This window comes from Musca vetustissima, unplaced genomic scaffold (assembly GCF_032173495.1).
Source record: "Musca vetustissima isolate MV318-11 ecotype Yass unplaced genomic scaffold, APGP_CSIRO_Mvet_v1 utg7326, whole genome shotgun sequence".
In the NCBI taxonomy this organism is placed as follows: domain Eukaryota; kingdom Metazoa; phylum Arthropoda; class Insecta; order Diptera; family Muscidae; genus Musca; species Musca vetustissima.
Genome location: NW_026874135.1, coordinates 34438 through 106526, shown reverse-complemented (window position 1 = coordinate 106526; position 72089 = coordinate 34438). Strand labels below are relative to the sequence as shown.

At 36.5% G+C, this 72089-nt stretch overlaps 2 protein-coding genes across 2 annotated transcripts; both read left to right on the top strand.

Moving 5' to 3' along the window:
• Positions 1 to 22173: 22173 nt before the first annotated feature.
• Positions 22174 to 25912, top strand: LOC133331104 (uncharacterized). The gene is made up of 3 exons (XM_061539515.1): positions 22174 to 23342; positions 23401 to 24099; positions 25624 to 25912. Exons 1-3 carry the CDS (start codon positions 22174 to 22176, stop codon positions 25910 to 25912), a joined length of 2157 nt encoding a protein of 718 aa, XP_061395499.1.
• Positions 25913 to 26382: 470 nt separating this feature from the next.
• LOC133331093 (dynein intermediate chain 2, ciliary-like) lies at positions 26383 to 63711 on the top strand. The gene is made up of 8 exons (XM_061539507.1): positions 26383 to 26439; positions 56742 to 57090; positions 60611 to 60945; positions 61010 to 61448; positions 61503 to 61580; positions 61637 to 61809; positions 62818 to 63458; positions 63525 to 63711. The coding sequence occupies exons 1-8, from the start codon at positions 26413 to 26415 to the stop codon at positions 63706 to 63708; spliced, it is 2226 nt and encodes a 741-aa protein (XP_061395491.1). The 5' UTR covers positions 26383 to 26412; the 3' UTR covers positions 63709 to 63711.
• Positions 63712 to 72089: the final 8378 nt, after the last annotated feature.

The following is a 72089-nucleotide window of genomic DNA, read 5'->3' as shown; positions in this document are numbered from 1 at the left end:
CTATGCTATATCTAAATCTGAACCGATTTCAAGGAAACTTGCCCGAGATTAATTTATATTAATTTCAGTACGTTGTGTCAATCGGCCTAGCTATGGGTCTTTAGTCCACCACTTAATTAAAACGTATATATAGGAGATATATTTAAATCTGAACCGATTTCAAGAAAACTTGACACACGAAAGTTTGTAGTAACTTCAAGTTACAACAACCTTTAATGTGTCAAGTTTTGTTGTTGTAGTAACTTCAGAACATTGTACAAAATTGTGTGCCAGTTGGCCAAATTTTGGATCTTTAGTGCACAATTTACATTAAATCGGGCGAAAATATATATGGGAGCTATATCTAAATCCGAACCGATTTTCACGAAACTGAGCACACATCATTCTGGACCTAATTCAGTACCATATGCCAAATTTCGTGTATTTCGAAAGATATACAGGGACTTTGGAGCTTCATTTACCTTAAATCGGACGAAAATATATATGGGAGCTATATCTAAATCTGCCCCGATTTTTTCGAAACTTGACACATATCATTCTAGACTCAATTCAGTACTCTATGCCAAATTTCGTGCAAATCGAAAGATATATAGAGACTTTGGTGCCCATTTTATCTTAAATCGGGCGAAGCTATATATGGGAGCTATATCTAAATCTGAACCGATTTTCTTTAATTTCAATAGGGTTCGTCCTTGGGCCAAATAAGTGATTTGTGCCAAATTTCATCCAAATCCGATCATAAATGCGATCTGTACTTCGTTTACAATTTAACATCTACAGACGGACAGATGGACGGACGGACATACATAAATCAACTCAGAAAGTGATTATGCATAGAATCAAAAGGAACCATGTGTCTTTTTTTCGTTTCCTTTTGCATGGTTCCTTTTGAGAATATGCATTTATGTTCGTTAATGCATGTTCGTCCGTCTGTTGATGTTAAATTGTAAACAAAGTACAGGTCGCATTTTTGATTCGAATTGGATGAAATTTGGCAAAGCTTACTTATTTGACCCAAGCACAAACCCTATTGAAATTGGGAAAAATCGGTTCAGATTTAGATATAGCTCCCATATATATTCCCATATATATATATATATATATATATATATATTCGTCCGATATAATGTAAATGGTGTACCAATGTACTATTTATCTTCCGATTTGCACAAAATTTGGCATTGCGTACTGGATTGAGTCTAGAATGATATGTGTAAAATTTCTTGAAAATCAGTTCAGATTTAGATATAGCACCCATATATAGTTTCGCCCGACTTTAGGTAAATGGTACACCAAAGTCCCTGAAAATCATTCGATTTGCACGAATTTTGGCATAGCGTACTGAATTAAGTCTAGAATGATGTGTGTCAAGTTTCGACAAAATCGGGTGTGCTAAGTTTCGTGGAAATCGGTTTAGATTTAGATATAGCTCCCATATATAGTTTCGCCCGATTTTAGGTAAATTGTATGCCAAAGTCCCTATATATCTTCCGATTTGCACGAAATTTGGCATATCGTACTGAATTGAGTCTAGAATGATGTGTGTAAAAGTTCTTGAAAATCGGATGAGATTTAGATATAGATCTTATATATATGTTCGCCCGATTTTAAGTACGACCCAAAATATGGCCATTAGGAACAAAACTTGCCGAAATTAATATAACCTGACCTGTGACAAGTTTCGTTGAAATCGGTTCATATTTGGATATAGCTTCCATATCTATTTTCATCCGATTTTATGTAAATGGTGCACCAAACTCCTCTTGTTTGTAATATTGACATGAAATATTGCACAACGTACAAAATTGAGCTTTTTGGTATTTTTGACAGAGGAATGACATGTATATGGATTGATCTAAGTCGGTTAACATTTAGGTCACATATTTTAGTTCATTCAATTTCATGTTAATGACCCTTCTGTTGGGATGTATTCGTTTAATATACCCATGGAGCTGAAGGGTATCTTATAGTCGGCCCCGTCCGACTTTACTACATTCCTTACTGTTTTTTTTCATAAAATTTCATTTAAATTTAAAATAACCAAATTGTCAATGTTAACGCCGTTTAAATGTCAATAAATTTTGATAACATGTTTAATCTCACTTAGATATGTCAGTATGTGTACATAACGACAAGTATTATCATAAATAAATAATTGATGATAATGTTCGTATTGCGATTATTTACGTATTGAAAAGGGTATGACGGTTGTGCAAAATCAATTTGGCCAACCTGTTTATTTATATATATTTTTTATCGTTGTTCGTATAAAAGGATGTAACGAAAATAGAATGACCCAAATTGTCGTCGGAAATAACGGGTTTTATATAATTATTAAATATTTGCATTCGCATAACAAAAATGTTGACTACAAATAAACAAGAGGGAGTGGTAACTGGCATTTTAAAAATAATTATATGTTATATGGTATAAATAAATTTGAAAAGTATTTTTTCAAAAATTAACCGCAGCTAAATCATAGATTTTAAATTTATTTTTAAGGTTACTCAAGTAATTTTTTAAATAATTAAAATAATTGTTTTAAAGGACTATTTTTGAAACGAAAATACGATTTATATATTTGGCATGGGTAACACTGAGTGTTATCTGATATTTCCAATGGAAATGCACTCAGTACGGTTTGACGTACGAACATGTGCTGTGTTGTTTATAGTGACTTGAAAAATCGATTTGTCAACGAATTGACAATGTTTTGGGAGGTGAATCAATCAGAGCGAAATAAGTGAAAAAAGCGTTAACGAACTTTGGATACCCTCCACCATAGGAATACTGAAAGATACTGAAAATGAAAATATACGGAATATACCAAAAAGGTCCACTTTTTTGACGACAATTCTACCAATCGATTGTTGTAAGGTACACCAAATACAAACTACAGCAATTTTAATGAAACTTTTTCTAAAATCTCAAAACCCCAAAATGTTGACCAATATTAATGGTTAGGTAGGATGAAGTATGTGTATAAAATCCGCAAAATACTTCAATTTAGAGGGCATAGTTATATGTGACATATTAAGGCGGGACCAATATTGACAAAATTATGTAGTAATTAGCGAATATTTGGTGTTTACATTATATAAGGGGTTATGCTTAATTAAGGAACGATATAGCTCAAGTTCCAAGCTAAAATTTTAGTTTTGTATCCCAATAACTTCCTTTACGCTAAATATTAAATCGGTAGGTGTTTTTTTATGAAGGCTAGGCCTAAATGCGGGCCGATATGGTTCATCCTCAAACCTGATGTTCTAGTGTGTTATGTCGATGTCCTCCGAAGGAAGAATGATTACAACAGATGGCTAAATCGCCTTAGAATTCCATAATATGTAGGGTATAAACTGAGTACAGAATATCTCCCATACTATGGTGGAGTTATATAGAGGCAAACCTAAAACGCAGAACAAATCAGTTAACAATTATAATATAAACAAGTCAAAAAGCGTTAAGTTCGGCCGGGCCGAACTACCATAGATGTACAGACTTGAAATGAAAATATAGGGAACATACCAAAAAAGTGGACCTATACCGACATTTCTATAAACCATAACACAAATTTCAGAATTTTTTAATGGATAATTATATTCTCAGCCTTATGGCTAACGAGGGTGTATACACTTTGACACGGTGAAAATGTGCCAAAGTCGAAATATTGGTTCTAGACCCCATGTTTCTTTGGACCAAATCCGTTTCAGGAAGTTTGGATTTCATCAAAATATTGTCCATCTTATTATTTCTTCCAAACTTAGTTCATGTTCGAAGATGGGGAATATCGGTCCACTCCTTCTGGTACCTTCCACACAGGGCCAGGACAAGGCCTAAATGCGGGCTATATTGTTCATATATATTTCATTATCGAGCCTTACGTTCTAGTTTTTTATGTCGATATCCTCCGCAGGTGAAATGATTACAACAGAGTCTATGAACAAAACCCAAAACGCGGAACAAATCAGATAACTATTTTAATATAAAAAGGGGGTTATATGGGGACTACCCCAAAAAGGGGGGCGAATATTAATAATTTTTGGTAGGGAGATTTGTTACCATATACACAGCGAATCCGGTTGAAAATGCGCAAAAGAACCCCAAATGTGGAAAATTGGGGTTACCCTTATATGGGGGCTATCCGAAAAAATAGTCCTATATTCATAATTTTTGTGGAGAGATTTGGTACCTATTAAGAACTCAAAATACTAAATTACAGCCAATTCGGTGGAAAAATACGATAAAAACCCCAAAATACTGAAAATTATGAGGTACCGTAATATAGGGGCCAGCAGAAAATGTGCACCTATATTTATAATTTTTTTGTGGGGAAATTTAGTACCCAATATGAATCCAATGTATCAAATTTCAGCGAATTCTGTTGAAAAAAGCGCTCAAGAACCCCATAAATACCGAAAAATGGGGGAGCCCTTATACGGGAGCTATGCCTAAATGTGAACAGATATATCCCATCTTCGAACTTGACCTGCCTGTAGACAAAAGACAAAATTTTGAGCACCCTATCTCAATTTCTTCAGAAGATAGCGTGATTACAACAGACGGACGGATATGGCTAGGTCGTCTTAAAATTTTACCCTGATCAAGAATATATATATATATATATATATACTTCATAGGGTCAGAAATTAATATTTCGATGTGTTACAAACGGAATGACAAAATTAATAAACCCTCCATACTATGGTGGAGGTTATATAGAGGGGGTTATGGGGTTTTGGAACTAACCCAAAAATGGGGCGAATATAAATAACTTTTTGTAGGGAGATTTATTATCAAATACGAATACAAAATACCAAATTACAGAGAATTTTATTGAAAAAAGCGCTCAAAACCCTTAAAGTTGGGGGTTACCCTTATATGGGGGCTACCAGAAAAAGTGAACCAATTTGATACCCACCAAGAACCCCATGTACCAAATTTCAGCGTATTCGTTTGAAAAAACCACGATTGAGAACCCCAAAATACCGTAAATTGGGGGTACAGTTATATGGGGGATACTAGTTGATTTTGGCAATCTATCTCAATTCGATTAGAGGCTAGAGACACTACAACAGGTGGACACAGCTCATATAATAGCGTCATATAATTTTACGCTGATCAAGAATATATATCGGGTCGGAAGTGATTATTTCGATGAGTTACAATCGGAAAAATAAAGTTAATATATCCTACCTCTATGGTGGAAGGTATAAAAAAGTTTTTTTAAGATCAGAATTATCCTCATATTAAATCTATAAGTATGGTATTTTAAAATATTATTTTTAAGGATAATCACCACTCTAATCTTGTATTTTATTAACACACATTTTCAAAACTGAGTCACTTCAACTATAATAACATATTTCAATAAAGTAGTTAATATAATTCTACACTTGTTACTGTTCCATCATGAGTCGCCTCTTCGGCTTCTTCTCATTTTTTATAACAAAACATAAACATTTAATTTTGTACCAACCGGTTTACCCGCCAACCGTTCAACCGACTTCGGCTTTATCAGTAGATAGTCAAAAGAATGAATGAAGTGAAATAATAACCTTAACCTTGACTCAGGTTGATATACTTCCATGCCATTTCATGAATTCTTGATTATTCTACGCATTATCTAAATGTTATTCGTACAACAACAAAAACAACAATAAACTTTTTGTTTTTTATTCCGAAACAAAGAACACTTCTTTTAAATAATTATTTTCTTTTCAATTCTTAATGATTTGTATTTCATTTACAGTTGAAAACTTCACACACACACTTAACACAACCATGGACACATTCCGTTACTTGTGGTCTGGACAAACTTCGGCAAGAGATGCCAATAATGCTCATCATCTCCCGGCTACTGGTCCCATGACAATGGGCTATCATCATCGTCATGAATCTCACAACAGTACCTTAGGATCATCGAATGGTTTGAGAGATGATTTGAATATAAATCAAAAATCCTATAATTTGCAGGATGCCAAGGACATAAAGCGCAAGGATGCTGATAAATATTTTTATATATTGTAAGTATAATCTGAAGTTTTTTTTAATAATTATAATTGTTATCGTAAGGAGTAGTATATGTGTAGATGTTATATATAAATACAAATATTTATCACACATTTTGAATATCCTAAGGAATATCAGAACTTTGAATATGGATTTTTTAATATATCCAATGAATATCAGAGGAATTTTTAAATACAGGATTATCCATTTCATAACTTTAAATGTAAACTAAAATAAAAATATAAAATGAGGTAATTTTGGATACGCTTTTGACATATATTGGACGAATGTTGTTGTAACATGACGAATTTTGTTTTTTTTTAAGTGCTTAATTGCAATAAAGTGATGGCACCGTCTTCGTATTTCGAATCGTTGTTTTCGAAGAATTACTTCATTATTCAATTACTTGAGGAAGAACCCCAAATACGACAATAAATAGAAGGAATGGACCGATATTCCCCATCTTCCAAAGTTTGCATGAGTGAGTTATCTTCTTTTGGGTTACCCCCGACGTAAACTTCCAAAACGCCGATACACGTGCCTTCTTTTTTTAGCCCCTCTTTCATAATCTGTTGGAATTTCCCGGTAATTATTTATTGTGTTGAACAGTGATATTGGTCAAAACCTAGTCATAGGCGTGCACTTTTTATACCCTACACAACTATGTTGTCAGGGTATTATAGCTTTGTGCAGCCCCAAGAGTTTGTAACGCCGCGAAATATTGGTCCTAGACCCACCTTCAAGTATACCGATCGTTATATCTCGACTAGCTGAGTCGATCTAGACATGTGTGTCCGTCCGTCCGTTTGTCCATTATAATTTGTAAACACGATACAGGCCACAGTTATGGACCAATCTTCACGAAATTTTGCATGTAGGATGGGTTCTGACTAATGAAGACCCCTATTGTTTTTGGTAAAGGTCGGTTAATATTTAGACAATGAAATGGACCAAAAACTTTATTTTTGTCTGATTTTCTGACCGCTCCAGAGGCCGCAATTATGGCCCAAACATCGCGAATTTTCACAAGGAGAACGGGATCGGGCCAAATATTAAGCGTGCCTGTTTTGATAAAGATCAGTCAATATATGGCGGGTAAAATGGACCTTGACTTTTGTGTGAAAAATTACAAAATTTGTGTTCTATAGCGTATATATTTACCCCTGAAGGACATAGACCCGAAAAGTTGATAGTATATCCAAGAGGAGCGGTTGACCTTTAAATCGATACCGATTATATTGTCGTATGTTCTCGGATGTGGGAGTTACACTCAAATATTTGCAGGTGTCTACGTATTCAGATATTATGTATTAACCCATTACCACACCAGTGGGTCCGCCCTCTGGCTGATCGCTTTGAAATTTCCATGAGGTTCCAGTTATGGTCAAAGACAACGCCGACGGGAAATTGAATGTGGACAAGTACGGAATATTAGAAATATTCGGAAAATATGTCAGTATAATCGGGCAAGAGGGTGCAACTATCACGAAATATTGCCCAGGCTCGGAATAAAAATCCGCAGAAAGTTAAATCAACGTGGTAGTTGTGTAGGGTATCGTATGGTGGGCCCCGTCCGACTATACTGCTCCGCTCATTGGTTATTAAATATATTTTTAATACCTAGTTATAGGCGTGAATATTGCAAAATGTTGCACATTATGGAGGAGCGTATAAACCTCCATAATGTGCAACATTTTGCAATATTCACCGCTAGATGGCGGGTTTTTCATATAGCCGTATTCGTACAGAAGAACATTTTGTTGTATATTTCATTATCCATGATATTGCATCCAATTTCGTTTTTAATGATAATATCATGTCAATTACCTTTTTTTGATGCAATAATGTTTCAACTTTTTCTTCAAACTTAACCACAACATATTAATAGGATTATGATCTCGGTTTTGAGGGGGTATTTAACGTATTTGTAACAGTTATAAGCGATCCAAAGTTTGAAATACGTACGTTTGGAATAATTATCCTGTTGAAACATAATGTTCATTATTTTGGTACTTTTTGAAAACAACAATCCTTTTTGCCGCTATTAAATGATATTCTGACAGCATTTCAATTGTTAAATCTAATTTTTCTGATGTAATTTCGCACTGTTCGAGATGTAATACGCATTTCAAAATCCCATTGCAAACGTTCAACCAGTTGTTTGCCATTTACAGATACAGATTTGACGACGTAGAAATGGGCAGTGTCTTCTTGAAAACTTGGAAATGTTTAAATTTCGTCCCCGCTTTGTTCTAAATTTGACTCTTTGTATACCCTTTACCACACTGTGGTACAGGGTATTATGTCGTTGTACATATGTTTGTAACAGGCAAAAATAATCGAGATAGACCCATGGTTCCTTTTGAGAATATGCATAGCATCACTTTCTGAGTCGATTTACGCATGTCCGTCCGTCCATGTATTTTTGTAAACAAAGTACATGTCGTATATATGAAATTTGGCATAGGTCACTTATTTGGCCCAAGGACGAACCCTATTGAAATTTACCTTAATTTATGTCTAATTTAAGGTAAATGGTGCACCAAAGTCCCTATATATCATTCGATTTGAACGAAATTTGGCACAGCGTAATGAATAAAGTTTATAATGATGTGTGCAAAGTTTCGCGAAAATCGGTTCAGATTTAGATATAGCTCCCATATACATCTTCGTCCGATTTAAGGTAAATTGTGTACCAAAGTCCCTATGTCTTTCGATTTGCACGAAATTTGGCACAGCGTACTAAATTAAGTCTAGAATGGTGTGTGCAAAGTTCCCGAAAATTGGTTCAGATTTAGATATAGCTCCCATATATATCTTCCTCCGATTTAAGGTAAATTGTGTACCAAAGTCCCTATATATCTTTCGATTTGCACGAAATTTGGCACAACGTACTAAGTTAAGTCTAGAATGATGTGTGCAAAGTCTCGTGAAAATCGGTTCCGATTTAGATATAGCTCCCATATATAATTTCGCCCGATTTTAGGTAAATAGTCCACTAAAGTCCCTGGAAATCTTTTGATTTGCACGAAATTTGGCACAGAATAATGAATAAAATCGAAAATAATGCCTGCCAAGTTTTGCGAAAATCGGTTCAGATTTAGATATAGCTCCCATATATATTTTCATCCGCTTTGTGGTAATTGGTGCACCAAAGACCCTATATATCTTTCGATTTGCACGAATTTTGGTATAGGGTACTGAATTAAGTCTAAAATGATGTTGACACAACGTACTGATGTAATATAAATTTGTCTCTGGCAAGTTTCCCTGAAATCGGTTCAGATATAAATATATAACAAAAAAGGCGTCGTCTGTTAGGATACATATGTAGAATATACCCAAAGTGGTGAAGGGTATCATATAGTCGGCCCAGTCTATCTTTACTACTTTCCTTACTTGTTTTCAATGCCTAGTTACATTAAAATATATTTTCATGGCATAATTATAGGCCTGGATTTAGAACAATATGAACCCCTAGTTAAAGGCGGGCAAATTTTATTTTAAGAAATAACAAGGCCAACAAACGGAATAAGAAATTCAATATACACTTCACCCTATAATGGAGAATAACCTAATGTAATAATAAATTTTGGAGGGGAGAGATGTAGTTTTCAGTGATACATGTCTGATGGAAGAACATCTATCCGCATAGAAGTTAAGATTAATTTCTTATGGCCTTGTAGCCAAGGTAAATAAAAAGTTCCTTGATCTGATTTTCTCTCTCTGACGTTATTTTTCCTCATTTCTGATTATTGAGATTCAAAGGGGAAGACAAGAGATATCTTGTTTCGTATACCACACGTTCTATTCTCTTCTCAGAATATCATAAATACAACTACACAGCAGATTTCTCTTTCTTTGTATTGCATTCTTAAAATTCCCATGAAATAAAACACGTAACAACCCTTGTTATTCTTTTGGTAGTACATGTTGGCCAGCTGTATCTAACCTTGGTAGCATATAATGTTCGCTATTGTAGCTAAACCAGTCGAATTCTCCTCCAATATTCTATTGTGGCAGTTCGCACTTTCAGTTTTCTATGAAACACGGTGGTGGTTAGATATTATCATCAAGCATCTGTAGCCAGGCCAGCCAAGTGGCGGAAGTAATAGTTGTTGAAATAGTTTTCTGTTTTTTTTTTTTTTTTTGTGAAATATTATTGAACATTGAAAAGAGAGAGAGAGTTAAATATTCTGATTAATAAAAAACAAAAACAATTTGTGTGTGAAAATAAACAACAACAACAACAAGAAAATGTGCATTTTATGAAACATTTGGCGCAAGCGTTCTCTAGTGCAAATGAAATCATGGATTGACGTCTCTCTACCGGTCAATATTGTGATAACAACAACAACTACAACTGTCCGTTGTTTACATGAAGGTTACGGTGTTACCTACATATGTACGTACATACACATACATATATACATAACTCCTCTATGGCTTAGAACGAACGTTACACACAAATACCGGTTTCCATTTCAAAAAAACAGCGAACAAAAACAAATTGACTAAATGAATATTAATGTTTCGATTTAAAAAAAAGTAGTGGTAGGGGGAGAGAGGAAACACAAAAGGAAATAAGTTAATTACAATACTGTTCAAAAAAGATTACAAACCCGTTCATCGTCATGCCTATGCCGACAATGATTTAACGCTTATTGGCCATTGCCTGTATCCGTGTGTGTTCTAAAAATTATTTTTTATTATTTTTTTGTTTTGATTAAACCTTAAGTATTTTCTTTTTTTAGCCAATGTGTTTATCAGATGTTCGTTTTAATGGATTTGCACAGAGTGCAGATCGGGTGCACAGTGGTTTCTATAGTAAGGAAAACATAATTAAATAAAAAACCAGTAAGGAAAGTAGTAAAGTCGGACTGGGCCGACTATATGATACCCTTCACCACTTTGCGTATATTATACATAACAGACGTCGCGTTTTTGTTATATATCTATATCTGAACCGATTTCAGGGAAACTTGTCAGAGACTAATTTATATTACTTCAGTTCATTGTATCAATCGGCCTAGCTATGGATTCGTGCAAATCGAAAGATATATAGGGTCTTTGGTGCACCAATTACATAAAATCGGACGAAAATATAAAATCGGATGCAAATATATATGGGAGCTATATCTAATTCGGAACCGATTTTCACAAAACTTTGCACATGTCATTCTGGATTTAATTTAGTACGCTATGCCAAATTTCGTAAAACTGAAAAGATTTCCAGGGATTTTGGTGCGCCATTTACCTAAAATCGGGCGAAAATATATATGGGAGCTATATCTAAATCTGAACCGATTTTCATGAAACTTAGCACACATTTTTATATAAGCAATTCAGTACGCTATGCCAAATTTCGTGCAAATCGAAAGATATATAGGGTCTTTGGTGCACCAATTACCTTAAATCGGATGAAAATATACATGGGAGCTATATCTAAATCTCAACCGATTTTCACGAAACTTAGCACACATTATTATATAAGCAATTCAGTACGCTATTCCAAATTTCGTGCAAATCGAAAGATATATAGGGTCTTTGGTGCACCAATAACCTTAAATCGGATGAAAATACACATGGGAGCTATATCTAAATCTGAACCGATTTTCACGAAACTTTGCACACATCTTTCTAGACTTAATTCAGTACGCTATTCCAAAATCCGTGCAAATCAAAAGATTTCCAGGGACTTTATTGGACTATTTACCTAACATCGGGCGAAACTATATATGAGAGCTATATCTAAATCTGAACCGATTTTCACGAAACTTTGCACACATCTTTCTAGACTTAATTCAGTACGCTATTCCAAATTTCGTGCAAATCGAAAGATATATAGGGACTTTGGTACACCATTTACCTTAAATCGGACGAAGATATATATGGGATTTTGGAAATTCGTACTAGAACGGTATGAAAAGTAATAAAAAATACTAAATATGATGTTTTTGGCGAATCGGTAGAGTTAGAATTCTTAATTTTAGAATGAGGGTCACTGCTGGAGTGTAGGATAGATGTACCAAAAGGTTTTTGGAAATTGGGACTGTACATATCCGAAAAGTATTAAAATGTACTAAATTTGGTACAATTTCGTAGCATTTCGTAGCAGACTTTAAATTTTGAATTGGGAATTAAGGATGTAAAGTAGAGTCGATATAAGGAAGGGCTTTTGTATGTGTGTACTCATATATAAGAAAAGTACTAAACAGTACTAAATTTGTTACAATTTGAAGGAACGGATAGAATTGGAATCCTAAAATTTGGTATTAGGATCACTGTTATGGTGAATGTTATTGGGAATTTTTTACTAATGTGTACCAAATGGTACTAAATTTGGTACAATTTGATTTTTTTATGAACCGATACAGCTGGAATCCAGAAATCAGGAAATAAAATTGGTTGTATGATATAGGAAGTTTTGGAAATTCGAACTTATTTGTACTAAATTTCGTACAATTTGGGCGAACCGATAGAGCTAGAAGTTGGGATAGCTTAGTAGGATTGGGGTATGTAGAAAGTTTTATGAATTCTTATTAGTGAATTAAGATTGAGAAGTAGAGTCGATATAAGGCGGTGCTTTTGTATGTGTGTACTCATATATAAGAAAAGTACTGAACAGTACTAAATTTGTTACAATTTGAATTTGGAGGAACGGATAGAGTTGGAATCCTAAAATCTGACAGTAACATTACCGTCGGTGCGTAGAATTGGGATATGTAGGTAGTTTTGGAAATGTGTACTTATTTATACTAAAAGTACTAAATGACCGATAGGTGGATCGATAGAGCTGGAGCACAGAATTTGGATATAGGATTACTATTACATTGTAGAATTGAGGTATTTTTGGAAATCCTGAAATTTGGAGTTAGGAGCACAGTTAGGTCGAAGGATTATGATATGTGAACGGTTTTAGACATTTTTACTAATGTGTACTAAATGATACTAAATTTGGTACAATTTAGTAGGAGTGTAGGAAGTTTTGGAACTTCGTAATTATGTGTACGAAAAATACTTATTGATACTACAGAGCTGTAACACTGAAATTTGGAAATACGATTACAAAGGCATTGTAGAATTGAGGCTGTTTTGAAAATTCGTACCTACGTATACTAAATGGAACTAAATTTGGTAAAATTGGAATAATTGGCGAACCGATAGAGCTTGAATCGTGAAATTTTGGAGTTAGGATCACTCAGTTACTGGGTGTAGGATTGGGGTACGTTAGAAGCTTTGGAAATTTCTACTTGTATACTAAATGGTACTAAGTTTCGTACAATTAGGATTTAGGTGAACTGATAGTGCGGGAACACTGAAATTTGGAAATAAGATTATTGTTTGAGTGTGTGATTGGGGGTATGTATGTAGTTTTGGAAATTTGTATTATAGTTACTAAATGGTATTAAATTCGATACAAATTTGTAAATTCAGATTACTGTTGGAGTGTATTGAATTGAATACTAATATGAGTACTAATGTTACTAAATTTGGTAGATTTTGAATTTTGGGCGAACTGGGATGCTAAAATTTGGAGTTAGGACCATCTTTAGTGTAGGATTGGGCTATGTAGAATGTTTTGGAAATTCGTACTAATGTGTACTAAATGGTACCAAATGTGGATTTGATAGAGCTATAACGCTGAAATTTGGAAATTAGGTTACTGTTGGAGTGTATCATGGGGTACTAAATTTGGTACAATTTAAATTTTGGTGAACCAATAGAGCTGGAATCCTGAAATTTGGACTTAGTGTCACAGTTGAGGTATAAGATTGGCATATGTAGAAAGTTTTGGTAATTTGTACTAATGTGTACTAAATGGTACCAAATTTGGATTTGGGTGAACCGATAGAGGTGGAATATTGAAATTTGGAAATAAGGTTACTGTTGGAGTGTGGATAGCATTGGGGTATGGATGTAGTTTTGGAAAATCATACTTATGGTTACTAAATTGTACTAAATTTGGTACAATTCGAGTTTTGGATGAACTGATAGAACTGGAATCCTGAAATTTTGTATTAGGATCACTGTTACGGTGAATGTTATTGGAAATTTTTACTAATGTGTACTAAATGGTACTAAATTTGGTACAATTTGATTTTTTTATGAACCGATAGAGCTGGAATCCTGAAATCAGAAAATAAAATTGTTTGTATGATATAGGAAGTTTTGGAAATTCGAACTAATTTGTACTAAATGGTACTCAATTTGGTACCATTTGGGTGAACCGATAGAGCTGGAATCGTGAAATCAGGAGTTAGGATCGCTTAGTAGGATTGGGGAATGTAGAAATTTTATGAATTCTCACTAATGTTGATGGCACTAAATTTTGATTTCGGTGAACCGATAGCGTTGGAATCCTGAAATTGGGAAATACGATTTCTATTGGTCTTATGATATGGGTAGTTAAAAAATTTGTACTTAGGTGTACTATGTGGTACTAAATTTATATAATTTTGATTTATTAAACGAAATGAGAGAACATTTTTTAGTTACCAGGAATTTCGCTGAGAAAATTAGTTTAAAACCTTAAAAATGCCCAAAATGAGCCGGGACCTTTATGTGCTATATAAAAATTAGGACTTATATTGATCATTTTATGTAGAACTATATTTCAGCCTTCAAAATCCCTTTATACAAAATTAACGTCACATTGGTGGAAAAATGCGACTAAACCCCTCAACATATCCAAAGGGGTCGGTACCGTTATATGTGAGCTATACTAAAAACGCAAACCCATGTTGATAACTTTTAGTGGGAAGATTTGGAGGCCAGCCTAGATCTGTATGTCAGTTTTCAAGAACCCTTTAAACTAAATTACAGTCACATCGATGTAAAAATTCGGCTAAAACTTTCAAAATACCGAAAATGGGTATTTTGAAAGTTTTAGCCGCTATACCAAAAATTTTAGAAGCTATACCAAAAATTATAATTATAATTTTTGATAGTACAATTTAACGCCCCATGAGAATCTGAAAATTATATTAGAGCCAATACGATTGAAAAATGTGCTAAAGCTCTAAAAAATACCAAAAATTGGTAATTACCACTATATTGGAAATATCCGGAAATTGGGTTGGATATTGATAATTTTTGGTAGAGATATTTTCTATTTTCAATGAGAATCCAAAATAAAAATATACAGCCAATTGGATTGAAACACGTGCCCAAATTCCTCAAAATTCGGGATATAGCCTCCTATAAATAGTGGATCAACCTAATGAGAACCTAAAATATTTCAAACATTTTAGTTATATAAGTGACAAAATCGGGGTCTACACCTAAGAGTAGACTGATATGTAGAATTTTAAATAAGGAGATTTCAAAATAACAAATTATTGCCAATTTGGAAGAATCCGTACCAATCAACACGGGCCTTTTTTGGGAGCGAAGTGTCAAATTATGGATGTGCACATTATCACGATTTGCGTTCATCGATGCCTACTTGTCGTGAATTGACGCCGAGACCAAAAATGTATGTAGTAGCCCTCGTACATAAATCCTTCCCCAAATCAGAAACTCTAACCACTGTATTAATTGCATTATTCTTGTTTTTGTTGTTGTTGTTTTTTCTGCCGTACACATTAAAACACTTAGTACAACAATACAAATATGTACAAGCTGGCTAATTGCATGAGGAGGCGGATTGGTGGGGCTTCATATCTGAGAACTTCGTATATACTACCTAACATATGCAGATATGTGTGTGAATGATCGAATGATTAAGTCCATTAAAATCCCCAGCCAAAAATGGTGAAAACATGGCAAAAAATGGGTGTTGGTATTTACGTTCGTACGTACTACCAACAGCAACAACAACACCACCACCAACAAGAACAACAACAATGATAATAACAACAATAACAACGCAGCGTACAGGCGTATAAACAAAGTCATTGTTGTTAGTTTTTGTTGTGCGGTGGCCAAACATCAATTTAGTACCAAATTGAATAGAACAGCCAAAAGACGTCGATATCTCTGAACTGAGACTGAAAACAACAAAAAACGCAGAACGAAACAAAAAAGTAAATATAGGCGAAACAATCGTGAAATCGAATCTGTGGGTATGTAATTATTTAATAAAAAAATAAATAATTATTTTAATGGCAAATTATTAAAGAAAATTGGATTTTTTATATCCTCGCCCGTATGGCCTTACAGGGTGAACTATTATAATTTTAATCGGTCATAATTGTGTCACGTTGAAATATCGGTTTTACGGGCAAATTCGGATAATTCTGTTTAGACCAGCTGAAAGGAGTCTTTATAGACGAGCTGAAGCAGGGAGTCTTTATAGACGAGCTGAAGCAGGGAGTCTTTATAGACGAGCTGAAGCAGGGTGTCTTTATAGACGAGCTGAAGCAGGGTGTCTTTATAGACGAGCTGAAGGGAATCTTTATAGACGAGTCGAAGGGAGTCTTTATAGACGAGCTGAAGCAGGGAGTCTTTAAAGACGAGCTGAAGCAGGGAGTCTTTATAGACGAGCTGAAGCAGGGAGTCTTTATAGACGAGCTGAAGCAGGGAGTCTTTATAGACGAGCTGAAGCAGGGAGTCTTTATAGACGAGCTGAAGCAGGGAGTCTTTATAGACGAGCTGAAGCAGGGAGTCTTTATAGACGAGCTGAAGCAGGGAGTCTTTATAGACGAGCTGAAGCAGGGAGTCTTTATAGACGAGCTGAAGCAGGGAGTCTTTATAGACGAGCTGAAGCAGGGAGTCTTTATAGACGAGCTGAAGCAGGGAGTCTTTATAGACGAGCTGAAGCAAGGAGTCTTTATAGACGAGCTGAAGCAGGGAGTCTTTATAGACGAGCTGAAGCAGGGAGTCTTTATAGACGAGCTGAAGCAGGGAGTCTTTATAGACGAGCTGAAGCAGGGAGTCTTTATAGACGAGCTGAAGCAGGGAGTCTTTATAGACGAGCTGAAGCAGGGAGTCTTTATAGACGAGCTGAAGCAGGGAGTCTTTATAGACGAGCTGAAGCAGGGAGTCTTTATAGACGAGCTGGAGCAGGGAGTGTTTATAGACGAGCTGAAGCAAGGAGTCTTTATAGACGAGCTGAAGCAGGGAGTCTTTATAGACGAGCTGAAGCAGGAAGTCTTTATAGACGAGCTGAAGCAGGGAGTCTTTATAGACGAGCTGAAGCAGGGAGTCTTTATAGACGAGCTGAAGCAGGGAGTCTTTATAGACGAGCTGAAGCAGGGAGTCTTTACAGACGTGCTGAAAGGGGTTTTTATAGATGAGTTGAAGACAGGTTAAGGGAGTTTTAATCGACGAGCTGAGGGGAGTCTTTATCTATGAGCTGATCAGGGAGTCTTTATAGATGAGTTGAAGAGAGTCTTTATAGACGAATTGAAGTTTTCCTTATAGACGAGCTGAAGCAAGAGTCTTTATGGACGACCTGAAGCAGGGATCTTTATAGACGAGCTGAAGCAGGGAGTCTTTTTCGACGAGCTGAAGCAGGGAGTCTTTATAGATGAGCTGAAGCAGGGAGTCTTTATAGACGAGCTGAAGCAGGGAGTCTTTTTCGACGAGCTGAAGCAGGGAGTCTTTTTCGACGAGCTGAAGGGAGTCTTTATAGACGAGCTGAAGCAGGGAGTCTTTATAGACGATGAGCTGAAGGGAGTCTTTATAGACGAATTGAAGGTAATCTTTATAGGCGAGTTAAAGGGAGTCATTATAGGCGATCTATAAACTCTGCAATAAACCACAGAGTCACATGGGGAAATTTCTAGAGACAAGCTGAAGATCATGAAAATGAAGGATCGAGTTGAAGGTCAGACTTTAAAGCATAGTTTAAAAGGAAGAGAGCCAGCTACTCATTTTGAAAACAGATATCCTCTATGAATTATTTTTTAACTTAAATTTTGTGAAAATCGGATCGTTTGATAATAGAAGTAATCGGTATGCCAATTGTACTGACGTCATTAGGCCAAATATTATAGATAACAAAAAGAAGGCAAAATCGTAATTTCAGTTATCTCTAAACTTCCCATTCTTTGTTATAATTTATTATGCTAACATTTGAAATGTGTGTGTTTTGTTTTTTTTTTTGTTGATGAGGGGCTCGGCTAAATTTTGAATACTGAACTTGTATATTATTTTACGAACACACTATTTGGGATATCATTTCTTCATATGAGTGAATTGGCGAATTGAAGGCAATGTGAAATCTATGGTTCCCAGACGAAGGAGAATTTCTTTGGAAAATAAATGTACAAACAACTCCTAATATTAATATACCTTAAAATAATTCGAAATATTGGCCTTTGACCCACCTCCCTGATGTTTCACATTTTTTTTTTTGCCAAAAATCGTTTTTTAACCTAGCTCCCATCCAGGGTGTTACGCAGTTAATATCCACCACCAACATTATCGATACTAACGAAGTATTGTCATGTCAGGTCTGGGACTTCTGACCTGTTATATATGGAATAAGAATAGTATGCAAATAATAGTACATATTCTATTTATAATGACGAACGCCATCTATTAGTTGTGTGCCAATGTATTATATGAGAAATAAAGATTATAGTGCATACTTTTAGGCGGCAAAGTTGTTAAAGAATATTTGTGAATTAAATCTATAGAATTTTCTATCACTATTTTCCTAGCATTAAAAATACTATAATAATTTGAAATTATTTTTTTTATCATTAAAAATTAATTAAAAAATATTTGTTTTTCTCATTTCAGATGGCATTCTTAGGCATCTTTTAAATCATCGCTACATACAATAGCTGAGAAGTTTGTCAGCTGCATAATTATATTTTGTATTCTCTATTATTTTTTATATCAAATATTATCAATGCATTTCATTTGAAATTCTTTATTATTTTCTTAACATCTTCAACAAAAGTTACCTGTATTATTTTTTCTTCTTTTTATTTTTTATTATAAAATATTATCTTAATTATACCACAAAAATTAGCAAATGTTTAATATTAAACATTTATGACACCATCATCGTCATCATCAGTTCAAGTGATATTATAAATTTAAGTAAAAATTACATCATTCATTTGTTCGTTAGCTGAGATCATCATCGTTGCAGTTCTACCGAGGCTCTAACGACGAATGGATGCCTTTACAATATTTTGCATTTATTTTTGGTTTCTATTTTTCATAATATTCGGACCAATGGTATTTTTCATATGCATCCATTTGCCAGAGGTATCTGTGCAATATATTAAGAAATTACGTTTTTAGTTAAATAAGGATTTTTTTTTGTATTTTTTAAGAAATATATATTACAAAAATAAAATATACATTTTATAACATTTATGAACAGAATTACAAATAATGAAGTTTTCCTTTTAGACGAGCTGAAGGGAGCCTTTATAGACGAGTTGAAGCAGGGAGTCTTTATAGACGAGCTCAATCAGGGAGTCTTTATAGACGAGCTGAAGCAGAGAGTCTTTAGAGACGAGCTGAAGCAGGGAGTCTTTATAGACGAGTTGAAGCAGGGAGTCTTTATAGACGAGTTGAAGCAGGGAGTCTTTAAAGACGAGCTGCAGCAGGGAGTCTTTATAGACCAGCTGCAGCAGGGAGTCTTTATAGACCAGCTGAAGCAGGCAGTCTTTATAGAAGAGCTGCAGCAGGGAGTCTTTATAGACGAGCTGAAGCAGGGAGTCTTTATAGACGAGCTGAAGCAGGGAGTCTTTATAGACGAGCTTAAGCAGGGAGTCTTTATAGACGAGCTTAAGCAGGGAGTCTTTATAGACGAGCTTAAGCAGGGAGTCTTTATAGACGAGCTGAAGGGAGTCTTTATAGAAGAACTCAAGCAGGGAGTCTTTATAGACGAGCTGAAGCAGGGAGTCTTTATAGACGAGCTGAAGCAGGCAGTCGTTATAAACGAGCTGAAGCACGGAATTTTTATAGACGAGCTGATGCAGGGAGTCTTTATAGACGAGCTGAAGCAGGGAGTCTTTATAGACGAGCTGAAGCAGGAGTCTTTATAGACGAGTTGAAGCAGGGAGTCTTTAAAGACGAGCTGCAGTAGGGATTCTTTAATGACGAGCTGCAGCAGGGATTCTTTAATGACGAGCTGCAGCAGGGAGTCTTTGTAGACGAGCTGCAGCAGGGAGTCTTTATAGACGAGCTGCAACAGGGAGTCTTTATAGACGAGCTGCAGCAGGGAGTCTTTATAGACGAGCTGAAGCAGGGAGTCTTTATAGACGAGCTGAAGCAGGGAGTGTTTATAGACGAGCTGAAGCAGGGAGTCTTTATAGACGAGCTGAAGCAGGGAGTCTTTATAGACGAGCTGAAGCAGGGAGTCTTTATAGACGAGCTGAAGCAGGGAGTCTTTATAGACGAGCTGAAGCAGGGAGTCTTTGTAGACGAGCTGAAGCAGGGAGTCTTTGTAGACGAGCTGAAGCAGGGAGTCTTTATAGATGAGGTGAAGCAGGGAGTCTTTATAGATGAGCTGAAGCACGGAGTCTTTATAGAAGAGCTGAAGCAGTGAGTCTTTATAGACGAGCTGAAGCAGTGAGTCTTTATAGACGAGCTGAAGCAGTGAGTCTTTATAGACGAGCTGAAGTAGGGAGTCTTTATAGACGAGCTGAAGCAGGGAGTCTTTATAGACGAGCTGAAGCAGGGAGTGTTTATAGACGAGCTGAAGCAGGGAGTCTTTATAGACAAGCTGAAGCTGGGAGTCTTTTTAGACAAGTTTAACAGGGGATCATTTTAGTCGAGCTGGAGGGAGTTAGGAAACCTTTATAAGAGAATCAAGAAGGAGGGTTTATAGAAGAGGTCATGTTTTTTTTTGACACCCTGAACCCCAAGAAATCTGTATAGATGAGTTGAAGTTGAATCTCGGGACGCTTTACAGGTGTAATAAAGCCAATGAGTCTTTATTTCTTTATGGACTTTGGACGGAGTTGTATTTGTAGTCGTTGTGTGGTGTAGGAAATCTTTGTAGGCGGTTGAATCGAACTGGAATTTAGGGTATAGTTATATTTGAGAGGGATTCTTTATGCGTTTTAGAGACGTGGGATGTATTTTCTTTTGCAGGTGAAAAAATCTTCTTCATACAGAAGGCATATGATAAATGGTATGCTAGGTCCTTCTTCTATGTATAGAAAATCTTTGATACATTGAATTAAAAAGAGCTATAATAGGTATACTATATTTAAAAGAACTATGTGCGGTCTCCAATGAGTAAAAGTTCTCTGAAAGGTTTTTCATTTATGGAAAACATGAAAAATGTCCTTGAAGATCTCTGGAAGGTATTCTAAGTAGAGAAGGCGCCAATAAAGGTCTTCATAATCAATTTTTTTTATATACATTTAAGGATATTCCAAATTCTACTAACTTTGATACAAACACTCGTCAATATCTTCATCGGTTTTCGTTTGATCTCTAATATATGGGCTATGGGCAAATGATTTATTCCGTTTCAAAGTCACAGCAGTATTCCAGCTCCATTTCCTCATCCATGCCACAACCAAGTAATTTCACATCCCTAATTTGTTGAATAAAATTCAACGATATTATTAATTGATCCGCAGTTTTATGGCTAATGGGAAGAGCAGTAATATCCAAAGAAATTAAAACCGAATGTTCCCTCAATAACTCATGGGTCACACAACAAATAAATCCCACTTCAGTTAAATAAGCCACACCCTTTAAATTCAACGAAGAGATGTGGGAAGTTCCCAAAACATTGGAAATCAAAGCAGGGCAGGGTCACATCGGTTATGGGATTTCGTGCTAAACCCAAATATTCTAAAGGTCCTTGGGTGTAGTGGTTTATCGATTCTTCCAAGGCCATTTGCGTTTCTTTACCCAATTGATTGGATTCCAATTCTAAGCATCACAAACTTGTGGTATTTTCGAAGAGTTCTGAAAATGCATTATCACAATCATCCATTAACTGGCCATATCCAAAATCCACAGTTTCCAAATTCGGCACATTTTTGCAAATTCGAATTATGGTTAAAAGCTTTTCGGTAAAAACTATTGCCTCAATATGCCACTAAAATAAAGGTAATTTGGAAATAGCACACCCATGAAAATAAGGCCTAGGAGTCTTTACAGATGTGCTGGAGGCATTCTATATAGCTTCCTATTTATTATGATTTACGGGGGATCTACTGTATCTACAAATCAAAAAACTGACTATTTTTTTGGTTAGAAACTTTTTCAATCTAAAAAAAAAATAAAAGTATGGAAGAACAAACCTCCTTGGAAGAATTTTCAATACCAATCCATGTTAATACATTTGCCTTTCCCAATGAGCATCAATTACGATTGGTCCACGAAGTCTATCGACCATCGGAGAAGGTTCAGAAACTTGAAAGGCATCGCAGCACCTATCCTGAACTGTTTATTGAAAATTACAATTTGGGAACATTGGCAGACCTTGCGGTACGTTCTTTGGCTAGGGCATATGGTCCTGATCCTTTACCCATAATTACCGAAGATCCTTTGAAATTAACGGTACATTATGATGCGTTGGATGTGAATCTTCCCTTAAAACAATGCTATCACCTCACCAATGAGAGGTTTTGGAAGAGAGTGGTCTTGAGTAAACATCCGGATAAGAGTTTGGGGCTACAGCCCCATGTGAATTGGAAAAATGTGGGAGTTTCCTTGAAACTACAGGAAATGGTGGAAGCTTGTCCTGCAGAATATTGGCCGGAGGAGGAAATGAGGGAGTTATTGCAGATGATTCAGGAATTTGTCCACGAACTCCACATCAAGCGTTTACAGTCTTTGATGGAAAGGTCTTTTGAGAAATATTATCGACCGCAAATCGATACTTCGTCGGATGAAGATGATGAGTCTAACGAAGAGGTTACTGATTCAACTGTTCCCACCTCAGAAGAAGAGGAGGGCGAGGCGGAAGCAGCAAACGAGTTATTCTCCTTTAAGACTGAATCCCAAATAGCTTTGGCTGAACACTTGGCCGAAGAAAAAGCCAAACGTAAAATGGCACGACAAATTCTTCGACAAGATAAAGCCAATGCTCGTCGGGAGAGAGAAGAACGTCGGGCAAAACGTGAAGCGAAACGTCTTGAGAAGGAACAACCTCCAGAGAAACCTAAAAAGAAGAAAACGAAACAACCGAATAGTGTCTTTGAGATAGAAATTTCCGAAAGTGAAGATGATGGGGAGCAGTATATTTTGGATCGTCGGAATTTGGAGCTCTATTTGAATCATCTTCGAGGCTACAGCTATCCACCGGAACATTGTCATCACATAGATCTTAGTTTTGTACAACATTTGAAGAGTTTAACAGAGTTTACCATCGAGTTTTTGGGGCCTCTTCAGGGTAGACAATATCATCACAGACATTTCAATTTTTCCCATGATGATATCAAGAGGTTGGCTCAGTAAGGGCGGAATTTATTTTTGGAAAAACAGAAAATTCTCGATTTAATTATGTTCTAGGGGCATATCATTCCTATCGCTATTAAAAATATTTCGTTTGCGCAACAGTCGAATGGATTCCGAAAAACTTTTAACCCTGATACGAGGCTTAAAAGATTTACCCCACTTGGAAACTGTGGACTTTGGCTGTGATCAGCTAATGGATGATTGTGGCAATGCTCTGTATGAGCTCTTCGAAAATACCACAAGTTTGCGAAATTTAGAATTGGAATCGAATCAATTGTGTGAAGAAACGCTAAGGACATTGGGAGAATCTATAAACCACTACAGCCAAGGAACTTTAGAATATTTGGGTTTAGCACGAAATCCCATAACGGATGAGGCTCTGCATGCCTTGATTTCAAATATTGTCGATACCTCACATATCTCTTCGTTGAATTTAAAGAGTGTGACTTATTTAACAGACGATGGGTTTATTTGTTGTCTGGCTCATGAATTATTGAGGGAACATCCCGTTTTAATTTCTTTGGATATTACAGCTATTCCCCTTAGCCAAAAAGCTGCGGATCAGTTGATGATATCGTTGAATTTAAATCAGAAAATTAAAGATGTGAAATATCTTGGCTGTGGCCTGGATGAAGAAACGGAGTTGGATATTGCTCTGATTTTGAAACGGAATAAATTTATTGCCGAAAATCCATATATTGGAGATCAAACGAAAACCGATGAAGATATCGACGAGTATTTGAATCAAACAAAGTGAGTAGAATTTGGAATATCTTTAAAATTATATATATGGATTATGTTAGACCTTCCAAGGGATCTTCTGTACTTACAATACCTTCCCACTATACATATCAGACCTTTCAGAGATCTTCAGGGCTGTTTTCCTTACGTTCAGAGGCCGATTGGAGTTATTTTTACTTAGAATATCAATCATAGCTCCCTTCCGTCTGCTAAAACTACATCCTGTTTATGTACACCTACAGCACACAAATATTTCCTACACAACCCACTTCAGATCGGCTGCAAAAACCCTTCTTTTTAGACTACCTGTCCCTCTCGTCTAATAGACTCCTTGAGCTTCAACTGTTCTATAAAGACCCCCGAGTTTAGCTCACGTATAAAACACTACCTGAGCTTCTACTAACTTATAAAAACTCCCTGAGTTCCGGCCCATCTATAAAGACTCCCTGCTTCAGCTCGTCTATAAAGACTCCCAGCTTCAGCTCTTCCATATAGACCCTCCAACTCCATCGTATATAAAGAAACCCTTCGATCTTGTATATAAGATCCTTCAGCTCGTCTATAAAGACTCCCTGCTTCAGCTCGTCTATAAAAACTCCCTGCTTCAGCTCGTCTATAAAAACTCCCTGTTTCAGCTCATCTATAAAGACTCCCTGCTTCAGCTCGTCTATAAAGACTCCCTGATTCAGCTCGTCTATAAAGACTTCCTGCTTCAGCTCGTCTATAAAGACTCTCTACTTCAGCTCGTCTATAAAGACTCCCTGCTTCAGCTCCTCTATAAAGAGTCCCTGTTTCAGCTCGTCTATAAAGACTCCCTGTTTCAGCTCGTCTATAAAGACTCCCTGTTTCAGCTCGTCTATAAAGACTCCCTGTTTCAGCTCGTCTATAAAGACTCCCTGTTTCAGCTCGTCTATAAAGACTCGCTGCTTCAGCTCGTCTATAAAGACTCGCTGCTTCAGCTCGTCTATAAAGACTCGCTGCTTCAGCTCGTCTATAAAGACTCGCTGCTTCAGCTCGTCTATAAAGACTCCCTGCTTCAGCTCGTCTATAAAGACTCCCTGCTTCAGCTCGTCTATAAAGACTCCCTGCTTCAGCTCGTCTATAAAGACTCCCTGCTTCAGCTCGTCTATAAAGACTCCCTGCTTCAGCTCGTCTATAAAGACTCCCTGCTTCAGCTCGTCTATAAAGACTCCCTGCTTCAGCTCGTCTATAAAGGCTCCCTGCTTCAGCTCGTCTATAAAGGCTCCCTTCAGCTCGTCTATAAATACTCCCTTCAGCTCGTCTATAAAGACTCCCTTCAGCTCGTCTATAAAGACTCCCTTCAGCTCGTCTTCAAAGACTCCCTTCAGGTCGTCTATAAAGGCTCCCTGCTTCAGCGCGTCTATAAAGACTCCCTGCTTCAGCTCGTTTATAAAAACTCCCTTCAGCTCTTCTATAAAGACTCCCTGCTTCAGCTCGTCTGAAGCTGAAGTAGCTTCAGGGCTAGTTTATAAAGAATATTTTTGTTTTTTCAAATTTTATCTCTATTCCTCTTAGGAATCCCATACTTCTACGAGTTTTAGAGGAAAGAGAAAAACGCCGAGAATGCCTTTCTCGCAAACCCAAGGATTTTATTGAATCGCCACAATCCTCGCGATTACCAAGTCAAGAAACATTTAAACTCGAGACCTATGGAAGTGTTTATGAACAGGAAACTGCACGGTCGCGGGAACCATTTGTCTATGAACCCAACACATTTGACGAACGGGAATTTTTGGAACATCTTTATTTGCCAGGACCCAAAAATCGTTATTACTACTTCAAAGCCTCGAGAGATGGAAACTAAAACTTACCTTTCTATTGTTATTCCGAATTGTATGTGTGTGGTTGATTTGTTGTGCAAAACAAATCGATTTCTATAGTAACAAAATTTCCGATTATTTTTTATTTGTTTGTTTGATTTTTATTGCAAAATTCCTTTTTCCACTGTTATTCTTTATTCGAAAAAAAGGGAAATAAAGAAAAATCAAATAAGTTTGATTTGACAAGTTTTGTTTTCTATATATTTTCCAAATCAAATCAATTGCAAAAATAGTTTTTTTTCTTAACTTATATTTTTATAAATAATAATTATTAAAACATAATAAAGAAAACAGTCGTGAAAATAGATTTTCTTCTTGTATTTTATTTGTGAACAAAATTGTTTTTAACAAATTTCGAATAGAAATTGTTGTGCTGAAAAAAAAAATGCCAAATCAGTCCAATGCAGCTGTTGATAGAAAAGTTAAAATTGGTTTGCAGAGTGTGGCAGGCGGTTCGACAGGAGCTGGTGGCGACAAGTCATCGATGAAAGGCAAAGGGTCACATAAAGTGGTAAGTTTCGATTTTGTCAAGGCATACATCGCAATACATAAAAAAATGTCATTTCTTTTTGGCTTTATCAGGATTTCGCTTGTTCATGGCCCTAGTCCAATTGTCCAAATTTTCGCATTTTAAATGTGCACCTCATTGTGAAGGGACCTGTTTATTTTAAAGAAGTTTAAAATTATTTTTTGAGTCGTCCGCGTACCTTTGGCGTTCAGTCGTTGCAAACTTGGGGAAAGATCTAGCGATGCCAATAACATGGATATATGTTCTAAATAAGGTATTCGACAATGTGTGGATATGGCATGAAACGTTGTCTGCTGAGTGGCTGAATTTCTATCATCCCAGACGAATGATGGCATCTCTTTAACAACTTTAACAACGCATTTGCCATGCCTTAGTCTTTGGCGTATCGGATCTTTACTCACATTACTTAGCGGTCTTGTAACAGAACGGTTGTTCCATAAGAAGAGCTAAAAATTATTTCCAAGCGCGTCGAAAAGACCATGTTCCGAAATGTTGTTTCCTACTTGGTCTCTCCATCTGATTCTGCGTGAACCATCACTTGGTTCGTTTTTATATGTCTTTTGAGTCGCTGCAGCTCGATCCGTCTGACTCTGTCGATGTCCGAGAATAGATGGTATAGCTCATGGTTCATTCGACGGCGATATTCAATGTCGACAAAGATCGGCCCATAGTTCTTTCGGACCATTTTTTTCTCTCAAACACTCCAAGAGCTGCCTCATTTGCTTGCCCATGTACCCATGCTTCAGATCCATACAACAGCACGGCTAATATCAGCGTCTTGTAGACCGTGAGTTTGGTCTGGCGAAAGGTGGCATTGCTTTTGAGTTGCTTACTCAGACCATTTGTTGGCCAACATTATTCTCCTCCGGATTTCTAAGCTGATATTATTAGTTTCGTTTAGGGCGGTGCCGAGGTATATAAAATCGTTTTCAAGTTCCAACGTTGATCCGAGTCTACTGGACGTCTTGGACGTTGATACCATCAGCTTGGTCTTCTCGCTATTTACTGCAAGTCCAACTTTGACAGACTCCTCTTCAATTTGTTCAAATGTGGCTTTTAACGCTCTCAATGATCGACCCATTATGTCGATGTCATCGGCGAGTAGCATATGCTGTTTGGTGTACAGCGGGCCATTTCTGTTCACACTGCATCTCATATGACCTTTTCCAGTAGGATGTTAAACAGGTTACATGACTAACTGTCACCTTGTCTGAAGCCTCGTTCGGTATTGAAGGGCTCCGAGATGTCATTTCTGACTTTAACTGCTGACCTTGTGCCATTATACTGCATAACCGTATTAATTTTGAGAGAATTCCGAACGCACATATGGCTTTAAAGTCCTCTGAACGAATAGTGCTGTCGAATGCGGCTTTATAGTCGACGAATTGGTGAAATTTGTCGGTGTTTTTTGTTGGTCAATGGTGGATTTGCCAGGCCTGAAGCCGCATTGGTATGGTCCGATGATGTCATTGACCATTGGCTTCAATCGTTCACACAGCACACTGGATAGCACTTTATATGCGATGGGAAGGAGACTTATTCCTCTATAGTTGGCACATATCGTCTTGTCTCGTTTTGTGTGCACGGGACACTGGATGCTGAGGTTCCAATCATTGGGCATGTATTCCTCTAGCCAAATTATTCTAATCAGCTGGTGCATGCTCCTGACCAGCATCTGACCTCCACAGCACACTGGATTGCACTTTATATGCGATGGGAAGGAGACTTATTCCTCTATAGTTGGCACATATCGTCTTGTCTCCTTTTGTGTGCACGGGACCCTGGATGCTGAGGTTCCAATCAGCTGGTGCATGCTCCTGACCAGCATCTGACCTCCGGTCGTGAATAGTTCGGCTGGTAATCCATCGGCACCTGCTGCTTTAATGTTCTTCAGCCGATTAATTGCTACTCTGACCTCATCTTGGCTAGGTGGTATACAATCTATGCCGCCATCTCTTATAGGTACTGGGATATCACCTTCAACGCCACTTTTCAAAATACTCCTTCCAGATCCTTAACACGCTATCTGTATCTGACACCATATTTCCATCTTCATCTCTAAAAATCGGATCACTGTATAAAATATCTGGCGTAAAAATTCGCAGCAGATTCCATTGCGCCATTAAGGGGACCCCCATTCTCGATTATTGTGTCGATTTATTGTGTCAGTATTAAGTGACGGCTGAAGGGCTTCTCAAACTTTAAACGCATTTTTCTCGAAGCGAATGGCGGGCACGATAACTCAAAAACTAATAATCCAATCGGTTCCAAATTTTGACACGTTTCTCTGGGAGTGTATAGCTCTCGTATGAACTAGGATAAAGTCAATCGGTGAAGAAGTCCCTTATTTTTTTAACTTAATTTGTGGTAAAAAATAGGCGATTTTCCAAAAAAAAAAAAAAAAAAAAATCCAAGTTCCGCCATTTTGTTAATTGTTGTGCGAAGACAATAATCCTAGTTCATACGAGAGCCAGACATATACTCTTTCTAACACCGTTGGAATTTTCTGATTCCGATGTTTCAGTGAAGAGTTATCATGTCCGCCATCAAAAATAAGGACTTTTCATTGATCACAAAAAACACTATGTGGGCCCTCTTCTTTCCAGGCTTTATCTAGGTTCTTTATGGTATTTGTAAATTATGTCACTATGGTCAGTGAGGTTAAACCGACGGAACTCAACACGCTCACCGGGTCCGACTTTTGTACTTTCCTTACTGCTTCAATGATGATGTTCTGATAAACGACAGAACTATAAATTAGATATCAGCTGGGACCAAAAACACTGGAACATACATTTGGGTATATGTTACATCGCCGCTCTGGAAGCGAAGTCTTTGATGCGAATCAATCCGGTGTCATGGAACTAGCTCCCGTTGGAATATTTTTCTAGGGTTCATATAATTACTGCCTTTGTGAAAATATTCAAATCGATGTAAGACAATAAATTTGAAACCGAAAATGTTGAACTAATATTCGCAATAACCTTATGTAGTAGTTTTTTAATGCCTTTCTGTCGATTACTGGACAGTTCAGTTCACTCTTGTATTCTTTGTGAATTTCCGAGCACCTCTTAAAACCATATGCTAATGTTCTAAACTTTATAAAGTATTTTTAAAAATGTAACGCATTTTTTCCGAAAAATAGTATGAACACAATCTCATATTTTTCTTCTTCGAACTTGTAATACACAATTATTTTCTGATGCCTCGTTTGATTTCAATGAACTCCATTATAACCATTTTCGACTGTACTCTTTCCAAAAGAAATTATTTTCATTGAAATTAAATTCTGTATCTTATCACAACTATTAAGGCACTTTCTCCAGTTGATATCCTTTGTTATCCTTTCTTTATAAAATCTTCTATAATAATGACAATTTATTTGAAAGTCAAGTGGCTTTTATAGAATTTCATGTCCCAGTAGTAAAATAAAAAAAAAACTGAAATTATTATTTTCAACCCTTTTCCCCCTTGCTGTTCAAAAACAAATTCAACTTATTACCTTTTAATATACCTCGATATGAAGTTACACTTAAATGAGTTTTTCAATATTTGATACCAACAGCACCGTTACCGTTACCTCCACCACCAGCAACAGAAAATTTGTTTTGATATTTAATTTTGTCACGGAAGTTATTAAAACAAATGCAAATGTCGAATGATGAGACGGAGAAATACCAAAAAAGAAAAAAAAATAAATAATAAATATAGATTTACAAACATATTTATAGTTGTAGGTAAAGTTGTGCAAGGATATGCATTGCAATTGTTACACTGAAAGAAATTTGTATAGAAATATATTCAACACATACAATAAATAAAATAAACCTCGATGTAGAACTATATGATGTTACTAGCATATGCCCGCTAGTTTCAAGATTCCAACTTTATCGGTTGACCCACAATTCATATTGTACCAAATTTTGTACACATTAGTACGAATTTCCAAAATTACCTACATACCCCAATCCTACACTTCCACAGTCATCCTAAATCAAAATTTCATGATTTCAACTCTATCGCTTCACCCACAATTCAAATTGTACCAAATTTAGTACACAGTAGTACGAATTTCCAAAACTTCCTACATACCCCAATCCTACACCTCCACAGTCATCCTAAATCAAAATTTCATGATTTCAACTCTATCGCTTCACCCCAAATTTAATTTGTACCCAATTTAGTACACATTAGTACTAATTTCTAAAACATCATACATATTTCAATCTTACACCTCCACAGTGATCCTGACTTCAAATTTCATGATTCTAGCTCTATTGGTTCACCTAAAATTCAAATTGTACCAAATTTAGTACCGTTTAGTACCCATAAGTATTAATTTGTTAAACTGGGTCCTGACCCTAATCCTACATCCCTGCAGTGATCCTAATTCCAAATTTCATTATTCCAGCTCTATCGGTTCACCAAAATCGAAATTGTACCAATTATTGTACGATTTAGTACTTTTCCTACACATAAGTAAAAAATTTCCAAAACTACGTACATATCCCAATCCTACACTCCGACGGTAATGTGGCTTTCAATTTTCGGGACTCCAGCTCGATTTGTACCTCCAAATCAAATTTGTACCAAATAAAGTACCATATAGTACTTTTCGTACACATGAGTACACGCTTTCAAAACCATCTCCTTAAATATACTCTACATCTCAACCCTAATTCGCATTCCACATTTCAAGTTTTTAGCTCTATTCATTCACATTCTACGAATTTGTACCAAATTAAGTACATTTTAGTACTTTTCGGATAGTTATAGTTCGAATTTCCAAAAACCCTTTGCTAAACCTATCCTACACTCCATCCGCGACCACCAGTCCAAATTTCAGAGTTCTAGCTCTACTGGTTCGCCAAATACACATGGTATGGCATTTAGTACTTTTCGTACCGATCTAGTACGAATTTCCAAAAACCCAGCCTTATCTGTCACCTTTGGACCAAGAGTGACCCTCACCCAAAATTTCAAGATTCTAGCTTCATCCTTTTCGTCTGGACGTTGATGAATCGCAAACCATAAGCTAAAGGTAGAAAATATTGGCCCTATGTGAGGGAGGTATCAGAAAGTGAGGGATTTATAAATATTAATAATTTTGATCACTTGTGCGGGAGATACAAAAACGAGTCAACCAATTCCTCTCATTTCCGAACTTGATCTAGGACTGGTAAAGGAATAGGTTGTGCAAAGTTTGGTTCAATCCATTCGACTAATATTAGATTTATAAATATATAAAATTTTGACGATTTATGGGGGAGATACCAAAAGGATTAGATCAATTGATCCCATTTTAATCTAGGTCTGGTTCGGATATAGAAACTGGTAGTAGTAATGCCACAAGAGCCTTCTTCTATTGGTGAAAAAAATGAAATCGGCCTTTGTGGTGAACCACAGGTGATGATCTCGCTACTGGCTTCAGTAGTGGAACCATTCTTGCCAATGCCCCTCTTCGGGAACGATGTGGGTGGCTATCGACAAATTCAAGACTTTAGTCCTGACTCGTCCAACTTTTTCACATAACCAAATATATTCCGTTAGGGTCGAACGCTTTACATGGCCTAGCGTTAGGAATGACACATGCAACATCACCCATTGTGATCTCCTTCATCCTCGGAGGGAAGAGATTTTATACGACGTAATTTTTTATATACGACGGGAACGATGTGGGTGCCTATCGACAAATTGAGGACTTTGGTCTTGACTCGTCCAACTTTTTCACACAACCAAGGATATTCCGTTAGGGTCGAACGCATTAGATGGCCTAGCGTTAGGAATGACACATGCAACATCACCCATTGTGATCTTCTTCATCCTCGGAGGGAAGAGATTTTATACGACGTAATACTCTTCGCTTCACCTTGTCGCTCTCGGGTTAAATGTGACAGAGGACCTATCATAATTCTTACTAGGGTTTGATAGCGACTTTGGTGGTAGTACCTCCTCGGCGGGAAGAAATCTTGTACGACATAGTACTCTTCGCATCGCTGTCTCACAAACTGTCGGTGAAAAAAAAATTTTCTTCGGATCAGTCAAATGTGACATCATCCTTCTTACTAGAGTTCGATAGCGACTAATTTACTGACCTTCAATGTGAGTTCCATGACCCTGTGATCTGTTGGGTAAGCTCGATGGAACCCATCACTCTTCTCGGGTATTGCAGCTGCAATCTATTGGTTCCAACAATCTATTGGTTTGCAACTGCAATGAGGTCCCGGAATTTCCTTTCCGCTACCCGTACATCAGAAGGAAGCTCTCTGAGGCCCCGGTTGATGAACTCTCTGAAACCTTGCCAGTTGGATTTCCTATGTTAAGGAAAGTGGGGGCTTCAGAGATAATGAAATAGGGCGGTCTGTTTATGAGAACGATTATGGTTGCAGGTTGAAGCTGCAATGTATTAGTTCCAACTGCAATCTATTGGTTGCAACTGCAATGAGGTCCCGGAATTTCCTTTCCGCTACCCGTAACCTGAAACCTTGTCAGTTGACCTTCCTATGTTTAAGGAAAGTGTGGCGTTCAGAGATAATGAAATCGGGCGGTCTGCTTATGGAGGCGATTATGGGGAGGTGGTCTGAGCCAAGAGAAATGACGTCATGCCAGTTGACGGCAATTATCAGAAACGGTTACACAATGGTTATGTCTGTCGAACTGTGACACTCTCACCATTACGGTTGGGGCAGAACGCAAAGCTATTTGCTCTGTCAGCACGGACGAAATGCCACAACTCATGCATAGCATTGAAATCCCCTAGTACCAGATGGCTCTTACCATCCAATAGGAAGCTAATATTAGGCTAATAACGCAGTTCGCAGCTATTAATCGGCTGTGTATACACGTTATGGGTCAATAGAGCCTAGCTCAAGCAAGATGGAGCTGTATTGAGCAGAATGAATGAAATGCTATGCCTCCACCTTCCAGGCGATTCTTCCTCAGAACGTTGTAACCATCACAACGCTGTAGGCTACAATTTTTTTGAGTTTGGTTTCCTGCACCAACATGACTAAGATATTTTTTCCGATTCATGAAATCCACTATCTCGTAAATTTTTTCGAAGATCGTTGAAATTAAATTGCAGAAATTGTGTACTGCCAGCAATGGGAACAGCAACGTGTGGTGTTAAATGCTGCATATCGGACTGCTGTTGATGATACTGCGGTGGAGTCTCGTAATACAACAAAGAAGATAACGTAGTGGACGAAGACTCGCTGGGGATTGCGTTGTAGCAATACGAGGCAGCGTTATCCCGTTCGCTGTAGTCTCACAACCGGATCAAACTGGAACAGTTCCTGAAGTGCGTTCAGGAGCTGTGGTAAATGATTTTGTGGGAAACCGAACAGAACCACGGTTCGGGTTCTGCACGGGCCAAATGAATCCGGAGCAAACATTCGATATGATGCTTCCAAAATTGAAAAAAAACAATGCAAACATATATAACTGGTTGTTGTTGTTGTAGCTGCCCTATTGCTTTTACACAATGGGATGAGGTGACAGACGTTGGCAGAGTAATACGTTTACATTTAACCGGATTTCGTTAATCCAGTGGGTTTCAATTGCCATTTCCTTTGCATATATGTCAAATAAATCCTCATAAAGTAGGTTAACCCGGTAAAAAGTTCTAATGTACAAGGAGTTTAAGACTCGGGTAGTTTCGGATCGTAGACCCCTCTGTCGTGGAAACGCAAATAACTGGTAGGAGCCCTTGGCCGAGTACTTTCCGGTCATGCGATATCGTAGAACTCCCTGCCGTGGGATAACGTATAACGGTTACCCTCAGGTTTGGATATCTTTTGATTCGGAACCTTTATATGGGAACTATGTCATGTTTAATTGTTTCCAGGATTTTTTTCTGCAAAGAAGTTTTTCACTCTCCAATATTGATGTGTTACAAACCGAATGTCTCAATTAATATACACTACACCCTACCTGTAACCTCTAATAAGTAAATTAACCATAATTAAAACAATAACAAAAGTCAAACAAAAAACTCCCAACAACAATAAGTTAAGCAACGCAAACAATTAAAGTTCCAGCGATAAAAGGTGATGAAGTCGGCATTGTTTTGTTATTTTTGATTAGCATTTCTTGCCGTTGCTGCTTTGTTACCTTTGTTATTGCCTATTATTAACGGTTAAAGTTCAAAAATGGCATTTGACATTACACGCCATCGAATCCGAGCAACCTCATCCAACACAAACACATAAAAAATCATATGATATACCCATAATTGCAATATCCTTGAATACAATCCCCAAATTCACATTTGCAATGTCTACACAAAAATCCTTCTGACGACATTTGTCGATTTTCGAACAACAACAACAAAAAGTGGAGAAATTATTTATTGACGTTTTTATACCCTTCACTACACTGTGGTACAGGGTATTATGTCTTTGTGGATATGTTTGTAACAGGCAAAAGGAAACGAGATAGACACATGGTTCCTTTTGAGAATATGCATAGAATCACTTTCTAAGTCGATTTACGCATGTCCGTCCGTCCGTCTGTCCATGTTAAATTGTAAACAAAGTACAGGTCGCATTTATGATCCGATTTGGATGAAATTTGGCACAGCTCATTTGTTTGGCCCAAGGACGAACCCTATTGAAATTGGGAAAAATCAGTTCAGATTTAGATATAGCTCCCATATATATTTTTGCCCGATTTACGGACTTTAGACCCTGAAAATCTTTCGATTTGCACGAAATTTGGCATAGCGTACTGAATTGAGCCACGAAAGATGTGTGCCAAGTTTCGTGAAAATCGGTTCAGATTTATATATACCTCCCATATATAGTTTCGCCCGATTTACGGACTTTAGACCCTGAAAATCTTTCGATTTGCACGAAATTTGGCATAGCGTACTGAATTGAGCCACGATAGATGTGTGCCAAGTTTCGTGAAAATCGGTTCAGATTTAGATATAGCTCCCATGTATAGTTTCGGCCGATTTTTGGTAAATGGCGTACCAAAGTCCCTATATATCTTTCGATTTGCACGAAATTTGGCATAGCGCACTGAATTAAGTCTAGAATGATGTGTGCAAAGTTTCGTGAAAATCGGTTCAGATTTAGATATAGCTCCCGTATATATCTTCCTCCGATTTAAGGTAAATGGTGTACCAAAGTCCTTATATATCTTTCGATTTGCAGGAAATTTGGCATAACGTACTGAATTGAGCCTAGAATGATGTCTGCCCAGTTTCGAGAAAATCGGCCCAGATTCAGATATAGTTTCGTCCGATTTCATGTAAATGGTGCACCAAAGTCCCTATATATCCTTCGATATATTTGGATAGAGCTTCCATATATATTTTCGCCCGATTTTAAGTAAATTGGACATCAAACTCTTCATGCTAGTCAGGTTGACATCAAATTTTGCACAACGTACAAAATTGAGCATAGAATTACGTAGTTGCGTTTTCTAGAAGTACAGACATAGCCCAACAGATAACCTATTTATATTTGATTGAAGTCGATTTATATAACTTATGGATATATAGGTAGATTCACATTTAGATAAATATCACATATTTTATTTCATCCAATTTCATGTTAATAGTCCTGTTTAATATATAGTGGTGAAGGGTATCATATAGTCGGCCCCGTCCGACTTTACTACATTCCTTACTGGTTTTGTTTGTCAATTGTGTTTGATGTGTCTGTCTGTCTATCTGTCAGTAAGTTTGTCTGTTTATTTGTATTTGTTTGGGTTGTTATATGCGGTGCTGTAAAATATCATCAAGTGAAATGAAAATAAAAACAACAACAACAAATGATGAAATATTGACTTTAATGAATGCATGGAAATAAACAGCAACAACAACAATACCAACAAATTTAACTCCTTTGCCCAGGGAATGCATGAAACCCCTTTTTCTGGTGTTGTTCGTAAACTTTAGTTATTATAAATGCGATGCACAGTGGTTCAAATCCATACTAATAAAAGAGTAAAGTGATTGACTGACTTACTGACTGATTCACTGACTGACTTAACGATTCAACAACGACAAAATGTTGAAACTAGAATCTTGAAATTTGGGGTGAGGGTCACTCTAGGTCCAAAGGTGTCAGATAAGGCTGGATTTTTGGAAATTCGTACTAGAACGGTACGAAAAGTACTAATGTGTACTCAATGTGGTACCATTTGTATTTGACGAACCGGTAGAGCTGGAACTTTAATTTGAAATGTTCTAAATTTGGACCAACTGCGCACGTGAGTGAATAGAGCTAAAAACTTGAAATTTGGAATACGAATGGTTTTGAAGCCTGTACTCATGTATACGAAAAGTACTAAATGATACTATATTTGGTACAATTAGGATTTAAGTGAACCGATAGAGCTAGAACACTGAAATTTGGAAATACGATTACTACTGCATTGTATAATTGAAGTATGTCGGTAGTTTGGGAAATTCGTACTTATGTGCACTAAATTTGGTACAATTTGAAGTTTGGATCACTGTTGGGATGTAGGATTCGGGGTATGGATGTAGTTTTGGAAATTTGTACTTATGGATACAAAATGGTACTAAATTTTAATACAATTTGAATTTAGAGCTGGAATAAAAAATTTTTAAATTATGATTTCTTTTGGAGTGTGCGATTGAGTTATGTACAGGGTTGCCCATATTCGACGGACCCATCTGGCAATGCCATAACTTTTGACAGAGATGTCACATCGCTTAATGACATACCGCGTTTGAAGCGTCAGTCCAAGCAGATTTTTACCATGAACCAATACACGCCACGCGAGCGCTCTGAAATAGTTGAAATTTACATTCAACAGAAGAAGTCAATTGTGAAAACTCAACGTGCTTTTAAAACATTAAAAAATGTGAGAAGTGCGCCATCTAAGAACACCATTAAGCATTTATACGAAAAATTTTCGACTGGTAAGGCTCTTTCTAATCCGAAGAGGCCACATAAAAGTCGACCAAGGCGATCGGCCGAGAATACCGCTGCCGTACGAGCCAGTGTCGAGAGGTCCCCAAGAACATCCCAAAAACGCCGTTCTCAGCAATTGGGCATGGCTCGGTCCACTTTACAACGGATTATTCGCATTGATTTGTATTCGTTTCCGTACAGAATTCAATTGACGCAAAGAATGTTGCCTGCGGACAAGCCTCGTCGATTGGAATGGGCCCAAAGAGTCATCGAAATGGCCGAAGATGACGAGCAATTTCGGAACAAAATTATCATGTCCGATGAAGCCCATTTCACATTGAATGGGACCGTAAATAAGCAAAATTGCCATTTTTACGCCGCTAAAAATCCTCAGGAGATTTAAGAAGTGCCTCTTCATGACGAAAAAGTCACAGTTTGGTGCGGCGTTAGTGCGAAAACGGTCATTGGGCCGTTTTTCTTCCAAAATGAAAATGGCCATGCTGTTACCATCAATCAGGAGCGTTATCGCGACATGATGACCAATTTTGTGATGCCAATTATTCGTCGAAAGCGTATGAGGCAGTTCTGGTTTCGAAAAGACGGCGCTCCACCTCACACAAGTCGCATAACAATCGATTTTCTGAAGAATTTGTTTCCGGGTCGTTTGATGTCGAAAAGTGGTGATTTGGACTGGCCACCGCGTTCGATTTGACGCCGTCTGACTTCTTCTTGTGGGGATATTTGAAGTCAAAGGTTTACGTTAACAAGCCAAGGACCGTAGAAGAGCTCAAGGAGAGCTCGTGAAGAAATAGCCGCTATTCCGGCCGAAATGTTGGCAAAAACGATGGAAAATGCAGCAAAAAGGGCACAATACGTCATCAACGCCAGAGGCGGCCATTTGAGAGATATCATATTCAAAAATTGATGTAAACAAATCTACTTGGAACAAATTAAATGATTAACATTGCCAACCGCCAAATTTTTATTTTTTTCTTTGAGTTAAAAAAAAACATGGGTCCGTCGAATATGGGCAACCCTGTAGGTAGTTTTGTGAATTCGTACTTACATGTACTAAATTTGGTACAATTTGAATTTTGGGTGAACCGATAGAGGTGGAATCCTGAAATCGAGAAATCAGATTTTTTTATTGGTTGTTTTAATTATGTTCAATATTGGTGTGTATATTGATTAACTTGTCTGACTCGTCTGAGATAGGGTGCTGGAATTTTGCATAAGGTTGTCTTTTGTGTGCAGGCAGGTCAAGTTCGAAGATGGAATATATCGGTCCACGTTTAGGTATAGCTCCCATATAACAGTACCCCCCAATTTTCGGTATTTTGGGGTTCTTGGGTGCGTATTTTGGGGTAGTCCCCATATAGCCCCCTTTTTTATATTAAAATAGTTATCTGATTTGTTGCGCGTTTTGAGTTTGGTTCTAAGAGAGATAAAAAATTAGAACGTAAGGTTCGGTAATGAACTATAGCCGCATTTAGCCCTAGCCCCTGATTGGAGGTTACAGAAGGAGTGGACCGATATTCCCCATCTTCGAATTTGAACTAAGCTTGGAAGCAAAGTTCGGCCCGGCCGAACATACCACTTTTTCACTTGTTTTCGACTCAAACTGTGCAATATTACCGACTTCGACGACCATGAATTATGTGGAGTAAAATTTTCTAGGCAAAAAAAAAAAAAACAAATGTCAGTATCCACATGATGGAGGGTATACAAAGTTCTTGAGCTACACTAAAATATTGAATTTTTATATGGGTATTGGTACTGGGGAGTAATGTTGAGGTAAAATTGTGCTTCCGGATCGTCATATTTTATACCCTTCACCACATGTCTATGTGCATATGTTTGTAACAGGCAAAAGGAATCGAAATAGACCCATGGTTCATTTTGGGAATATGCATAGTCGATTTATGCATGTCCGTCCGTCCATGTATTTTTGTGAACAAAGTACAGGTCGCATTTATTATCCAATGATGCAATTGGGCACAAGTCACTTATTTGGCTCAAGGACAACCCCTATTGAAATTGGAGAAAATCGGTTCAGATTTAGATACAGCTCCCATTTGTCCGATTTTATGTAAATGGTGGACCAAACTCCCAATATTGGTCAGATTAAAACAAAATTTTGCCCAGAGTACAGACTTAGGTCCAGATTGATGTTTGCATAGTTTTGTTGAAATCTGTTCTAATTTAGATATAGCTCCCACGTATAGTTTCGTCCGATTTTATGTAAATGGTGCACCATACTGTCAATGTTTTTCCGATTGAGACAACATTACTGCAGATTGACGTCCGAGAAATTTATTTGAAATCGGTTCAGATTTAGATATAGCACCATGTATATTTTCGTCCGATTTTAACCCTTTCAGTGTTCCAGATTGTTGTATGTGAAGTTTTGTTGGAATCGGTTCAGATTTAGATATAGCTCTCATATATATTTTCGTCAGATTTTATGTAAATAACGCACCGAGGGCTCTATGTTTGCTCTATATTCAAGAAGTTTTGCAGTGGTTATGGAATATAGTTTGAAATCGGTTCAGATTTAAATATAGCTATTCGCTTTGCATGAAATGTTGCATAGCGTATTGGATTGAAGATTGACATTCAATCGTTCATAAAATTCAGATTGGTATGTATATCGGTTGTTTTAATTCAGTACAAAAATCTATAACTTCACGCAGTTCATTTTTTTCCAATTCCATTTCAATTGTCTTCCAAAGATTCTATGTCTATTCTATCTAAATGATATTGTACATATGAGCATCTCTTGTACGTACCCAAAGTGTTGAAGGGTATCATATAGTCGGCCTCGTCCGACTTTGAACTTTCCTTACTGGTTATACCCTTCACCACGCTGTGGTACAGGGTATTATGTCTTTGTGCATATGTTTGTAACAGGCAAAAATAATTGAGATAGACCCATGGTTCCTTTTGAGAATATGCATAGAATCACTTTCTAAGTCGATTTATGCATGTCCGTCCGTCCGTCCGTCTGTCCGTCTGTCTGTCTGTCCATGTTAAATTGTAAACAAAGTACAGGTCGCATTTATGATCCGAATTGGATGAAATTTGGCATAGGTCACTTATTCGGCCCAAGGACGAACCCTATTGAAATTGGGAAAAATCGGTTCAGATTTAGATATAGCTCCCATATATATATTTAACCGATTTAATGTAAACGGTCCCTATATATCTTTCGATCTGCACGAAATTTGGTACAGGCTAATCATTTAGGCCTATAATGATGTCTGCCAATTTTCGTGAAAATCGGTCCAGATTTAGATATAGCTCCCATATATAGTTTCGTCCGATTTCATGTAAATGGTGCCCCTAAGTCCCTATATATCTTTTGATTTGTACGAAATTTGGCATAACGTACTGAATTAAGCCTAGAGTGATGTCTGCCAAGTTTCGTGAAAATCGGTCCAGATTTAGATATAGCTCCCATATATAGTTTCGTCCGATTTCATACAAATGGTGCCCCAAAGTCCCTATATATCTTTTGATTTGCACGAAATTTGGCATAACGTACTGAATTAAGCCTAGAGTGATGTCTGGCAATTTTCGTGAAAATCGGTCCAGATTTAGATATAGCTCCCATATATAGTTTCGTCCGATTTCATGTAAATGGTGCCCTAATGTTCTTATATATCTTTCGATTTGCACGAAATTTGGTATAACGTACAGAATTGAGCCAAGAATGATGTCTGCCAAGTTTCGAGAAAATCGGTCCAGATTTAGATATAGCTCCCATATATAGCTTCGTCCGATTACATGTAAATGGTGCACCAAAGCCCCTATATATCCTTCGATTTGCACGAAATTTGGCATAACGTACTTAATTGAGCCCAGAATGATGTCTGCCAAGTTTCGAGAAAATCGGTCCAGATTTAGATATAGCTCCCATATATAGTTTCGTCTGATTTCATGTAAATGGTGCCCTAATGTTCTTATATATCTTTCGATTTCCACGAAATTTGGTATAACGTACTGAATTGAGCCTTGAATGATGTCTGCCAAGTTTCGAGAAAATCGGTCCAGATTTAGATATAGCTCCCATATATAGCTTCGTCCGATTACATGTAAATGGTGCACCAAAGTCCATATATATCCTTCGATTTGCACGAAATTTGGCATAACGTACTTAATTGAGCCCAGAATGATGTCTGCCAAGTTTCGAGAAAATCGGTCCAGATTTAGATATAGGTCCCATATATAGTTTCGTCCGATTACATGTAAATGGTGCACCAAAGTCCCTATATATCCTTCGAGGTGCACGAAATGTGGCATAACGTACTTAATTGAGCCCAGAATGATGTCTGCCAAGTTTCATGAAAATCGGTCCTGATTTAGATATATCTTCCATATATAGTTTCGTCCGATTTCATGTAAATGGTGCCCAAAGTCCCTATATATCTTTTGATTTGCACGAAATTTGGTACAGCCTAATCATTTAGGCCTAGAATGATGTCTGCCAAGTTTCGTGAAAATAGGTCAAGATTTACATATAGCTCCCATATATAGTTTCGTCCGATTTCATGTAAATGGTGCACCAAAGTCCATATATATCCTTCGATTTGCCCGAAATTTGTCATAACGTACTGAATTGAGTCTAGAATGATGTCTGCCAAGTTTCGTGAAAATCGGTCCAGATTTCTATATAGCTCCCACATATAGTTTCGTCCGATTTCATGTAAATGTTGCACCAAAGTCCCTATATATCTTTCGTTTTGCACAAAATTTGGCATAACGTACTGAATTGAGCCTAGAGTGATGTCTGCGTTGTTTCGTGAAAATCGGTCCAGATTTAGATATAGCTCCTTTTTATTATAGATTGATTTTAAGTAATTGACGCACCAAGAACCAATAGGAACAAAACGTTCTGAAATTAGTCTAACCTTCTGTCACAAGTTTGTTTGAAATCGCTTAATATTTGGATAGAGCTTCCATATATATTTTCGCCCGATTTCAAGTAAATTGGGCATCAAACTCCTCATGTTAGTCAGTTTGACATCAAATTTTGCACAACGTACAAAATTGAGCATAGAATTATGTAGTTGCGTTTTCTAGAAGTACAGACATAGCCCAACGGATGACCCATTTATATTTGTTTGAAGTCGATTTACATACTTTATGGATAGATCTACGTAGATTAACATTTAGATAAATATCACATATTTTATTTCATCCAATTTCATGCTAATAGTCCAGTTTAATATACCCATAGCGGTTAAGGGTATCATATAGTCGGCCCCGTCCGACTTTACTACTTTCCTTACTGGTTTTGTGCATATGTTTGTAACATGCAAAAATAATCGAGATAGACCCATGGCTCCTTTTGAGAATATGCATAGAATCACTTTTTGAGTCGATTTAAGCTCGAAATTTGGCACAGCGTAGCAAATTAGGTCTAGAATGATGTGTGTAAAGTTGCCTGAAAATCGGTTCAGATTTATATATAGCTCCCACATATACTTTCGTCAGATTTAATGTAAATGGTGCACCAAAGTCCCTATATATCTTTCGATTTGCTCGAAATTTGGCACAGCGTAGCAAATTAGGTCTAGAATGATGTGTGTTAAGTTTCCTGAAATCGGTTCAGATTTAGATATAGCTTCTATATCTGACCAAATGAACAATTTAGTATCGGTTGCAGAATGACGTGTTTATGGTTCCAATTTCATTTTACTGGTCCTTTAAAAATGCGACTTCTGTTAGGATTCATCTGTTGAATATACTCAAAGTGGTGAAGGGTATCATATAGTCGGCCCCGTCCGACTTTACTACTTTCCTTACTGGTTTTTAATTGTTTTCGACTCAACTGGATTAATATTGCCAACTTCGACACCATGGTATCAAGTGGATTGGAATCTCCAATGCATATAAATGTCAGTATTCATATTATTGAGGGTATACAAAGTTCTCCAATTAAACTAGAAATTTAATGGAGAGTAATATTGAGAATGCGCTTCTGTAACTCCCTATTAAGGGGTTTCCCTTTTCACTTGAAATTTTAAAGGGACATCCATGAATTAGTGTAGGTTCGAATCAAATAAAAAAAAAAACAAAACTAATTTTTCTTGAATCTGAGAATATGCCCTTCAATGGGCTATGTTTGAAGCTGTTATTAGTTTGTGTGGGCTGCAATAATTCATAAGCAAAGAACAGACTGTGGGTCCAATCGTCTACAGTTCTAATTCAATAACATTTAGAGGATCAAAACGGCAAAAAATTCATCACAATATTTTACATAGGAAGGGGATCTATTCAAAGAATAGTAATGGCGTTAGTTTTCATAATGATCACTCAACTTGTGGAGGTCAAAGGGCTCTACACCTGCTACTTTCCTGGCATTCATTATTGTGTAAATACGCCTGTAGCATGAAATGTCCTTTGAGAATACCGGTCATTATTATTCAATTACCTTCAAATTAAATTTGCATGTTTTTAAAATGTTGTACCTTTTTTGGTAGGGGTACCAGAACGAGTAGACATATAGGTCCTATTTGCGAAGTTAATCTAGGTTTGGTTAAAACATTACTATTTGCAATGTTTGGAACAAATCAGACATTCCATTCGTTTGATATTGGATTAACATATTTTCAAAATTTGATACTTAGAAGAGAGGTATTGGAAGGAATTATTGATTCCTTGAGGGGGAGCTACTAGAGGGAGTGGACCGATATGTTCCATCTTTTAAGATTATACAGGTATGGTTAAATATTGGGTTGTGCCTTATTTTTGATGGCGGGCATGATAACTCTCCACTGGAACATCGGAATCCGAAAATTCCAACAGTGTTAGAAAGAGCACATGTCTATCTCTCGTATGAACTAGGATTATTGACATCGCTCTAAAATTAACAAAATGGCGGACCTTTAAGTCGAAAATCGCCGATTTTTTACCAAAAACCAAGTTAAACCAGTGAGCGGAGCAGTACAGTCGGACGGCACCGACCATACGATACCCTACACAACCTCGGAACTCTAACTTTCTGCGGATTTTTATTCCGAGCCTGGGCAATATTTCGTGATAGTTGCACCCTCTTGACCAACTTGAGGTCAACAAATATAACTAATATTCAGTACAGCCCTTCTAATTGCATTTCCATATTCCCTTCACCGTGGGTTCTGTGGTTTTGTTCGGCTTATAATTGTGGCTTATAGGTCGACTCTAAAAAATTAAAAAAAAGTATTTCTGATCTCAAAATTATTATCTGATCATCGCCGAAAATTATAGGCGTTGTCCTTGACCATAACTGGAACCTCATGGAACATTTCGAAGCGATCAGCGCTATATTTCCGCCCTCCAGTGTGGTAATGGGTTACTAATTAATATCTGAATACGTAAGCACCCGTAAAATTGCAGTGTAACTTCCACATCCGAGTACATACAACAATATAATTGGTATCAATTTAAGGGTCAACAACTCCTCTTGAACATACTATCAACTTATAGGGCTTATATATACGCCACAGAATACACATTTTGTAATTTTTCACACAAAAATCAGGGTCCAATTGACCCGCTAAATATTGACCGATCTTTATTTAAACAGGCATGCTTATTCTTTAGCCCGATCCCCTTCTCCATGTAAAATTTCGCCATGTTCGTCACATTATTGCGGCCTATGGAGCGGCTAGAAAAACGGACAAAAATTAAGTATTTGGTCCATTTCATCCCCAAAATAGTAACTGATCTTTACCAAAAACAATAGGGGTCTTCATTGGGCCGAATCCATTCTACATGCAAAATTATAAAGGACAGACGGACGGACGGACACCCATGTCTAGATCGACTCAGCTAGTCGAGATATGATGATCGGTATACTTAAAGGTGGGTCTAGGACCAATATTTCGCTGCGTTACAAACTTTTGGGGCTGCACAAAGCTATAATACCCTGACAACATAGTTGTGTAGGGTATAAATAAGGAAGATCTTCACCGATTGGCTTTAACCTAGTTCATACGATAGCTATACATTCACAGATAAACGTGTAAAAATTTGGAATCGATTGCGTCATTAGTTTATGAGTTATCGTGCCCGCCATTCACAAAAGAGAAAAACGCGTCTAAAGTTTGAGAAGCCCTTTAGCCGTCACTTGATGCTGACACAATAAATAGGCTATATCTTCAAGAGTTCTTGAGATTTTCACTTGAAATTTTGTAGGGACATTCTTGAATTAGTGTAGATTCGAATTAAGGCGACCCCCCCCCCCCCCGAGAATGGGGGGGGGGGTCGCCTTGAACCTGATATTCCATACTATCGTTATTGGTTTAATAAATTTTCAAAATTTCAAACCTTTGAGGGGAGTGGACCGAGAGGTCCCATCTTCAAACAATATACACCTTTGGTTAAAGAATTCAATTGAATGCTCTGGTCGCATGATATTATAAAATTAATTTCCAGAAGCAGTGGACCAATATTCTCCATGTTCGAACTTGATTTATGTTTGTATAAAAATAATACGATGTCCAAATCGGTTACTCTCTTCGAAAGTTATCCTGGGCTCCAGACATTGGTAAATCGACTTCAAATTGTGTGAAACGGATTTGGTCCAAAGAAACATGGGGTGTAAAACCAATATATCGATGAGGCACAATTTTGCCATACCAAAATGTAGGTTACATTTTAGCCATAAGGCTGAGGGTATACTGCAAAACCACTGTGCATTTATTATTATTACTACTTCTTTGAAACGTGAATAGATTGAAGATAGGTGCATAATTCCATGTAGAAGAAAACAAACAAACTATGAATGAAAATAAAACAACAACAACGACAAAATCATAACAACCAAAACTTTAGAATATTCGCTAGCTCTGCAACGTTGGGCCAACGTTGGAAGTCAGTTTCATTTTCGTCATTTCATGTTAGTAACTCTTTGAGCGGAAAAGTCTTTGCAAGCTAAAATAAATTTGTGTTCTTTTTTGACATTCAGACGAATAACTGCGAAACATAATTCGAGAATATCAAATGTGGAAACTTGCAAATAGAGCTGTTGTGGTATTAAAAATAAATAAACAAATAAACATATATAATAATATCTAATTAATGACGAAATATAGAAAAAAAATAGAAACAGTCAAACATGATTATCATGAATTGAAAATCATAAATTGTATATATTTGGTGGCAAATTTGAAAACGGATATAATGTATATAATATCATATATATACACAATATACAAATATATTAAATGGCCGTTCATTAAAATCGTTTGTTTGTTATAACCATGTTTGCCTGTAGTTGTAATATTATTTATACCCTTCACCACACTGTGGTACAGGGTATTATGGCTTTGTGCATATGTTTGTAACAAGCAAACGGAATCGAAATAGACCTATGGTTCCTTTTGAGAATATGCATAGAATCACTTTCTGAGTCGATTTACGCTTGCCCGTCTGTCCGTCCATGTATTTTTGTGAACAAAGTACAGATTGCATTTATGATCCGATTTGAATGAAATTTGGCACAGTTCATTTATTTGGCCCAAGGACGAACCCTATTGAAATTGGAGAAAATCGGTTCAGATTTAGATATATCCCATATATAGTTTCATCCGAATTAATGTAAACACGATTTAAATTTGGTACAGCGTAATGAATTAGGTCTAGAATGATGTGTGGCAAGTTTCCTGAAAATTGGTTCAGATTTAGATATAGCTCCCATATATATATTTTCGTCCGATTTATGGTAAATGGTTTACCAAAGTCCCTATATATCTTTCGATTCACACGAGATTAGGTACAGCGTAATGAATTAGGTCTAGAATGATGTGTGCCAAGTTTCCGGAAAATCGGTTCAGAATTGGATATAGCTCCCATATATATTTTCGTCCGATTTATGGTAAAAGGTGTACTAAAGTCCCTATATATCTTTCATTTGCACGAAATTTGGCACAGGGTAATGAATTAGGTCTAGAATGATGTGTGTCGAATTTCCTGAAAATCGGTTCAGATTTGGATATAGCTCCCATATATATTTTCGTCCGATTTATGGTAAATGGTGTACCAAAGTCCCTATATATCTTCCGATTTACACGAAATTTGGTACAGCGTAATGAATTAGGTCTAGAATGATGTGTGTCAAGTTTCGTGAAAATCGGTTCAGATTTAGATATAGCTCCCATATATTTTCGTCCGATTTATGGTAAATGGTGTACCAAAGTCCCTATATATCTTTCATTTGCACGAAATTTGGCACAGGGTAATGAATTAGGTCTAGAATGATGTGTGTCGAATTTCCTGAAAATCGGTTCAGATTTGGATATAGCTCCCATATATATTTTCCGTCCGATTTTAGGTAAATAGTGCACCAAAGTCCCCAAATATCTTTCGATTTGCATGCAATTCGGCATAACGTACTGAATTAAGTCTTGAATAATGTGTGTTAAATTTCGTAGAAATCGATTCAGATTTAGATATAGCTGCCATATATATTTTCGTCCGATTTTGGGCAAATATTAAACCAAAGTCCCTATATATCCTTCGATTTGCACGAAATTTGGCATCGCGTTTTGAATAAAGTCTAGAACGATGTGTGTTAAATTTCGTTAAAATCGGTTCAGATTTAGATATAGCTCCCATATGTAAATGGCGACCCAAGGTCCTATATAGCCTTCGATTTGCACGAAATACGGCACAGCGTACTGAATTAAGACTACAATGATGTGTGCTAAATTTCATTAAAATCGGCTCAGATTTAGATATAGCACCCATATATATTGCACGAAATTTGGCATAGCGCGCAAAACGCAGCAACAACAAAGGAAGAGGTGGGGTTTAGAGTGGCATAACAGTTGCTGAATAACTAGATTTTTTATAGAGAAGTTGCTGAATGTAAAATTTTTGTAATGAAATGTTGCTGAATAGCTTAAAAAGTCTGCTGAATAGCTTAGAAGTGTAGCTTAATAACCTGGAAGAGTTGCTGAATAGCCTAGTTTAATTTGTAGTTTAATACACATGTTTCTAGATGTCAAGTTTTCTTGAGAAATGTAGCTGAATTGTGTAATTTTCAATATAAAAGTAGCTGAATAGGGTCGATTTGCTTAGAAACTTAGCTGAATGACGTAATTTTATGTTAAAAGTAGCTGAATAGCGTAGTTTTACATAGAAAAGTAGCTGAATGTTGTATTTTATATAGAAAAGTAGCTGAATGACAATATTTTGTGTATAAAAGTAGCTGAATAGCGTAGTTTTGTATAGAAAATGGGCTAAAAGGCGAAATTTTTTTACATAAGTTGCTGAATTGTGTAATTTTCAATAAAAAATTAGCTGAATAGCGTAGATTTGTACAGAAATAGTCCTAAATTGTATATTTTTTCAATTAAAAAGTAGCTGAATACATGTAGCTGAATAGCGTAATTTTACGTATAAAAGTTGCTGAATAGCGAATTATTATATATAAAAATAGCTGAATGTTGTATTTTATATATAAAAATAGCTGAATGTTGTATTTTATATAGAAATATAGCTGAATGACAATATTTTGTGTATAAAAGTAGCCTAAGAGCGTATATTTGCATAGAGAATGTAGAACGATGTGTGGTAAGTTACGGGAAAATCGACTCTAAATTTGCCGGAATGAAATTAAATTTAGCATAGGGTATGTTCCTTCGAGGGAACATTGCAATTGTAAGGATACGTATGTACAGTATAACCAAAGTGGTGAAGGGTATCATATAGTCGGCCCAGTCCGACTTTACTACTTTTCTTACTGGTTTTATTATTAAATAACATAAATATTAGTCAAGTGAATTAAAATAAAATAAATTAAACTAAACAAAACAAAAAACAAAATTATTAGCATAAGCAAATTATACATAGACAAACACACACACACATACATATTAATTTGTAGATGTTAATTTTATGCATTAAATTTATTATTCGAACAAACTGACACATCCACACCCACAAACATTTATTTATTCGGTTTAACGACAAACATTGTAAATATTTGATTAATTAGATGACATTGGTGTTTTTATGTTTTGGTTTTTCTTGTTTCCACATTTAAGCATATAAGGAAGGAGGTGATATTCTAAAAATATTTATCTCTTGGAGGTTATTATTACCCAGTATGGTTCTTCAATTGGTTGTTACATTTTGTGACCTTCGTTAATCGATTGGAAAAAAATGTTCTACAAAATATTCAATTTATTACCTCCGACATAATAAAATCAATTCGGTGATTATAGTCTGTAATCTAGTCGGATTAGCGGAGATTTGTAGCGGTTTATAAATTTGATCGGATTAAGTGGAATTTATTGTGAATTAAAATTGTGGTTTATTTAATAATGGATGAAGAAAATATGGTAAACAATTAATTTTATATAAAGCTGAGAACATGTAATTGCTTCGAGGGTAGTGTTTTTTTATAGTTTTTGAATAAGTGAATATTGAAATATTTTTGAGTTACATTTTTAAAATGGAAATGGCTCCATATTTCAGAACAAAGGATTTATCAACAGTGCTTGCAATAAAATATTTCGTATTTATATTAAAACAAATATAAAAGGTAGTTTACATTAAACCGGCTTTGGTTAACCCAGTGGGTTAAAATTTTCAATTCCTTTGAATATATGCCAAATAAATCCTCATGATGTAGGTTAACGCGGTAAAAAGTTCTAATGTAAATGCCGTATAATAGCAAAATATGTTGGTTAAACTATTCGAGATATGTGAAAGTGATGTTTAAATATACGATACATCGAAAAATTACCATACAAATTTATAAATATAGTTGTAGACATGGACCCAGCCATAAAGCTTTAAAAAAAATTGGTTCTATTAAAAATATGCCGCATTGAAATATTAATTTTTTTTTAAATGCAAGTTTTAACACGTTTTTCAAGGCTTATATAGCTATCGTGTGAACTAGGATAAACCCAACCGGTGAAGATCTTCCCTATTTTCCTGTTGGTCTTGTCGTCGAAAATAGGTGATTTCCAAAAAATAATATTCCTGTGAAACGGAAGTGATCCACAGAAAATGCATTTAAATCCGCGATATTAAAAAAAACATTTTTTGCCAAATTTCGTGTTTTTGGAAGGCAAGTTCCCGCTGTTCTAGTAGATGGATTTTCAACAAAAATATTTTATTTCATCCGAAACGTAAAAAATCTTACCCATATCATTCAGTTGACAGACCTAAAAATTTGGCACGAAAAAAGGTTTTTTGGACATTTGACCGCACAAAATTTTCAACCTTCGGATGAGTATTACTCTGAAGCTGTACATACTACATACACAAAATATATATCAACTCATATACTCAGATTCGCGATTACAATAATCTTATAATCGATTTTTTCAAATTCCTGTTTGCATATTAAAACTAGAAACAAAAATAAAAAACACTCAAAATCGAGCTTCAAAATGTCAGAATCATTTAAAGGTAGATTCAGTTAAAATTTTCAAAAATGATACATAAGAGACGTAGTCCCCATTTTGTTGGCTTCAAGATTTACTTTGACACGAAGACCGTGAAATGAGTGGCTTAATCACAAATCGATAATTCTAGACCTAATTCATTACGCTGTGCCAAATTTCATGCAAATCGAAAGATATATAGGGACATTGGTGCACCACTTTTACGTAAATCGGACGAAAATATATATGGGAGCTATATCGAAATCTGAACCGATTTTCAGGAAACTTAGCACACATCATTCTAGACCTAATCCATTACGCTGTGCCAAATTTCGTGCAAATCGAAAGATATGTAGGGACTTTGGTGGACCAATTACTTTAAATCGGATAAAAAATTATATGGGAGCTATATCTAAATCTGAATCGATTTTCATGAAACTTAACACACATCATTCTAGACCTAGTTCATTACGCTGTGCCAAATTTCGTGCAAATCGAAAGATATATAGGGACTTTGGTGCACCATTTACATTAAGTCGGAGGAAAATATATATGGGAGTTATATCTAAATCTGAACCGATTTTTCCCAATTTCAAGAGGGTCCGTCATTGGGCCAAATAAGTGACCTATGCCATATTTCATCCAAATCGGATCATAAATGCGACCTGTACTTTGTTCACAAAAATGCATGGACGGACAGGCGGACGGTCGGACGGACGGACATGCGTAAATCGACTCAGAAAGTTATTCTATGCATATTCTCAAAAGGAACCATGTGTCTATCTCGTTTCCTTTTGCCTGTTACAACCGTTGTTTAAAAAAATATAAAAACCAGTGAGCGGAGCAGTATAGTCGGACGGGGCTGACCATACGATACCCTACACAACAACCACGTAACTCTAACTTTCTGCGGATTTTTTATTCCGAGCCTGGGCAAATATTTCTTGATATTTGCACCCTCTTTTCCGATTAAAGTTCAACAGCACCACTTGCTTACAATGATATTATTTCCGAATATTACTAATATTCAGTACAGACGCCCCTCTAATTACTTGTCCAGATTCCCTTCACAGTGTGTGGTGTTGTGATGTTCGGTATACAATTGTGGCCTATAGATCGTCTCGAAAAAAAAAACAAACAAAAAAGTTTTCGCTCCATTTCATCCCGAATTGTTATCTGATCATCATCGAAAATTGTAGGCGTTATCCTTGACCATAACTGGAACCTCATGGAAAATTTCAAAGCGATCAGTGCTATATTTCCGCCCTCTAGTGTGGTTATGGGTTACTAAATAATATCTGAATACATAAGCACCTGTAAATATTTACGTGTAACTCCCACATCCGAGTACATACCACAATATAATTGGTATCAGTTTAAAGGTCAACCACTCCTCTTGGATATACTATCCACTTCCCGGCTCTATGTCCTTCAGGAGTAAATATATACGCCATAGAATACAAATTTTGTCTTTTTTCACACAAAAGTCAGGGTATATTTGACCCGCTAAATATTGACGGATCTTTATCAAAACAGGTATGCTTATTCTTTGGCCCAATCCGCTTCTCCATGTAAAAACTCGATATGTTTGGGCCATAATTGCGGCCTCTGGAGCGACCAGAAAAATCGACAAAAATTTAGTATTTGGACCATTTCATCCCTTAAATATTATCCGATCTTTACCAAAAACAATAGGCCGAACCCATCCTACATGCAAAATTTCGTGGAGATTGGTCAATAACTGTGGCCTGTATCGTGTTTACAAATTATAATGGACAGACGGACGGACGGACACACATGTCTAGATCGACTCAGCTAGTCGAGATATGACGATCGGTATACTTAAAGGTGGGTCTAGGACCAATATTTCGCGGCGTTACAAACTTTTGGGGCTGCACAAAGCTATAATACCCTGACAACATAGTTGTGTAGGGTATAACAAGGTTTTTATTTAAGAAAAAAGTCCTTGAAAAGATATGAAAGATTGACGCTTGTAGCTCTGATAGTCCTTGAAAAATATTCTACAAAGCTCACCCAAGCTCATATGGTAGTCAATCAAAAATCTTTGGAAATATTTCTCAAAAACTCCACAAATATAGCTCTGACTGTCCTTAAATATATTCTTTTAAAAATCCATGCATATAGCTCTGCAGGTTCTTTAAAAATATTGTTTATTAAATCTAAGGTTATGCCTCTCGTAGCCCTTGAAAATATTCTTAAAAATCCATGCTTATAGCTCCGATAGATCTTCAAAAATCGTCTGCAAACATTCTACAATAATAGCTACAACAGCTCTTCTACATAAAAAATCCACGGTTAAAGCTCTGATGAGCCTCAATGCAATATAAAGATTCTTCAATGATGTTCTGTAAAACATTTTCCTTTGAGTGAGTGACTGACTGACAGATCATCGCCCAGACGAAATGGCTAAAGCTAGAAGTTTGAAATTTTGAGTGTGGATTGACGTTGGTGTGTAGGCGTGAGATAAGGCTGGGATTTTGGAAATTCGAACTAGAAAGGTACGAAAAATGGTACCTTATGTATTAGGCGAACGGGAAGAGCTAGAATTCTGAAATTTGGACTGTGGGTCACTGATGGAATGTTAGAAAAGTACTAAATTTAGTTCTAATTCTACATATATTGAACATATATAGCTAAAATCTTGAAATTTTATATAGAATACAGGTTGGGAAGAAATGGTGATTTTCGTACTTATGAATTAAGGTACGAAGCATAGTACGTATGTGTACTAAATGGTACTATATTTGGTACAACTTGGACTCCAGAGTTGGACTCCAGAATTTTGGAATTAAAATTACTTTTGAAGTGTAGGATTGACGTAGTTTAATTACAGAAACAAAATGTACTAAATGGTACCAATGGATAGGGTTGAGATCCTGAAATTGTGATTAAATTAATATTACTGTTGGAGTGCAGGATTGAAATATGTCGGTAGTTTTGAAAATTTGTCATTTCGTGTACTAAATGGTACTAAATTTGGTAAAGTTTAGATCAGAGTATCCATTCACTCTGAGGGATGAAAACTTAAATTTAGAATGCAAATCGCAGAATTAAGGTAGTATTGGAATTTCGTACTCTTGGATACGAGAAGCACTAAATGGTACTAAATAGGGTACAATTCGTTTTGTGTGAGCGGGAACCCTAAAATTTGGAATCAAAATTAAGGGTGGAGTATAGGATTGAGATATAGAGGTAGTTTTGAAAATGCATGATAATGTGTACTAAATGGTACTAAGTTTATTTAGATTGAGATAAAAAACTTATATTTGAAAATAAAATTACAGTACAGGATTGAGACAGTGTTGAAAATTCAAACTTAAAGTACGAAAAGTACTAAATGGTACTAAATATGCTACAATTTGGATTTATATGAACGAATAGGGCAGGGATCCTGAAATTTATGATTAAAATTACTGTTGGAGTGTGGTGAACGGATAGAGCTGGAATACTTAAATGTGGACTAAAGCTTATTATTGGAGAACATGACTGAGGTAGTTTTGGAAAATTAGACATTGGTGAACGGGTAGAATTCGAATCCCGAAAGTTGCAACTTAGGTTACTGTGGGAATGTAGATTTGATAAAGTTAGGAATATGGGTACGAAAAGTACAGAATGGTACCAAATCTGGTACAATTTGGTGTTTGATGAAGAGACAGAGCTGGAATTCTTACATTTTGACTTACGATTACTATTTGAAATTAGGATTGAGGTATATTTGGAAATTCGTACTTATGAGTACGAAAAGTACTAAATTTTGACATACGATTACTCTTTGAAATAAGGATTGAGGTATATTTGGAAATTCGTACTTATGAGTACGAAAAGTACTAAATTTGGACTTTGGTGGAATTGCGATTACTGTTGGAGAGTAAGATTGATGTAGTTTTGGAACCATTTGGATTTGCTTGGATCCTGTGATTTAGAATTTAGATTACTGTTGAAGTGTAGTATTTAGCTATAGAGATAACTAGGGAAACTCGAATTGATTTGTACGAATAGTAAATAGAATAGCAAATGCACTAAATTTCGATTTCGGCAGCGGAATCACATTATATGCATAGAATCACATTCTATGTCGATTTATGCATGTCCGTCTGTCTGTCTGTCCATGTTAAATTGTAAATAAAGTACAGGTCGCATTTATTATCCGAATTGGATGAAATTTGGCATACGTCACATATTTGGCCCTAGGACGAACCCTATTGAAATTGGGAAAAATTTGTTCAAATTTAGATATAGTTCCCATATATATTTTAGTCCGATTTTAGGTAAATAGTGCACCAAACTCCCTATATATCCTTCAATTTACACAAAATTAGGCACAGCGGGCTGAATTACGTCTAGAACGATGTGTGTTAAACATCGTGAAAATCGGTTCCGATTTAGATATAGCTCCCATATATAACTTCGTCCGATTTAATGTAAATGGTGTACCAAAGTCCATATATCTTTCGACTTGCACGAAATTTTGCATGGGGTACTTTACTACTTTCCTTACTGGTTTTAATCTGTTTAAGGGGAACCCCCCCCCCATTCTCGGGGTCAAAATTTTTGTTGATATAAATCGAATCTACACTACTTAAAGAATACCCCTACAAAATTTCAAGTGAAAATCTCAAGAACTCTTGAAGATATAGCCGATTTATTGTGTCAGCATCAAGTGACGGCTGAAGGGCTTCTCAAACTTTAAACGCGTTTTTCTCTAAACATTTTTTTGCGAATGGCGGGCACGATAACTCAAAAACTAATAATCCAATCGATTTCAAATTTTTACACGTTTCTCTGTGAGTGTATAGCTATCGTATGAACTAGGATAAAGCCAATCGGTGAAGATCTTCCTTATTTTTTAACTTGGTTTTTGGTAAAAAATCGGCGATTTTCCAAAAATATTTTTTCAAAGTTCCGCCATTTTGGTAATTTTAGAGCGAAGTCTATAATCCTAGTTCATACGAGAGCCAGACATGTACTCTTTCTAACACCGTTGGAATTTTCGGATTCCGATGTTCCAGTGAGGAGTTATCATGCCCGCCATCAAAAATAAGGACTTCTCTTTAATTACAAACAACAACAACAAAACAATAACAAAATTTTTTTGTAAATTATTTTTTCTTCTGTATTAAATCTTCAATTATATATGTGCAAAGTTACAAACCTTAACAAGCATTGGTATTGATTTACCAGCCCTTTGAAAATCTTGAAAAATTAAAATCGAGAATGGGTGGGTTTCCCTTAATGGAAGTAAGAGAGATTTCGGAAAATAGTGCTTATGTGTATGAAGAGTACTAAATCGCAAACTATAGTACAACAAATTTACAGTATTTACGATACTACATGAAATATTTTTTGAATTCCCTTTCCGCATACAAAGAAACGGGCACTTTGCTATATTAATATAATTATTTACGTTTAACCATACTGGGTAGACCACCAACAAATAAAATCTATTCTGCTGTAAATACAATTAAATCCCTAGCTTAATAATTTCATATATAATGCAATATACAATTTATTTCTTTTGTAAATACATTTATTTAGTGAATAATTTAGTTTTGAAACAAAACAAATAGAATAGCTGTTAACAAACTCCATGGCTTCTGAACAAACTTTAGATATTGAGTCTGAATCCATAGAGCCTGGAAATGATAGCGAAAAAGGTTCAGTCATTGATAATGACGAAGATGAGGTAAAAATAAAATAAAATAAAAATCAACAACAATTAAAGTTGCATGTGGCATGAAACAAATTTTTTACTCCCTTTTTATATAAGGACACATTTTCTACTACTTTCTACAGATCTTTTGTAATATTTTTGTGTAGACTTGGTAAAATGTATGTTTGTATGTGTCCCCTATGCTTTTTGTGGTGAGCTCAAATAAAAGCACAAAACTTGATTTTTTTCTCTTGGCACAATTTTTTTGATCTTGAAAAAAAATGTTTGAAAAAATTTAATTTCAATATTTCTCTTTTTTTTTTTTTTGCTTAGCTTAATCGTGCCTCCACGGCCAAGCCAAAACCATCTACAGATGGCGCTGGTGGTGGTGGCGGCGGCGATGCTGATGATTTGGATGCCTGGGTAAAATCTCGCCAATTGGTAAAACCCGAAAATCAATTAGATCTCACCGAAGCTGAATTATCGGAGGAAATAACCAAAGTCCTAACGACCACCAATACAAATGTTGTACACAATTTGGTGGTCTATAGTTTCAAGGAGGAGGCATATGTTCCGCTACCACCTGCCGGTAATACAGTTACCCTGCTGAAATTCGATGGCAATTCGCTGCACATTGATTCGGATGAGGCTAAATATCAAATGGAAGAAAGTGGTGAAATTGGTGAGTTTAAAAAATAATATCAGTGGTGAAAATTTGTTTCTTTAAATGTAGAAAATACATTTAGTGGTGGATGATTACTTCCGTGGTGAATAATTTATTAGCTATAAATTACATAATTATTGCTGTGGTTGATAATTTCATCAGAGGTGAACAGTACAATAATTGTTAATTATTGGTCTGTACCCGTACTGCAAGAATCTACTACTTTTTACTCCGATAACACTCTTTTTCCTTTATGATATCGAAAAAAATAGTAAAATCGAGTAGATTCTTGTAGTACGGGAACAGACCATATATCAGTTGTAATAGTGGCGGATAACATTTTGAATTGTCGTTGCGATAAAAAAACCAGTAAGGAAAGTAATAAAGCCTGGACTGGACCGACTATATGATACCCTTCAACCCTTTTGGTATATTCTACATATGTATCCTAACAGACGTCGCGTTTTTGTTATATATCTTTATCTGAACCGATTTCAGGGAATCTTGCCAGAGACTAATTTATATTAATTCATTACGTTGTGTCGATCGGTCTAGCTATGTATCTTTTCACGAAGCTTAGCAACATCATTCTAGATTTAATTCAATACCCTATACCGAAATTCGTGCAATTCGAAAGATATATAGGGACTTTGGTACACCATTTACCTTAAATCGGACGAAAATATATATGGGAGCTATATCTAAATCTGAACCGATTTTCACGAAACTTAGCAGTCGCTATTCTAGACTTAATTCAGTACTCTATGACAAATTTCGTGCAAATCAAATGATTTTCAGAGACTTTGGTGCACCAATTACATAAAATCGGATGAAAATATATATGGGAGCTATATCTAAATCTGAACCGATTTTCATGAAACTTTGCACACATCATTCTAGACTTAATTCAGTACGCTATGCCAAATTTCGTGTAAATCGAAAGATATATAGGGTCTTTGCTACACCATTTACCTTAAATCGGACGAAGATATATATGGGAGCTATATCTAAATCTAAACCGATTTTTAGGAAACTTTGCACACATCATTCTTGACCTTATTCATTACGCTGTGCCAAAATTCGTGCAAATCCAAAGATTTTCAGGGACTTTATATATGGGAGCTATATCTAAATCTGAACCGATTTTCATGAAACATGACACACATTATTACGGATGCAATTCAGTACGCTATGCCAAATTTCGTGTAAATCGAAAGATATATAGGGACTTTGCTATACCATTTACCTTAAATCGAACGAAGATATATATGGGAGCTATATCTAAATCTGAACCGATTTTCACGAAACTTTGCACACATCAATTTTGACCTTATTCATTACGCTGTGCCAAAATTCGTGCAAATCAAAAGATTTTCAGGGACTTTGGTGGACTATTTACCTAAAATCGGGCGAAACTATATATGGGAGCTATATCTAAATCTGAACCGATTTTCATGAAACTTTGCACACATCATTCTAGACCTTATTTACTACGCTGTGCCAAATTTAGTGCAAATCGAAAGATATATAAGGACTTTGGTACACAATTTATCTTAAATCGGATGAAAATATATATGGGAGCTATATCTAAATCTGAACCGATTTTTCCCAATTTCAATAGGGTTCGTCCTTGGACCAAACAAATGAGCTGTGCCAAATTTCATTCAATTCTAATCATAAATACGACCTGTACTTTGTTTACAATTTAACATGGACAGACGGACAAACGGACAGACGGACGGACATGCATAAATCGACTCAGAAAGTGATTCTATGCATATTCTCAAAAGGAACCATGGGTCTATCTCGATTATTTTTGTCTGTTACAAACATATGCACAAATACATAATACCCTGTACCTCAGTGTGGTGAAGGGTATAAAAATCACCCCTTTCAGGGGTGAACAATTTAAATAATGATGATCAAATTTATTCAGTGGTGGTTATTTTTGTACAGTGGTGAATACTTAACCGGTTGTGAAAAATTTATATAGTGTTGAATATTTTATCCAATTAGTGATAAGTTCATCGGCGGTTAAAATATATTCTAGTGGTGAATTAACCATCCAATGGTGAATAATTTGAAATGTGGGTAATAATTTAAGAAATGGTGACCAAAGACATTTTTTACGAGCGCCTACAAAACAGCATATAACCGCTGCCCTCGTCATGACATTAAAATTCTGCTAGGAGATTTGAATGTGAAAATCGGAAGGAAAATAGTTTTGGCTCCACCGTCGGAAAATTCAGCCTCCATGAAGAAACATCCGTCAACATCGTCGACTATAAAGACGCATTTGACAGCACTATACGTTCAGAGGTGTTTAAAGCTATGTCTGTGTTCGGTATTCCAAAAATTTAATACGGCTATGCCGGATAACTTTAACTGACACAAGATCAGCAGTTAAAGTCGGAAAGGACCTCTCGGAGGTGTTTAAAGCCATGTCTGTGTTCGGTATTCCAAAAATTTAATACGGCTATGCAGGATAACTTTAACTGACGCAAGGTCAGCACTTTAGGTCGGAAAGGACCTCTCGGAGACCTGTAATACCGAACGCCGATTTAGACAAGGTGACAGTTCGTCGTATGACCTTTTTAACATCCTGAACAGATATGACACTCTGTACACCAAACAGGATATGTTACTTGTCTACGCCGATGACATCGATATAATGGGTCGAACATTGCGAGCGGTAACAGCCACCTCTGAATGAATTGAGGAGGAGTCTGACAAAGTGGGTCTGGCGAAAAGACCAAACTGATGGTACCCACGCGCAAAACGACCAGTAGACTTGGACCAACTGTGGAACTTGAGAACTACAGCTTTGAAGATCTTATACCTTATATTTATACCTTGATACCGCCATAAATAAAACTAACAACATCAGTTTTGAAATTCGGAGAAGAATAGTGTTGGCCAATAGATGTTACTATGGTCTGAGTAAGCAATTTTAGAACAAAGCCACTCTCGCCAGACCAAATTAACACTCTACAAGATGCTGATACTACCCGGGCTGGTGTAGGGATGCTTAGTTGTGCGCAACAGTCGACTTTTCGATTTTTGCCAAATTTTTTTGTGACCAAAAGTCGATTTTTAGACTTTGCCTTTGAATAAAACGTCGGATTTTCAATCTTTCGATTTTGTCAAACCTGTTCAAAATCGATTTTTGACTTTTACTGACTATCGCAAAACCGACTAAAAATTTAAAGTTCTGAAATGTGAATATCTTGGGCAATTTGGGTTTTGGGATAATAAATCGTGTATTTAGAAAGAAAATCGAAGGTCGACTTTGTGATTTCCTCATAGATCAAAAGTCGACTTCGACTTTTTGTCTTTTTAATACAAAAAGTCGATTAGTGGAAAGTCGAATTACTTATGGATACATGCGCAAGCAGATGAGGCAGCTCTTGGAGAAAAATGTGGTGAATATCAATTAGATCATTTATTCGGTTGGGGATTATTTTTCTTCATTGTAAATAATTTATCCCTTAAATAAATTATCTAAATTAAGTAACACCTCCATCTTAATCTACCACAGGATATCCCCTACCAGCTCCACGATATTCTTTAATGGAAGCTGAAGCGGCACCACCCAAAGCTGATGACGGTGAAGCTGGTGAGGGTGGAGAAGGCGACGATCAAGAAGCAAAAGAAGGTGAAGAAGCCGGGGAAGAGGCTGAAGCTGAAGAAGAAGTTGAAGAAGAGGCTGCAGAGGAGGCTGGGGAAGCTGAAGAAGGAGAGGGTGAAAAGGCAGAAGAGGAGGCAGCAGAAGCAGCTCCAGTTGCCGCCACAGGTGGGGGAAAGAAGCGCAAGCTTATCAATCAATTCAACTTTTGTGAACGGGCCGCATTGACATTTACAAACCCGACAAGGGTAAGGAGGGGAAGCTGGAGTTTTGGGATTCATTCAAAATAATAAATTAACAAATTATTTTCAGAATGTCGACACCCAAACCATACCACCTCCACGCTCTCAATACGGAGCCAATGTCTTGCAATGGGTAATCTATGATAGTTATGCCGAAGATTTTGAACAGCAACAAAAGGAACGAGACAAGAAAGACGACAAGAAAGTGCAACGTAAGGATGAGCTGAAAATGAGTAAACAGGAGCTAAAAGCAGCCCAGGCGGAGGAATTGAATAAAAAATATCTCAAATGTTGGCAAATTTTGGAACGAATGATTAATCAAAATATCTATAAGGATATTGCGCATGATTATCGCTATTGGGAAGATCCGGCAGATGAATTTCGTGATGGTGAAGGTACCCTATTGCCTCTGTGGAAATTTCAATATGAACGGACAAAGAAAATGAGCGTAACCGATGTTATGTTCAATCCGTACTATTATGATTTGTTTGCCGTGTGTTTTGGATCACGTAGGTGACCTTGGAAGTGAGAACATTTTTCCTATTTTATTTCTTTTTTTCTAGATGACTTTATGAAACAACCCAGTGAGGGTGCGATTTGTTTATTTACCGTCAAGAATCCTTCGTATCCGGACTATATAAGTAAGAGTGCAAACGTGAAAAGTGGGGTTATTGTAACCGATTTTTTCTTATTTCAGTCATGACGGAAAGTGGGGTAATGTGCTGTGATATCCACCCTAAGTATCCTTTTTTAGTTGCCATTGGCCTCTATGATGGCAATGTCCATGTCTATAATCTAAAGGAGAATTATCGTGAACCTTTGTATATTTCAATGGGTGTTGGCGATAAACATATCGAATGTGTTTGGGAGGTAGGTTTTCAAGGAGTCTGGATTTTTTATTTTTATCAAAGACAGCGAGAGACGTTAAATATATTTTTTTCAAGGACCAAAAGAGGCGTGGATTTTTCAAATAGATTTTTTTCAAGGACCAAAGGAGGCGTGGATTTTTTAAAAAGATTTTTTTCAAGGACAAACGGAGGCGTGGATTTTTTAAATATATATTTTTTTTCAAGGACAAATGGAGGCGTGGATTTTTTAAATATATTTTTTTTCAAGGACAAAAGGAGGCGTGCATTTTTTAAATATATTTTTTTCGAGGACCAAAAAAGGCGTGGATTTTTTAAATATATATTTTTTCAAGGACCAAAAGAGGCGTGGATTTTTTAAATATATTTTTTCAAGGACCAAAGGAGGCGTAGATTTTTTAAATATACTTTTTTCAAGGACCAAAGGAGACGTGTATTTTTTAAATATATTTTTTTTCCAAGGACCAAAAGAGGCGTGGATTTTTTAAATATATATTTTTTTCAAGGACCAAAGGAGGCGTGGATTTTTTAAATATATATTTTTTTTCAAGGACCAAAGGAGGCGTAGATTTTTTCAAGGGCCAAAAGAGACGTGGATTTCTTAAATATATTTTTTTTTCAAGGACCAAAGGAGGCATAAATTTTTTAAATAGATTTTTTTCAAGGACCAAAGAAAACCTTGAGGCCTCCCTTCCATAAAAGGTCTGAAAGTATTTTTTTTTTCAATGACCAAAAAAAGACCTAGAGGTCTTCCTTCCATATAAAATCTGGAGATGTTTTTTCAGCAGAATGCCCGGAGGTATTTCTTCCATAGGAGACCAAAAAGTCGTCTTTCTCCGTAAGCCCTAGAGGTCGTTTTTAATGTCCTATTCCATAGAAGACCAGAAGGTTTTCTTCCATAGATGGTCAGGACGTCTTCTTCCAGAAAAGACCAATATTTCTCCTCCAGTAGAAATTTTCTTTTATAGAATTATTTTTCATAATTATTTGCCTTTCATTTCCTTCCTTTCAGATAAAATGGGGTCCGGATATGGCTGATGGTGAAATAAATTTCTATTCCGTATCGTCGGGAGGTCGCGTTTTCAATTGGGTGTTGATGCAAAATAAATTAATGGTAACGACAATAATTACTCTCTTCCTCGAGAATGGTATTGTATCCGGCCCCGATGGCACTGAATTGCGATTACGTAGTTGCGGTTCCTGTATGAAATTTCATCCAGAAGATCCGGAAATATTTCTAGTCGGCACCGAAGAGGGTTGCATCTACAAATGCAGCATTGCCTATAGTTCCAAATATCTAATGACATATCGGGCACATAATCTCTCCGTTTATCGTATCGATTTTAATCGTTTCAATTCGAATATTTTCATATCGTGTAGTGGTGATTGGCGTGTTAAAATCTGGGAAGATATGCGTCCGGAACCGTTATTTATATTCGATTTAGGTTCGGCAGTGGGTGATGTTAAATGGGCACCATATTCCAGTACGGTCTTTGCAGCGGTCACAAATGAGGGAAAGGTCTATGTTTTCGATTTGAATGTGAATAAATACAAGGCGATTTGTATTCAGGCTGTCGTACCGAAGAGGAAAAATAAATTGACGCGACTGTCGTTTAATGAAAAGTTGCCGTTCATTATTGTGGGAGATGATAAGTAAAGATTTGTTGTATTTGGTTTTCTTACTGATACTATAATTATTATTTTGTTTTCCTATTCCAGAGGCACTGTCACCTCCCTGAAATTGTCACCCAATTTACGTCAGATGGTAAAACCTCCCAAGAAACAACAAAATGTGGAACAATCTGTTTTGCAGGTGCAAAAATTGGAGAAGTTACTTTCGTTGGTGCGAGAACTACCGGAAGGCGAAATTATTAAGGATACAACAACAACTGTCGCAAGTTGAAAAATAAATTATATTGTAAAACATATTGGTTTAATTTAATTGTACATAGGCTTGTAGAGCGGCATATATTAAAAGTTCTTGGGCGTACTGGGTTTTATGGAATATATACTGAGACCCCAACATGTATATGTATATATTTGATCGGCGTAGAATATATATATATATATATATATATTGAGGAAAATTATTTGTTTTTGGTTCGAAGAAATAATGTCATCATATTTATTTTTTTTTTAATTTCATACAAGAAATTTCAGAAAAAATTTTGGGGTTATTCTCCCGAATTTCACCGACAAATTGACATATATAAAAATAATCATTTCTTGTGTATAAGTATACACATTGCGGATTATATCAAGACCCTTCCGATAAATCTTGGGGTTCTATAAATAGGAATATATCTTAAAATAAAACTATGTACATTATTAAATATACATTTTAAATTGCGTCTAAATCGCGTAATCCTCAAAATCATTTGATGTGCATGCGGTGTCCAGAAAGTACTGAAGTTTATCTTCCAATCCATATATATTTTGCAAAATTTAGTTTGACGGCTAAGATGTACCACATTTAACATTACCACACTGTGGTAAAAGGTATTATGTCTTTGGACCCATGGTTCCTTTTGAGAACATGCATAGAATCACTTTCTGAGTCGATTTATGCATGTCCGTCTGTCCGTCCATGTATTTTTGTGAACAAAGTACAGGTCGCATTTATGATCCGATTTGGATGAAATTTGGCACATGTCACTTATTTGGCCCAAGGACCTGATTTAGTATAGCCTACTGAATCAGGTCCATGCTTATGTGTGCTAAGTTTCGTGAAAATCGGTTCTGATTTAGATATAGCTCCCATATATAGATTCATCCGATTTAATGTAAATGGGGTACCAAAGTCCCTATATATCTTTCGATTTGCACAAAATTTGGTATAGCCTACTGAATCAGGAGCATGCTTATGTGTGCTAAGTTTCGTGAAAATCGGTTCAGATTTAGATATAGCTCCCATATATAGTTTCGCCCGATTTTAGGTAAATGGTGCACTAAAGTCCCTCAAAGTCATTTGATTTGCACGAATTTTGGTATAGCGTATTTAACTAAGTCTGGAATGACGCGTACTAAGTTTCGTAAAAATCGGTTCAGATTACGATATAGCTCCCATATATAGTTTCGCCCGATTTAAGGTAAATGGTGTACCAAAGTCCATATATATCTTTCGATTTGCACGAAATTTGTTATAGCCTACTGAATCAGGTCCATGCTTATGTGTGCTAAGTTTCGTGAAAATCGGTTCAGATTTAGATATAGCTCCCATATATAGTTTCGCCCGATTTTAGGTAAATGGTGCACTAAAGTCCCTGAAAGTCATTTGATTTGCACGAATTTTGGTATAGCGTATTTAACTAAGTCTGGAATGACGTGTGCTAAGTTTCGTGAAAATCGGTTCAGATTACGATATAGCTCCCATATATAGTTTCGCCCGATTTAAGGTAAATGGTGTACCAAAGTCCATATATATCTTTCGATTTGCACGAAATTTGGTATAGCCTATTGAATTAGGTCTAGAATGATGTGTGCTAAGTTTCGTGAAAATCGGTTCAGATTTACAAATAGCTCCCATATATAGTTTCGCCCGATTTTAGGTAAATGATGCACCAAAGTCCCTGAAAATCATTTGGTTTGCACGAATTGTGGCATAGCGTATTGAATTAAGTCTAGAATGATGTCTACACCTAGTCGGCCCAGTCCGACTTTACTATTTTCCTTACTGGTTTTGAGATAAATCGGGTACATCTCTCTTTCGGCTGAAGTTTTTAAAGTTCTATTTTCCCAAAAGTGCAAAATCCGTATCTGGTATCATTTATGGAAACGGAAATGATCCACAGAAAATGCAATTAAATCCGCGATATTTTCAAAAAAATTTTTTGCCACATTTCGTGTTTTCTGGGTTTCTGTTTGCGTCTTAAATCTAGCTTCAAAATGTCAGCATCATTTAAAGGTAGATGCAGTTAAAATTTTGAAAAACGATACATAAGAGACGTAGTCCCCATTTTGTAGGCTTCTAGTTTTACTTTGACACGAAAGCCGTGAAATGAGTGGCTTAGTCACAAAATCGATAGATAACGTAAAAAACCTGGTATGCCCCAACTTGTTTTTACACATTTTTTTTACATTAAAGAAGACACAGCTTCCACCCAAATAAAGTTTGAAGGTCAATATCATGAAAAGATTGCAACGAAAGTTTCTAAGGTAAACTCGACGCCCCTATCATCAAATAATTTGACTTACCTTTCAGGCATAGTTTACTGAAAATGTTTCAAATATCGGTTATTACAAAAATGTACAAATTGGCCTGAAATATTTACGCAGTTCGGACTCGTTTATAAGAAGTTGATGTCATTGGAGATTAAACAAAATGGGGCAATACTCTTTTTGAAGATATATCCGTTTTTTGTGTTTGCATCAAGTGACGGCAAGAGGGCTTCTCAAACTTTAAACGCATTTTTTTCCAAACAGCGTCTTTGTAAATGGCGGGCACGATAATAATTATCCAATCCATTCCAAATTTTGGGACGTTTCTCTGTGAGTGTATAGTTATCGTATGAACTAGGATAGAGCCAATCGGTAAAGATCTTCCTTATTATACCCTTCACCACACTGTGGTACAGGGTATTATGTCTTTGCGCATATGTTTGTAACAGGCCAAAGGAAACTTGATAGACACATGGTTCCTTTTGAGAATATGCATAGAGTCACTTTTTAAGTCGATTTATGCATGTCCGCCCGTCCGTCCGTCTGTCCATGTTAAATTGTAAACAAAGTACAGGTCGCATTTTTGATTCGAATTGAATGAAACTTGGCACAGATCATTTATTTGGCCCAAGGACGAACCCTATTGAAAATGGGAAAAATCGGTTCAGATTTAGATATAGCTCCCATATATATTTTCGTCCGATTTAAGGTAAATGGTGTACCAAGGTCCCTATATATCCTTCGATTTGCACGAAATTTGGCATAGCGTACTGAATTAAGTGTAGAATGATGTGTATTCAATTTCGTGAAAGTCGGTTCAGATTTAGATATGGCTCCTATATATATATTTTCGTCCGATTTTAGGTAAATTATATGCCGAAATTTGACATAGCTTACTAAATTAAGTCTAGAATGATGTGTGCAAAGTTTCGTGAAAATCGGTTCAGATTTAGATATAGCTCCCATATATAGTTTCGCCCGATTTTAGGTAAATAGTCCACTAAAGTCCCTATATATCTTTCGATTTGCACGAAATTTGGCACAGCGTAATGAATAAGGTCTATAATGATGTGTGTTAAGTTTCGTGAAAATCGGTTCAGAAATAGATATAGCTCCCATATATATATATATATATATATATATTTATATGTATATTCATCCGATTTTAGGTAATTGGTGCACCAAATCTCTGAAAATCATTCGATTTGCACGAAATTTGTCGTAGCACATTGAATTAAGTCTAGAATTACGTGTGCTAAGTTTCATGAAAATCGGTTCAGATTTAGATATAGCTCCTCCGATTTAAGGTAAATGGTGTATCAAAGTCCCTATATATATTTTGATTTGCACGAAATTTGGCACAGCGTACCGAATTAAGTCTAGAATGACTTGTGCTAAGTTTCGTGAATATCGGTTCAGATTTAGATATAGCTCCCATATATAGATTCGCCCGATTTTAGGTAACTGGTGCATCAAAGTCCCTGAAAATCATTTGATTTGCACGAAATTTGGTATAGCCTACTGAATTATGTCTAGAATAACGTGTGCTAAGTTTCGTGAAAATCGGTTCAGATTTAGATATAGCTCCCATATATATTTTCGTCCGATTTTAAGTAATTGGCGCATCAAAGTCCCAATATATATTTTTTCGATTTGCACGAATTTTGTTATAGGGTACTGAATTAAGTCGAGAATGATGGTGCTATGCTTTGTGAAAAGATCCATAGCTAGGCCGATTGACACAACGTACTGAAGTAATATAAATTAGTCTCTGGCAAGTTTCCCTGAAATCGGTTCAGATCTAGATATATAACAAACACGCGACAACTGTTAGGATACATATGTAGAATATACCCAAAGTGGTGAAGGGTATCTTATAGTTGGCCCAGTCCGACTTTACTACTGGTTTTTTAACTTGTTTTGTGGTGAAAAATCGGTTTTTTTAAGCTTTGCCATTTTGTTAATTTTTGAGCGAAGTCAATAATCCGAGTTCATGCGAGAGATATGTACTCTTTTTAAAACCGTTAGAATTTTCGGATAAAAATAATTTTGGACTTGGTGGCTGCCCTTTCTGCACCCTCCTTTTTTTTTGAAGATAAGATGGCGACATTACAAAATTGCAGCTTTTGCTAAATCTAAATATGCGATACAAGAAACCTGTGGGCCGGGTCGGGTGTAATTAAAATGAAAAAACGGGCCGGTTTGGGCCGGGTCGGCTATAATTAAAATGAAAAACAACGGCGTCCCTGATGTCTACTTAAGCCAAAAACTACACATAAACCCCTCAAAAAATGTCAAATTATGAAGGTTGCTTCTTTGAACCAGATATGAGACGATTAAAAATTTGAGTTCTGTCACCGACTCTGTAATTTGGTAGTAAATTTTTAAAATTTCCTAACGTTGTTCGTTCTTCAAACTTAACACGATTAAATTGACAATGTCATTTCGATGATTAGTGTAAGGCAAGGTATATTAATAAGGTAACCGTATCAAGGCTCAAAGAGCAATCAAACCTTTCATTACCAAAAACTATGGGTGCTGCCATTGGCCAGAACGCGAAATATCAGAACGATTGGTTCATAAATGCGGACAGGAGTATGATGAACTGTCACACATGACTGATTCAGCGAGTAGAGATATGACCAAGGGTGGGTATAGGGCTAACATTTCGGGCGTTATAAACACATTTTCAGCGTGGACCACATATTGAAATCACTCCACCGCCATTTTATTGCATTTACAAATACGGACTTTAATTTTATGATGATTTTCATTTATAAAATTATAATTTAATCAAATGAAAAGAATTTCAAAACAAGAATTAAAAGTAAAATTATATTTTTTTATACTTCAAAATTCGGTGTTCTGATTGGTAGAAAACAATTTGCTTCAAATGATATGTCAAAGCGAATTAATTTAAATTCGCTTTGTTTGCCGTTTTGACATATCATGTTCCCAATTCGCCGATGCGGCTACCTTATATATCTACCTTGGTGTAAGGGTATATACACAAATTAAATTCAAAGTTGTCACGTTCATTTTGGAATTAAGGGGACCCCCCATTCTCGGGGTCAAAATTGTTTTTGATTTAATTCGATTCTACACTAATTCAAGAATGTCTCTACAAAATTTCATGTGAAAATCTCAAGAACTCTTGAAGATATAGCCGATTTATTGTGTCAGCATCAAGTGACGGCTAAAGGGCTTCTCAAACTTTAAACGCGTTTTTCTCTTTTGCGAATGGCGGACACGATAACTCAAAAACTAATAACCCAATCGATTCCAAATTTTTACAATTAAAAATTAGTTTTTCTTATCTTTTAAATCTTCAAATATATATGTGCAAAGTTACAAACCTTAACAAGCCTTGGTATTGATTTACCAGCCCATTGAAAATCTTGAAAAATTAAAATCGAGAATGGGTGGGGTTCCCTTAAATAAAATATCAAATAAGTTCCAAATTATATTAAAAAAATTACCAGTATTTTTTTACTTTTAAAGTGTTTTATTTGTTGTTGTTCTTGTTTTTATTTTGTATTCATTTAATATGTTTATTTATAGTAGGTTGTGTTATTTCTTTACAGATGATCAATCAATTAGGAATATGTATGTACGTAATTATGTATATAACTATATATAATACTATAACTTTATAGAGGTGTGTATTTATGTGTAGGTGTTTTAAACTCACTATATCTTACCGATAATATAAGGCTTAATTTTTTTTATTAAATATAGTGTTTTTAATTCTTAAGGTGAGGAGTAAATAAGTATAGGGATGCGGGAAGAACAAATCTAAGAGGATGGTAATTTAATTACAATCAACAATTTAAACATCTATAACCACCAAAAAAATAGAAAATAATCGTCGGGGTCAAATTATGGAATTCCAGTTGTATGTGTGCGGACATAATCAAATTTGTGATGTTTAAGTTAATGTTGCAGACTTCATGTTGTGTAAAAAATTCAGATTAATATCATTTGTACACTCCCTTTGAGAAGCTGTAGAAGTTCTTCTGTTCGGCAAAATCAATTTTTTAATACCCTCATTCCGTATGCAACACCACGAAATATTCACCGGAGACCCAAAAAGTATATACACCTAAGTCTGTTTTTACACGGTCTTTTTGTAACACGGTTTGAAAATTAAAAGTTTTTTTTTAAACTGAGTATTTTTAATTTTTTTACACGATTTTATTCCATTTAGCTTAGCTGGCTTGTTACAGAACGGTTGTTCCATAAGCCGAGCTTAAAAAAGATTTCCAAGCGCGTCGGTCTTGTGCGCAAGTCCACCAATTTAGAAGACCACGTTCCAAGATGTTGTTTTCTACTTGGTCTTTCCATCTAATTCGTGGCCTTCCCCATCTACGGGAACCATCAGTAGGCTCATTTGTATATGCCTTTTGAGCTGGGGCATTTTCATTCATCCGCACAACATGGCCTAGCCACCGTAGTCGCTGCAGCTCAATATGTCGATGTCCGCGTATAAATTGTAAAGTTCGTGGTTCATTCGACGCCGATATTCACCGTCGACGCAGATCGGCCCGTAGATCTTTCGGAGAATTTTTCTCTCAAACACCCCAAGAGCTGCCTCATCTGCTTGCGCAAGTACCCATGCTTCTGATACATATAATAGCACGGTTAGTATCAGCGTCTTAAAAAGTGCGAGTTTGGTCTAGCGGGAGGTGGCCTTGTTTCTAAACTGCTTACTTACACCATAGTAACATCTGTTGGCCATCACAATCCTTCTCCGAATTTCAAAACTGATGTCATTCGTTTTATTTATGGCGGTACCAAGGTATATAGTCTTTAACTACCTCGAAGCTGTAGTTCTCAAGTTCCACAGTTGGTCCGAGTCTACTGGCTTCAATCGTTCACACAGCACACTGGAAAGCACTTTATATGCGATGGGAAGGAGACTTATTCCTCTATAGTTGGCACATATCGTCTTGTCTCCTTTTTTGTGCACGGGACTCGGGATGCCTAGGTTCCTATCATTGGGCATGCGTTCATCTAGCCAAATTGTGCTAATAAGCTGGTGCATGACCAGCATCTGGCCACCAGACTTGAATAGTTCGGCTGGTAACCTATCGGCTCCTGGTGCTTTGTTGTTCTTGAGCCGATTAATTGCTTTTATGACCTCATCTTGGCTAGGTGGTATACACTCTATGCCATCATCTCTTATTGGTTCTGGGGCATCTTCTTCATCGCCACTATTTGATACTAGAAGCTTTTCGAAATGCTCCTTCCAGATCCTCAACGCGCTGTCTGTATCCGTCACCAGGTTTCCTTCTTCATCTCTACAGGAGGATGTGCCTGCACCAAAGCCTTCGGTTTGGTGTTTTACTCGTTGGTAAAATTTCCGGACTTCATTCTGACTCCTGTACATCTCGATTTGCTCACGCTCACGTTTTTCTTGTTCTTTCTTCTTTTTTCTGAAAATACGTTTCTCCTCTCTCCTTTTTTCCACATAATTCTCCATCACGTTACGTGTTGCTCATGTCTGCAGGTTTGCCTTATACGCTGCGTTTTTCACATCAGTAGCATTACGACACTCCTGATCGTACCATGGGTTTCTTGGTGGTGATTTTTGGTACCCAATTGTTCATTTTGCTGCAGTTTGTAAGGAAGTGGACAATTCTTTGCCATTGTGCTTCTATACTATTATCGGGACAAGAAGTGCTTTCTTCAAGCAGATGGGTAAGTTGAGCGGAGTAGGCCCCGACTACCTGTTGTGTTTGCAGCTTTTCGACGTCGAGTTTCCGTGTTGTATTAGATCGCACCTTTGCTGCAACATTAAGACGGGTGCGTACCTTGGCTGCCACAAGGTAATGGTCCGAATCGATATTCGCTCCTCGGATCGATCGGACGTCTAAAACACAGGATGAATAACTTCCGTCTATCACAACATGATCAATTTGATTTCTCGTTACTTGATCAGGAGAGATCCAGGTGGCCTTATGTATATCGAGATGCTTGAATCTGGTGCTGCTAACTATCATGTTTTTTTGCTGCCGCGCCGTCAATCAACCTCATGCCATTGTCCGATGTTTCTTCATGAAGGCTGAATTTTCCGAGGGTGGAGCCAAAGATAATTTCCCTTCTGATTTTTGCATTGAAATCTCC

Coding starts and splice junctions, on each gene's coding strand:
- LOC133331104 (XM_061539515.1), top strand. CDS start 22,174: ATGGAAGAACAAACCTCCTTGGAAGAATTTTCAATACCAATCCATGTT. Junction 23,343..23,400: donor GATATCAAGAGGTTGGCTCA/GTAAGGGCGGAA, acceptor ATTATGTTCTAG/GGGCATATCATTCCTATCGC. Junction 24,100..25,623: donor GAGTATTTGAATCAAACAAA/GTGAGTAGAATT, acceptor TATTCCTCTTAG/GAATCCCATACTTCTACGAG.
- LOC133331093 (XM_061539507.1), top strand. CDS start 26,413: ATGAAAGGCAAAGGGTCACATAAAGTG. Junction 26,440..56,741: donor GCAAAGGGTCACATAAAGTG/GTAAGTTTCGAT, acceptor TTTTTTGCTTAG/CTTAATCGTGCCTCCACGGC. Junction 61,581..61,636: donor TTCGTATCCGGACTATATAA/GTAAGAGTGCAA, acceptor TTCTTATTTCAG/TCATGACGGAAAGTGGGGTA.